Source organism: Aythya ferina (genome assembly GCF_964211825.1).
Source record: "Aythya ferina genome assembly, chromosome: 3".
In the NCBI taxonomy this organism is placed as follows: domain Eukaryota; kingdom Metazoa; phylum Chordata; class Aves; order Anseriformes; family Anatidae; genus Aythya; species Aythya ferina.
The window spans coordinates 27,856,043-27,927,899 of record NC_140298.1 but is presented as its reverse complement, the minus strand read 5'-3'; the positions used below and the strand labels follow the sequence as shown (position 1 = coordinate 27,927,899).

The window sequence follows — 71,857 nt, the reverse complement described above, 5'->3', positions numbered from 1 at the left end:
CTTCTGGTCTGGGGCCAAGTTGCTTCCTCCTCCCACAGCTCCTCCTGCCACTGCTCCAGCCTTGCTGCGTGGAAACCCTCTGTCCTCTCCCACAGGTACTACCATCCTTACCATTTTCCAAGATCCTCCTGCTCTGAGAACTGCTAATGTGACATCAAGGAGAATTAAGATCTGCTATCTGAGCTGCTGAGCATCTTGAAAGAGCTAAGGAACATCTTAGGACCACAGTTTTGGTCATGGGCTTGTGTGCATTGAAAGGGGGATGGAGAAGACAGTTTCTGATAGAGATAGATATTCTGAGGAAGATTTCTTGACTCATAGCCCAAAGAGAGTTCACTTTAAAGCCTTGCTCTCCCTTGTTGTGAGACTGTTGATATAAGGAATCCTAATTCCACCAGAAGGCTCACTCACCCCTCCTATATCCCACCCCAAAGCCACATACGAAGCAGCAGCACCCTTACCTGAGCTGGGGATCAGGAGTGCTGGCACAGCAAGCTGTTGGCCATGGTAGACACCAAGCTAGAAAGAATGATACAGCTCCATCTAGGGTCTTCTGCACAGTGTGGGGTGGGTACTGGGGGAACAAGTCTCCTCTGAATTTTCCTATATGGTGATTCTAAGACTTTAGGTACAAAAACAAAGAGTGAAAATTAGAAGCATCCAGGCAGTTAAAAACTTCATAACTAATACATGTATTATTGATACCAATTTATCAATTTTTGTTCTCAAATTTGTACTAATGGGATAAAAACAGAAGAAGACAGACCCAAGGAGCTACCTGATAATATGATAGAATTTGCTGTCACAATAAAATGGGGCTAAAGACAAGAAGAAATCAAGTGAAAATCGATGGCTTATGTTACACTATAATATCTAACTTTTCCTTCTGGCCCACATGTTGTATAAATCTGTGCCACCGCCACATAAACTTTATTGGCCTAAAACATTATCTAGGCTTTGATAGTGTAAATTCCCTTCCAACCACAGTAGTCAGATTATTTGTTTCTGGAACTATATAACATCACCTATTAAAATCTAGTCTGACTTTCCCACTGATTAAGAGAGAAACAGTGTTAGGAGACATATTAATAGCTTGAATGCAAATAATTCCCTTCTCACTTCCCATTAACATTAATCATTATAATCAACTGTCTTTACATACCTTCCTTGTGTACTGAAACTACCAGAAGTCATGAAGCACAGACATCCTTTATTTAGATAAGAAGGTCAAAGTTAGAATGGAGGACAACCAGGAAAGAGGGTTTCTGCTAACAGGAATCATCACCTTTTTTTCAAAATTGAGTTTCAGTTTGAATTAGATTAAGTCTTTTTTTCTTCCTAACCCTGCACTCAGCAGGAAGCTGCCCACAGAGCTGCCTCTGCCCAAATACCAGCAGCAAAGCCAGGTGTCAGTGTCACTGAGGGCTGGGGGCTCCCAGTCTGCCTGGCTTGGTGGCCAGTCTCCCAGGGACTGCTGCGGGCAGACGTCTGTGGGAGATGGGGTGACCTCAGGACTCCGCTTTGGAGATGCTGCAGAAGTTCACCGAGTGCAAGAAATTTCAGTCTCTAAATCCTGGAACCTGCCAAATAAGATTCGTCACATCAGCAAACTTTAATCTCTTTGTATGGAAGCTCTGCCTAAGGTACCAGTTTTCACACCACGAAACAGAAAGACAATGGATACCAGACCACAAGTCGTGCACTGAATCACACTGACAAAAATGGGAATGAAGCTGTGCTTTCAGTTTACAGAAACTCCCCAAGCATAAATGAGTATCAAGAACCTCTTTCTGGCCTCTCTTCAGGTGTGGTGCCTATAGAGTGGCTGAGCTTTGGCTGGCTGCACTCCTCCGTCATACTGCCCAAAGACATCTCTTTTGCCCCCTTACACACCCAAATCCTTGGCCAGGATTCCCCTGCTCAGGCTGGGGACTCCCAGCAGGATCCTCCTTTTGAACAGGGTGTGTACAGCACCCAGCACAAGAGGGCTCTCCAGCGCTCAGCTACCACAAGCAAGAAGAAAATACAAATAAACCTCCCATTAAAACCATTATCAAATTATATAATTCTCTGACAATGGATATTCAGCTATATTATTTTTGGAGCTGCAAAAGACTTTGTGTTTAATTAGCAGTCCAACTACCAATATATAAGAATACTATCCTAAGAATATTCTTGAATATTGTTAAAGGATAAAATTCTCAGCAAAAGAACCAAGTCCTGTAGATTGCTGACTTCCCTTTAAAACAGAAATGAAGCCAGGGAAGGTCAAAGGTTTTCATTACCTTGCCGGAGGTGCTCAGAAATGGTGCAGGAAGACGCTTACATTGCTAGCTGGACCTTCCAGCATGCTCTGCAAAGGGACAACAACCCCATTGGGCAGTTATCCTAAAGAAACCGTCTGAACATTAGGCTGGAGCACACTCGTTATGGATTGTTTCAACTTGCAGCTGACATGCTTATTGAGCAAAAATTGCTTGGAGCTATGTCTCAGAGTTTCATATAATCCTCTGCTAGGCAGACCTTTTACAGCCCTAATTTCTGCTGTCAGCTAGAGTAAAAAAAATATGACTTGTTGCATGCTTGCAGCCCAGATCAGGCTGGAGCACATTTGCATTTTTTCCTATCTTTTTGGAGGTGCAGTGACCACAGTGAATAAACTCCCAGTCTCTACATGGTCTTCTGCCTTTGAGCCAAACAATCAAATGTTCCCCGGAGGTTCGACAGTGCAAGGCTTTCTGCACAGAGCCAGAGGCTGACTGAAGTTTTTGGAGTTTTCATTCCAGTCTGTCACAGTGTGGTTATAGTGAGAAAACAGTTCATATGAAAAACTACACCTTCTCCTTCTGCAGATGTGCTTCTTGTGTGTCTGAGTCAGAGCTGCTAATGTTATGGACACATCCACACCACCCACCTCCTTTTTTATAAGAAAAAAAAAAAAAAAAAAAAAAAAAAAAAACCACAACCCTGAAGTCCAATCAAAGAGTGGATATAAATCTTTTTTTCCCCCCCAACTCAATTTAGAAAACAGATACCACACCTGACACCTAAATCAAGTGTCTTATCTGAAAGCTGCAGAATATCAGGGCATGCTGTGAAAAGGCAGCCAGCCTACTTCTTGCTGTTTAATTGGCTCATCTGAGATAGGTAATATTTTTAATTTGCATTGCCTAAAGCTAGAATCAGTGTTTTGTTTCCACATTGCAGGAGCATTTATAAAGGTGAATGCTATGTCAGATTGGATGATGAGAGGATGACTGTTCTTTCCTTCAGTGGAGGACTGAAGGATCACCACTGAGGATCATTCCTCAGAGGAGGAATGGAGGATCATCATGAAACTACCAACAGCCAGAAGTTTCAGAATAAACAAATGGAGGTGGTTCCTCATGCCATGTGTAGCTAAGCTGTAGAAATCCTTGCCAGCATGTTGTTGCAGATGCTTAGGCTGATATCAACATCAATTCAAAAGGCTACTGAACAGATTCAGGGAAGGAAGTGGATCTGTCCCAAGCTCAGGAAACCACTGCACTTCAAATGGCAGGCATGCTGGCCACCACTGTACACAGAGTATGGGCAATGGACTGAGCCTCCAGCCTAGCTGCACGAATGCTGTGGCTGCTGCCAGCAGAAACACCTCAGCAGGAGAAGGGGGAGAGAGACATGAGCCTGCTTGGAGCTGACCCCAGGCAGCCAGCAGCACTGCCAGGGTTTGCGGTTTGCACATTGGTTCTCATATCAAGGTGAAAAATGCTCTGACCTACAGGGATGTAATTGAAACATCAGGTGAAAACATAAAAAGCACCACACTGTAAGCCTGTCACGTGGTGAATTTGGCTCTTACATCTTTACCGGGCATCTGAACAGATTTCAGTCTCCTTGAATCTGTTAATTAATTAAAACAATCTGACAAAAACTATCCTAGTTCGTGAATTAAAAGTACAAGTCACCGTGTGCAATTCTGGTTTTTTAATGGAGAAATAGCCTTATCAAAATCAGTTTTCTATACAGGATATTCATAGGATGTCCCCAGTTCTAAGCATAGTATGTGATAGTATCTACTTCTTTGCTCTCTGGATTTCAAGATATCAAATATATTCCAAATGAGAAAAAAAGTAGTATTTTGCTAATCCCTGCACAAAGTACAAACACAGAATTTGGCACCTCCTTCCCAAAGTTAGGCTGAAAATCCCACCAAGAGAGAAAGATGCTCTGAAGGCAAAGTTCTATTTCTGAGCCTTGACACAAGGCAAACCCTTCCTGGAGTAATGCTCCATTGGTAGAAGTATTTTATGGTAATCATTGCTGCATGGTGCCAGCACGCTCTAGGCAGCTGACAGACAGTGGGCTGGGGGCAGCCCAGGCTTGTTAGATGCATTTCAGGTCTGGAGAGAGAGAGAGAGGGGGGGGGAAAAAAAAAAAAAAAGCCGCACAAAAGTGGCAAGGTGCCTGTTTCACAGGGTTTAATAGCAAGAATATTTTCACCAGTAGTCACCAAAATGTATTGCACTGGAGGCTGTGCTGGCATGAGAGAGGAGAGGTTTCACCTATCTGTATCCTAATGAGTGGGACTTAGCTATGCACAGGGCACTGAAGCTCAGGTCAGGTCACCAAAAATAATAAAGGATGAAAGCTGCCTGCTTTCATTCAGCCATGCTGAGGTTGGCTCCAGGACCTTCTACATCCCAGACCAAAGCCCCACCACTGCTCTGACACCCTGCCTCACCTAGACCCACCCTGCCATTTGATTTTCCCAACCCATGCCTGTTTTCATTTAAGCTTTCAACAAGTTTTGATTATGCTCCTATTCAGGAAAAAAAAATCTCAAAAGCTGTTCTGCTTGATCAAGACCTTCTCAGAGAAGAGATTTAAGGCTTTATGGAAGAAGAGGATCCAGACCTGGTAGCTGGCTCACTAGTTCTTCTATGAGTCCAGCTCAAGTCATTTTTCATTAGTGACTCTCACCCCATTTCCTTTACTTTGTGACATTAACATGATGCTAGACACTAACTCACCACTCCGGAGACATATGTTAGAGAGGCAAAATATCTAGTCATCTTTAGGCAGCTTGCCACCATCCATCACCAAACCCATTTCAGAGACAAATGCAGAGAGCTGGATCCGAAAGTAGATTGCAAACCACATTACACATGGGAAACAAATACTGTCCAGGAAACCTTTTTACAGGTTTAAATTATAAATTACTCCTTGGAAGAATTTTTATTTTGGAGAAGCATTTGGTGAAATGCTGTATTTGACCACAGACAGCTGGGCTACTTAATCATTTTGTATCATTTACATCCATAGCAACTTATTTAATCCACAGTGCATATATGACTACAAAGCTTCAGAGAAAAAGAATAACATATATATATGCCTCTACATATAAGTATATACTAACATAAATATATGTATATTTGTGAGTACACATATACACACTGCAGTATCTGATATGATATTGCATCTCATCTTACATTAAAGAAATTACAAGAACAGGATTTTTTTAAAACTCAGTTCACTGAGGACACTGAAATTTCAAAAGCAAGAAAAGTTCTTATGTTAATAAACATTTCTTTTCAGCTGTTAACAGCTGAAACAGTTGTTAACAGTTGCATGGAACTAATGCTACACAAGGAACAAGTCTGACTTATTTGTCTGCACTAAAACGATCGTACAAACAAATGCCTCAGCTGTTATAAAGCTAACTTAGTTTCCCAATGAGCTCTTAGTGAAATATGTAAATACACTTCTATATGTATTTCAGTAATTTAATATTCAACACCGCGTGATACTACACACACAAATATAAAGTAAAGCAGTACACGAAGAAGCAGAGGAAAAGGTAAAGGTATTTGCAGGAGTGAATGTTATAATTTAGAAAAGCACCTGATGAAATGCGTAAGGGTATATTGAACCAAAAGAAGAATAAGGAAAAAACTCTGGCTTTTTCATTCTAATCATTCAATGTGTTCTTCTAGAGGCTGATCACAGCCTCCTCGGAGCTGTTTGGTTTGAAGGAAAAAATCACGGCCTGCAAGAAGAGTCAGTTTTAAAGATGAACGCGAACACAACTCTGGCTAGTGAACTGCAAGTCTTCTGGGTAGCAGCACAAAGCATCCATCACAATGGTGTAAAGAGCCAGGTGTGCACATCAGGGGAGAGGATTTACATTCACAAGAAGGCTCTGTGGTTGTAATGTTAACTTTGTCCACAACCACTAACAGGAAATTCCAGTGGTCCCCTTTTGCAATTTAGGATAAGCTCATCTCTTGTATAGGACCACTACTTTCTAAGTGCGGTTCAACCTTACATTTGAGAAATATTCTTTAAAACAGAGGAAAATTTACACTTGATACTTGTCCTCTTTATCAAAAATTATGCTACTCAGGGGCAACTGCGCAGTAGAAAACAAAGTGGCATTATCCTATATATTTGTTCCAGTAGCCTTCATCAAAGACAAACTGATTAAAGTTATTGACAATAAGCAAGATCCATATCAGGAACCTAGTAGTGAGCAGCCCTCGTGCCAATACCATGCGTCATATGAGAATTATGTAGGTTACCAGCAAGAGCCATTCAATACAGCACGGTTGCCATCTATCACGTTTATCTGCGTGTATATTTGGGTGGGATTTTCACCAGTTCTCAGATCTGCTTTACTTCAGCTATCATTTAAAACATGGAAAAATCCTCTTGATTTCCTGAGCAGGATGATGCTGGGAGTCTCACCTTACAACCACAGGGGCATCTGGGCAAAGACCATGCTCTCACTGGCATCCTCTGTATGGCTACAGTCACTGGCAGCAGCACCTGTAGACCTAGCCCTGCCTTCAGCTCTTGTCTGCTACAGTGTGAAATGAGCACCGTGGTGCTCTTCAAGAAACTGTTTGAAAGAGGATAGGCAACCTGAAAGCAAATAGGTGATAAAAGCTTTCTGCTTTCCAAAGCAGCTAGGTCTGCTCAAGATCACAAAAGGCAAGACACTGGCATGTGTTTTACATAGTTAACAGCCCCCTGTGTGCAGCATATTCCAGTTGGGGTTTAAGAACAATTCATCCCTTTGTAAAGATTGCCCACTGCAGCCACACTACTGCAGAGGTCGGGAAGAACTGGCTTATCTACTACCTGTGTGTTAGTCACACAAACTAAAGCCTACGGATTGAGCAACCAGCTGTTTTGCACTTTGGGGTTCAGAAGTCTGCCCTCTATTAAGCACCCCCCATCCTGCTTATATCTTACCCATACTATTCCTCAGTGCTTCATTTCAAGTCCATTTCACATAGACAGAAAGTGGTACAAGGCTGTCTTTTTTGTCTAAGCTACAGGCACACTCTGTATAACTGAGTTTTAAAAAATACTCAGTTCAAAGATGCAACATAAACAGGCTGTGTGACATTGGTATAAGCTATTTTGACAGTTTCATATCATAGCACTAGGGAAATGAGCAAGCCTGCATGTTATTAAGCAAAGAAAATTCTGCTGAAAGTGATCAGGACAGAATTCAAGCCCGCTCCTAAGAGGCTGAGCTCTTTGGAGTATCCACAGTACCTGCTGCAGGTATTCAAATGCTCAGCGGGGCCAGTGGAAGGGGAAGGACTCCTGCAGAAGACAGTTCAGAGCACATACACTGCATGGATCCTCTGCAAGAGCTTTACGCTCTCCAACCACTGACTGTACACAGACCCTGGGAAGACTGGGCTCTGGGTTTAGTCATCTTTGGTTAGATTCCTCACATAGAGAGGTCTGAATATCTGCTAACGCATACATTTGTGCTGTGATTCTCAGCAATCCCCTATCAGTCCAAACCACTGTCAGCATTTTCACATTCAATAAATTCTTGGCATTTCTGTTGAATTTTGTTCATGGCCCATGCACATTAGCTGAACTCCACAACACATCTGTTGTGCGGCTAAGTAGATGATGCAGCCCAGGGGCTTGGCCACACTTCCAGGACTTGTTTAAGATGACACAGTCCAGTAGAGACACTGGGAATAGTAACCTAGGGGTCCCATTTCTCAAATTGTAAAGCAACTTCCCTCTCTATTCCAATCAGTATTTCGGGTGTTTCTTCCTAACATCTTACAAAATTTCCTTAAAAAGGACCTCTAGGACAAAGTGACAGGGTTGAATGTGTAAAGCAGGAACTCATTCTTTCCTTTAATGTTTTTGTTTGTTTGTTTTCCTCCCCTCCCCCCTATAGTTTTGGGGCTTGGACCTCAACCTTAGATGTTTCAAATCCAGAGATCCACAATTTCTGAGTACCTTGTGTGGCCATTTTACAGAGTCCAGATTTTCATTAAGTGCAGAGCACTTTCCTAGTAGGGATCTAACCTTGTTAACACACACCTGAAAAGGGAGGTATCCAAAGGTTGTGGCCATTCTTAGAGATGCTGTGAACTGCTCTCCCAGTGAGGCGTGCTCTCTGCCACTCCAAAAGCTGGTTTCTCCTGACCCTCATGTCAGGCATTCCAGACGAGCAACAAGAAAGCTGCCAGCTTCACAGGGACATGCTAAAGATATTTTTAAAATCCTCTGCTCTCTGTCAGCTATAACACCCTTTCTGAAGGTTAAAATAGTAACCAGTTTCCAGCATCCACAAACCAAACCCCAATAGCTACTTTTGGCACCATCTGACACATTCTTGGCAGTCTCAGCAGGGAGGCCAGGCACAGGCTGGATGCAAAGCCACTGACATCCCGTCTAGAAACAACTCAGCCATGCTGGTGAAAACGCTTTAAAACACTGTATGCAAGGAAAATATCTTCAAACAAGATTATCATCTTATATGGACAAAGCACTACTTTGAAATCCACTTTTGCAGAACATGGCACACTGTTCTCTCTCACCAAGGCACAAGCGCCGAGATCTGTAATCATAGCAGTAGCACTACTAAAACCAGCACGACAGAATGCAAACGTGCTCCCAAGTCAAACAGAAGACACCAGAAGAGGGAAATCATGTTCCCAGAATTCCAGCCTACAAAAGACATCCAAAAAATCAGATTAATTCAGACGCTCAGTAAATTCTAATCGGAGCAAAATGTGGAGCGTTTCGCCTTTTATCACATTTTTCCATCAACTGTTGCTGTTATGCACGTGAAGTACCAGTAGTCCCTTGTGAGAAGCAAATATGCACAACCTCCACCAAAAGCCCATGCTTCAGCAACAGCACTCATTAACCAGACCCTGGCCCACAGAAGGGCCTTGTTATCAAGAACCCCCAAACAGTGCTATTCAGTGCGCTCCTTTATTGCAAGCTACAAAGCAGCAGTGACTACAGAAGGTTAGTTATGATGATCTCTTACAAAGGGAAATACATTAAATTATGTGCCTTACCTCAAAGGAAAACCAGGGTCTTGTCCATGCAGAAGAGCACTTCTTCAGTTTTTCAGAGAGGGAGGACCAAGAAAATTGGTTAGCAAGAGCATCATTTCTGTTTCTTCTGTACAAGGAAAACATAATTCATTCCTTCTCAGTAATGAAAATGAGAGGGCACGTAGTAGGAAAGAAGGATCCAATGATGTGTTTGCCTTGGTAGCATCATCCTAGGCTTTGAAATCAGCCCCTGCAGTAGAATGCAGGAAACAGAAAATTAGAGAGGTACTTGCAAGGGACCTTAACCAACAGCTTGCCAGTTTATGCCAGCTTTCCTTAAAATGTCATTGTTTTATTTTACATCTAGTTAAAAATCTTCATTTTGAGCAATTCTTGAAGAAAGTCACCGAGAAGGCCTCAAATTCAAAATGCTAAAACAGAAGTATTTGCCATGTGGAATGACTTAAAGACAGAGGATACCTCACTGTAACTCAGCCTGCTTGATTCTTTTAACATGGTTGAGAATTTAACAAGTTAATGCTGAAAAAGATCTCAAAATCTTTCAGTGGAAGACACAACATTTAAGGAAAGCACGCTTAATGGTACCCTTGAAATCAAAAACTAGCATAAAGAAACTACTCCATCAAAATATTGCTTAAATTTTGCTTTCTCTAGGGTGCTACCCATACATTACACGCAGCACAGACAACAGTGTTTTAACCTTATGACAACAATAAACTAGGAGAGAAATCAGCTGGACTCCAGCTTGGAACAGGTAAAGGTACTAAAGAGAGAACAGATGAAATGAGGTTAGCTGAAGTTTCTTTCACAGAAGAGACATTTGAAGCTTTCAATCCCAAGCTCTGATACAAAAAAGCTGTGTCTCTCACTTAAATGTAACAGAGCTCGTTTCTAACCCTTGGGGCTGCACTAAAAAAGCTAGAGAGATCTGACCTGGGTTCACTATAAAGGTTAAAAAGATCAGGAGACAAAGGAAAAGAACCCAAAGTACACATAACCACTAGCCAATCAATCCAGTAATACCACTAGTGACATTTAAACTTATCTCAGCATTTTGAGAAGGGCTCAGTTCATGACCTGAGCCTCATTAACAGATGAGTTTGGACCATAAATCTGAGATACAGGAGTAAGCATCTCCTAAGCCAGAAGAATACTCCAACTAGCTTGGCAGAAAGGCTCATGAATTTAGAGAGAAAGTTAGTTGCTGCCACACAACTACTTCAGGTTTATGAGAAGTAGAGTCTGGGTTTGCTTCTGTGTCACAGGAAGAGAAAATAGTCAGGTTCAGAGCTGCAGAAGGGAAAAAGGAGGCAAAAGATTCCCCGTCTCTAACTAGGGTTGCTGAGGGGGCATGCAAATGTTCAGGAAAGCTCTTGTAAGAGCTGTTAAACTGGCTGGCTGTGCCCTAGCATATAAGGGCTTTCCAAACCCCTCTTGACTTGAATATTTTGTTGTCACTTATAGACAGCCCTCATGAAAGCACGTATTTAAGATAACTATGCATAATCCTGTAAATCTTCATACTTTCACAATGCGACAAATAAACTTTCCTTGTGCCAACTCACATTTTTTCCCTAGAACATCATGTTGCAGTTTCTCTTCCCATTCAGTTAGGCTGCTTAAATAAATAAATCCTTGTCCCTCCAGTGCTGTATCACTCACATTTATATGGTTAGTCTACACATAACTGTTTTGTCCCTTCTGCACTTAATCCCTCAGCCTCTTGCTTACATATCAGCTTGTGTTCAGGATTATTCAATGCTGGATGGAATTTATAGCCAGAGCAATGCCCTGTTTGTCATCCAAGTTTTGCTACACTGGAATTAACTCACCAGCACCTGCACAGTGACTTATGAAGAAAAGCTAATCTCAGTTTATGGTGTGCTGGGATGCTTTTTGCCATGTAACAGTGGAGTGAGTAATTTCCACTGAAACACAAATCACTTCTAAGGCAGTCTACATTTTTCCATTTATCGAGTTTTTCTCCTGATTCTTGATTCTGGCCCTTGGGTTTGCCTTCATTAGGCATCATACCCCTCAGCAAGCTTGGCAGAACAGGCTAGTGGGATGCAGTCTGACTTCAGGCTCAGAGCCATGACTCCTGAGCCTGGGTAGGGATGGTTAGCTTTGAACCACCACAGCTTAAATTCCCCATGCTCAGCATCTGGAGCTCTCCAATCACTCCGGCTCGTTAAACCTCACAGGGCTTTCAGCCACAGTGGTACCCAAGCACTAGAGACCACTGTGGAGGCTTCCAAAGAGGGAATGCCACACGGTTAAAGAAGGGAATTTTAGCTGGATGCTCCCTACAACTGGCGAAATTGTGGCTAGAGCCTCTCAGCACTTACATGCTACTAGAGCAGACTGAGTGGAGCATCGCAGTCCTCTGGTTAGCAGGGGCAGCTCTTGGTCTGCAGCTCCACAACAGCTCACAGATCCACCTGGAAGCAGCACTGTTGGTGTGAACGCCTGACTCCCAGCTTGTCCTTGCACCTCTGCAACACACCTGGGGGATTCAAAAGCACTTGCAGAGGGGAGGCGGAGGTTCCACTGCAATGCTGCAAAAACCTCAGTGTCTTCTACATCTTTTCTGTTGTTGTTACAGAGCTTATTACAACCCACCCACAGCCATAGTGGATCACAGTTAGTGTTGTTCATACTTTTGTACAAGCTATGGAAATACAATTCAGAGCTTTTGCTTCAGAGCAGGAAAGAACAGAGGAGTGTTCACAAATCTCAGGGACAATTCACCATTCCAAGAGGTGGTTAGCATTTCCCTCTAGGGAAATACTAAGTTGCAGACCCACTAGATAGCAACTGATTGTACACACAGCCATGCTCAACAGGTTAACGCTATGGTGTAATCCTGTCTTTGTGGTGTGTCAGGGCTAAACCCTTTCAGAAGCAGCTCGTCTCTCTGCTAAACCTGCCTGTACAATATATTTCTTTTTTCTTCTGACAGGTATTACTGGAAAGCTTAGGAAGTGTGATTTCACATGCAGCATTCAACTGTATAAAGGCAGCTGGTCAGGGATTTGTTAGTTTGTGATAGTTTTTAATGCAATCACATGTAAAATCTCAATTTATTTATTTTTTGTGTGTGTGTGTGTGTGTGAATTCCCTAAGAGGCAGGGTGGTCCCATGATCAATTCGATGCATTTCTGCTCTAGCACTGTGGAAGCTGTTACCAGCTGTACCAGTCTTCCCCTTGAAATTGTGTTAAAACTCGCACATGTTCTTTGCGTCTTGGAATTTTGCAGCTGCTGTAATTATTTCTACCTCATTTTATCTTGTCTGGGAAATTCAGATTTCAAGTTCTTTGGGGCAGGCTTCTTTTTTTTTTGAAGCTGCTTATATTTGGTTTAGTACAGGGAGCCTTGCATATCCATAGGGACCTGTATGATTTCAATGACAAATAACTACTGAACAAGAACAATTTGGAGAAATGTGCTTTCTCTAGTTCTTGAGGCCTTTCTTCTAACATTGATTGCTTTCTCTGAGCAGATCCAGCATGAATGGAGCAGCACAGTCTAAGAAAAAGGCCTTGCATTAGAGCCCATTCATCACTCTCCCCCTGATTCTGTGGGAAAAATAAATAAATAAATAAATAAAATAAAAGCAGGAATTTGGGTGAAAAAGTTCAAGAAACAAGGTAAGCAGTGGAAACTCCTGGAAATGTAAAATGAACCAGCAGACAAAGCAGTCAAATTTTACAATAGAAAACTTGCATATGCTAGAAAGTCTATGACAGAAGCACTCCCTCACTTGTTCAGGAGGCAAAGCCCTCAAGCTCAGTCATGAGCTGACTCACTTCCTCCCTCCGGCAGTATCATGTATTCAGACTTCAGCAATACTTTTAGGACAAACCAAATTTTATCCTTTCCCAGAAAGCTCCTACTAGCTTATTTTGGGCTCTCTACATGAGCCACAATTTTGTCTTTCACAGGAGCTCCCTGGTTCCCACTGAAACAGAGTCCTCACATTTCTGACACCCTGCATCCTCCCCACACAGGGAAGGCAATTCACTGATTAAGACCCCTTGCTGCTATGAGACAAGTATTTTAATGTCTTCAGTTGGAATGGGACAATGTGAAGGATGTGATATTCATTTGCTGCATTTAAGATAACTTCTCCTGAGCCAGACTGTGTATGATTAAACCTATGAAGCTGGGATCACTTTATTATAGGGATGATGGATAGATCAACATTCAATTATACAGCTGCAAACCTGGGACTCTGGAAAAGGCTATAAACATGGCAATGAAACTGTACTAGATAAGATAGGCAACTCTAAGCTTTTGTTGTAATGTTTATGGACTCACAGTACTCCTACAAGTGTAGTCTCTGGGCATTCACACAGGATAAAATAGAATAACAATTTGCTTTGATCCTTCTCTTTCTGGTTCACTGTGGCCCTGAGTTCTCTGTTCTCTACACAAAATTGCTTTACCAGTTCATTAATTATGTGCAAGTGATAAAAACTTCCAAGGCAAAGGGGAGCAGGAATTAATTCCATATTTAAGTCCAGAACTGGATAACCATGCAAGAGAGAGTGCAGGTGCCACGCAGACACACGCAAGACCTCCCATTCTCTTTGATTAGGGCACGTGCAAACTAGGCCCGAGTCCATGCTTGCTCTTGGCTGCCACAGAAGTTGGAGCCCTAACTGTGAATTTCACTGGAAATTCTCTTCTTTGGCTCCCCCTCTCATCAGGCACGCAGTTCTCCCACAAGCAGCTGCTGTAGGAGCTCACAGTTCAGGAGGAAATCGCCCCTCTGGAGGCAAGGCTGCTGATGTCTGTGTGGAACCAGGCCCTTGCGCTTCCTCCACGTGCAGTGAGAGATGGCAAAGGAAGCAGGGCACTGATGTGAGACCTGGCTCTGACAGCTGCCCCCGGAGCTCACCCGCAGTGCTGTAGAGGCTGCCCGTCAGGAGGAGCTCCTTGAGGAGCGGGTCCACACCACTCCAGCCTTGGCTCAGGTCCTCTGCAGCTTTGGAGCTCTCACTCAGGGACTACTCGCAGCAAAAGATCTTGCCCCCTCCACACAACTCCGCTCGTGGTGCCACACGGGGGAGCTTGTGCTGTGACCAAAGCCCTCAGCTTCCAGCCGACTTCCACTCCTGACTTCAGGCACTGGGCACAGAGCTCTGCAAGGGCTGGCTGAAAGCCACGTACCCAGTGCGCACAGACTTTGACAAAGATGTGCCTTTTCAAAATGATCTTCTAGTTGCTCAATCTTCAGGGCATATGCAGTGCTACACAACACTTTTAATGGCGGTTATTGTAACTATGAGGTTACAAACCTATTTTTTTTTTTCTTTTTTGAGAGCTCATTCTCCTTTGATTGGAAAAGTTTAGGGAAAAAAAGAAAAAAGCTTTGCTACACATATTGCAAAACTAACAATAAAAGCACAAGCAGTGACAGTCATTGATTTTGGCTTGACGAAGCAGCCAAGTCCAGCACTCATAAATCTTCACTCACAAACTGTAGCAGCTTCCAGACGCTTTTGGCCTGGTAGATTGAACGAAATGAAAACTACTGTATTTTAGAGGTATAAGCAAAGCAAGCCAAGTAATAGGGATCAATTCCAGCCATCCACTGAGATGACTTATATGGACAACAACCAGCCTTCAGTTAGCCTCATTCCTTGCTGAGCCGTGCCTGGCTGTGAGGCCACTTTGACAGCTGAAGTAAAAGCAAGTAAACAGGCAACCCTGAGGGCTGGGAATCTGTCTCATCACATTCAGCAGACAGGTGGACCTGAAGTCTGCTTGGAAACCATTAAAATCACAGTCAGGCCTTAGAGATGAAACAGGATTAAAAGTCACCACCCAGGTTGTTCAGAAAATAAACAGTGTGGTATCTCAGAATGGTTTGGGATGGCAGGGACCTCACAGACCACCTGGTTCCACCCCCCACCATGTGCAGGGACAGCTTCTACCAGACCAGGTTGCCCAAAGCCGCATCCAGCCTTGAACACCTCCAGGGATGGGGCATCCACAGCTTCTCTGGGCAGCCTGTGCCAGCATCAGTGCCTTGCCACCTGAGTGGTAGCCTGAGGATACGGCATGAATATGATATAGCCGACCTGGCATGGCCCCAGCCGCCTGAAAAGGGACAAGGGCCGCAGGCGGGCTGGACGCAGACGGGCTGCACATTTTGCCCGCTCTGGGGGGGTCCCCAAAGCCCCCCTGTGCGGCGCGGGGGCTGCGAGGCCGGCGGGGAGGCTGCCCGCAGCCGGGCCCGGCGCGGAGGCCGCCCCTCGGGGCGGGGCCCCCGGCAGCCCGGCAGGGGTCGGGGCCGGGCCGGCACCCGCGGCCCCATAAGAGGCTTGGGGCGGCGGTGGTAGCGCCAGCAGGAGCAGCAGCAGCAGCGGAGGCAGGATGCAGGCGGCCCCCGGAGCGCAGGCGGCGCGGCCCTTCAAGCTGAGGAAGAGTTTCGGTAGGGGCGGCGGGGCCGCGGAGCGCAGCAGGGGCGGCGGGCTGCGCGCACGGGTAACGCTTGTCCTCTCTCCCGCGCAGCCACCAGGCTGGAAGAAGTAGCCGGCATCAGGGCCAAGTTCCCGACGAAAATCCCGGTAAGGCTCCGCTTTTGTCGCCGTGCTCGGGGAAGGCTCCCGGTGCCTCTTCCTTTGAAGTTTGGGACCGCGGGGCGGGATGCTTTTATGGCTTCTAAGCGGCTCTGATTAAAACAGGTGATTGTTGAGAGGTACCAGAAGGAAAAATACCTTCCTCTCCTGGACAAAACCAAGTTTCTTGTTCCCGAGGAGCTGACCATGACGCAGTTCATAACCATCATCAGGTGGGCTGCGGGCACTGGGGCGGGAGGGGGTCTCCAGCCGTGGCTGCCTCCCCCTGCGGGGAGAGGCGCTTGCTCGGGTGCTTTGGGGAAAGGAGGTGCCTCCTGCTTTCCCTTCTGCCTTCTGGACCCGTGAAGCCTCCTCTCCTCCATGCTAAGGGCAGCGTGTAAGGACTGTGCTAAACTCCAGCTCTGCTTTCCTCCTGCTTGCTGAAGCTGGTGCTGTGGCTCTGTTCTCCTAGCTCTTGCTGTGCCTTGCTCAAGCTGATAGCAACTCCTAGGTGTGAGCTGTGGGAAGCATGCTTGTAAGTTGTTCCTTACAAAAGCACTGTAGCAGAGAAGTTTCCCAAAGTACTTAGTGCATTCTCTGCCAAAGCATTGGGAAATAGCAAGGCTTTCAGACTCCTAAAAGTGCACTGAGGAGATCTTCCTGGCTATTAGCTCCTGTAGGAGGTGCTTTTGTCTCTTGCACAGCTGATCTGTATGTTATGTCTTCAAGAACTCTTCTTTTGAAGGCAGGCTTACTTTAAGTGTAACTGACTATTCTGTAATCTCTTGCTGTAGCTGTACAGCAGGAGCTTTTGGTTTCTGCTTAGCACTTCTCCCCAGTATCTGAGAACTCAAAGCTCACTCAGTAGCCCTTGTGGTCTAGAAATTTAAGCCTTTCCTTGGAGCACAAGTCTTCTGGCTTCCAAGCACATGGTTAACTTCCTGCTGATGAAGACATTAAACCACAAATTGACTTTACACAGTGTTTCTTTTACATAGCTTCCCTAATAAGCTACTGTTCTTCTTTGTGTATTTCATAGACTAAAGTTGATGTTGTCTTAAATTTGCTGATGCTTAATCCTCTATTTCCTTTCCTCTCCCCTCTTCAATTAGAAGCAGGATGGCTCTAACTGCTACACAAGCTTTCTACCTGCTGGTGAACAACAAGAGCTTAGCCAGTATGTCCTTGACAATGGCAGAAGTGTACAGGGACTACAAAGATGAAGATGGCTTTGTGTACATGACGTATGCTTCCCAGGAGATGTTTGGATGCTTCTTACTCACTCAAGGGAAAACTTTGAAATGTCTTCAGAAAACCTAAGGCTGGGGTCTGTGCGCTGCAGCGAAGCAGTTTTGCTGTGAGTCATGCCTGTGACGTGAAGCTCAGAGACGCTCCTTCCAATATGAGTTCATGAGCTCTGTACTGGGGAGTCATGACACAAAAGCTGGCAGGACCAGCTCAAGGCAGAAATGGTGGTACACTTTTCATGGATAATAACTTAGATATCTATTTTTATACCTGAAGACACTATGGGTTGGTGTTTTTTTTTGGAACTGCACCTCCACTTTTTTTTTGCGATACCAATCTTTGATGTAACTGCTTTTTAAGGTGTCATTAAAGTCTAAATTTAAGAGTAAAATAAAGAAGCTTTTAAGTACTGGGTTGAACATTAGTTTTAATCTGGGGAAAGTCTATCTAGGTGACAGTCCTAGAACAATTCTGGGGATCTGAGCTTAATGGCTCTTAAATAAAGCACTGCTTGCATAGCCACTCCTTCTCTTCTGGAAGAGACAACAAAGTTCTGGGTCTGCTCCACTGTGAGTGACTTTACCTGTAAACAACTTGTTAAGCTAGGTACCTGAGCTGCAAGATGACAGTAGTGTTAGAACAGGATTCAGTGCAGTGTAGTTTCAGCACCTGAATAAAAACTCCTGTCAGCTGTTACAGAAAATGCTGTGAATGCTTATGATAGACAACAATTGTTTCAAATAGTCAATACTGACTGCTAGGCAGCATAACCTAAATGCAGGTAATATGACTAGAACTCTGACTTGAGTGTTCAAGATCTCCCTAGGAAAGATGCTCGCATCTTCCCTCTACAGGCACCTGCGTGTCCCTTCTGCAAAAGAGCTTCATTAAGCCTTCTCTGAAGGGTGGGGAACTGTGTTGTACCTTACAGTGGAGAGGTATGCCAGTGTCTAAAACTCCCTAAACCTAAGTTATAGGACCTCTTGACAGGAGGCTCAGTCTGAAGCTAGCCTTCCTGGCTTCCTCATATCTGAGGAATGTATCAGGAAAGCTATGAATATTCTGAGCATGCATAATGAACTTAAAACACCAAGTCATTTAGGAATCTGTTGCAGCGTGCAGTTAACAATTTTAGGCAGCCTCAGCTTAGGATGGTCAAATTGTTACATCATGATGCAATTGTTTTGTTCAGTACTGAATTGACTTGCAGGATGATTAATACAGGAATTGCTAGACTAAAGGAAGAAGTGTTGACAGTATTTAAATTATACATAAGGAAGGAATGTGTATGTATTAGCTTTTTGCAGTGGCTCTCTTGAATTTAAAGCTCTGAGCAGATTTGGGCTCAAGCCTCTAAACCTAAAAGCTACTGTATTGCCTGTTAAGGGGTACCTGTATCACTGAAGGTGTTATTTACCAGCTCATAAAACAAGGCAGATTGGGAGGATGCAGGCACAAAGAAATCATTGACCTGCCCAACTCAGTAGAAAGGGGCAGGCTGTGTCAGAGCATGGGTTATGAAAACAGGCAGGCTTTGGGATCCCAGAATCTGTTGCTTGGATCAGGTTCACTTCTCATGGAAACAGCTTCCATTCCACAAATTGAATGCAAGTAGCCATTTGTTACAAGCCCTCAGGGAGGCAAAGACACCTGTTTGGCAGGCATAGGGCAGGGCAATGTTGGACAGCTGTGGGAACCCCAGGGTAGGGGTAGCAAGGGGAAGTCTTGCTGTGTTCTAGCACTCTTGACAGCCCAAGAGCTCAGTTAATATTTTGCTTCGTTGGCTCCTCTGTTTGTCTTCCTGTCTTGTGTGATATTTGGTGCGTGAAGAGAAAAGTACTACAGATTCTTGGCTGGAACAGTTCTGTCTGACAGCCAACTTTCTTTAGTCTGTAATGTAGTGGCTGAGGTGTAAGTGTTGATCCTTCCAGCTCACATTGACATTAGACTGTGTGCTGTCTAACAGGCTCAATTGCAGATCCAGCCAAAAAGTTACTGCAGAAGAAGGTCAGTTGCAGGTGAAGAACATCTTTATAAACCTATTCAAACTGCCCTGTTGAACCCAGAGAGAAGTCTCATGAGCTGGTTAAAGCTCCATCATTGGGTAATAGTAGTAGATATGCCCTTCTACCAGGTGTCAAAGCAAGTAAGATTAACCATCAAAGGCAGTCTTCAAAGAGTCTTAGAGTAATAAGCTAGGAGTTAGATGTCCAAATACATCAGGTATCCTGCTGGTGTGACAAGAAGCTCTGGATTGAACCTATTGTCTCTTCAACTGCAGGGAACAACTAAAAAAGAAGCAAACAGAAAAAGCTTTGCTCTGATGTCTGACATAAGCAACTGAGATAACCATAGCTGCCTCCAATGAGCTGCTGTTTGAAGAGCTAATATTTGTTTTAGCTATTACCCATTGATTACAGACAAGTACGTAGTTCTGTAGTTCTTGCAATGAAGGACACCACTGGAAGTCAGTGATAAGTAAACTCTATAGTGTTTTCCGATGTAATACCAATCTATAAAGAGAAGATAGAGATGCTACTAATGTTTGTTAAAATATATTCATTTCTGAATTAAGATGTGGATATGGTTCTTTAATATCCAAAACCTCCACCAGAGAAAAGAAAATGTAAGGATACTTTTCTTTCTGCCATAGACTACCAGCTAAATCCTGGAAGGTGTGTGGTGTTCTGGCTACAAAGCTCTTGGGTATGTATGTGCTCTGCTGAAGTTACTTGTTTGGTTGGGTCCACAGCCCTCGAACCCTAGCAAAATCAAGCATTACATCTCATCTTCAAATCAATATAACTGAAAGGACACTGAATTTAGGTGTGGAATGAAGACTAAAATTGCCCTTGCTGCCTTGCTTTTGAGTTGTTGTTGTTTTTTTTTTGTTTTGTTTGTTTGTTTGTTTTTAAGTGAGGATTGTGTAAAATAGAGTACTGGGTGAGTTGTGACTTCAACATAGCTGAGTGGAATTACACAGAAATAACACTGGGGGAGGAAAACAGTCTGTTTCCTTACCTTCACTTAAAAAGCTCTAGTTTTAATAACCACAGATACTGCTAGTGTCATTAAAAGGGAAAAACAAAAGCACCTAAAATAGCTGCTGCCACCTTTGCTGCACAAAATGATATTTTAATAAAGCATGCCATTTGTGTAACGTATGCCTACACAGCAACTGCTGTGGAAACAGGATTAAGTTTTCTTGTTGTCAAAAGGCCTGAGCAAGCTGCATGTACTCTGAATACTCATCAGGACAACGGGAGGAGACCACAGTAGCAATTCAGGAAAAACAACCGTCTCCGAGCTCTGGGTTTTGTTCAGAAATAGAAAAGGGGGGAGGGGGAAAGTCTCATCAATGTACTTGAATTCTAAGTGGTAGAAGTCGTCTTTTTTTTTTTTTTCCTGTGTCTGTTAAGACTAGAGATCCAGTTGTCTGTACTCTCCTTGCCACCACTGACATCCTACAGCCATAGCAAACGCAGCTTTAAAATGCATACAATGCTTTATGGAGTGTGAATTGTCACTTGCTGCAAGGCAAACATGATAATGTCAGTTAGGGTTTTCATGCAACAAGCAACAACGGGACCTTTCCAAACCGTTAGAATTTTAAAATTATTTAAGATTTTTGGGGTAGAATAAAATTAATTAATAGGGATACTAATCTTCTCTCTTAAGTAATGCAGACAACAAGTCTTGTGAATTTAGCAGGTAAAAGCAATAAAAAGCCTATCTAACTGTTTCCAGACAGTGTTAGCTTTGCAGTAAAAATAATAAAAAACTACAAAACCCATGACTGTTATACATGCTAAACGACAGACTTGATCTTTCTCCTCCCCTTCATATTCTTTTTTTGACTTATGTATAAAAGAGTAAATTGGGAAAGTCAAATGAAATAATAGGACAGAACATAACCTTCAGCATCAAATTGTACTACTGTATTCCCATTAAGAAAGCCTCTATAGAAACTACAGGGATTAAACCAAAGGGCCTAACTGGGAGAGGAAACTATTTTTAGAACACTGTGTTTTTAATGTATAGGCTGTGAAGTAGAGGGGGAGGGAAGGAAGGTTTCCTTGGAAAACTTCCAAGGGGTCTCTGAAAGGTGATTGAAAAATAGAAGTTCATATGTTACAGTAAAACATGTACTTTTTTTTTTTTAATGGCCCCCATATACCCTCCAATATTTGTTACAGAAAGACATCTAGACGACTCTTGTACATAAATGTATTTCATTCTTTTCCATAGACTTTTGTGTCACCCTATCATATTTGAAACTAGAAAAAATCAAATTCTACCTGTACAAATATGCTTAGTGTTTTTTTTTTTTTTTTTTAAAGATACTTCTTAATGGTTGCTGTACACAGCTATTTCCACTGATGTTTTTAGGTTGCTCTTTAAGAGCACAAGTTTCTTAGCTATCTGTGACTTGTTCTAAATGACAATCTGGCCCTAGTTTAGAGGAACAGCTTAAATGAAGGTGACTACCTTAGGGTTCTCCTGTTACAGTCATAATTGTGTCACTCCCTGCCTCTTGTTTTCTAGCAGATGTGTGTCTTGCCCTTCAACTGTAATGTTCCTATGGCACACAACTGTTTAGTAGCAGCATAGTCCAGATGGGTTTTGAAGAGCGTGTAGCAAGTATCAAAGCTAGAGTCTGCAAAGCAGAACTGCCCCTTCCCTGCAGGCAGACCCTCAGGAGGGAGGGAGTGTGCCCTGCTGTGTGCGCAGAGTTTCCAGGGCAGGCAAGAGGGGGGCCAGGAGGGGCTGCTTGGGCAGCTTGACACTTACATCATGTCCGGCAGGGACTGTAAAGGACCTTTATGAGGCTGCTTGTGATTTGTTGCAGGGTGGGCTTGGCTGGTGGTGTTTATTTTCACAAATAATCCATGATCCTGGCTTCACTTTCTGTGTAACAGCATGGTGTCTGGATCCTAATCAGGCCTTCAGCCCAAACCCTGCTATGTGTCAGAAAGGTGGGAAAGCTGTCAATTTCACAGTACTTGAGATGATGTAAAAGGGAAACAAAACAAAAACATAGGTTTATCTGCCATTGATTGAGGTCCTTGGTAGACCTGAAGCTTATTTCCAGTTCTCAATAACTGAGCCAAGACTTTACAGCCTGCCAGACAGATTTGCAGGGAGATCTTTAGGTCAGCCAAACAGTGGGTGAGGAGAGGGGACAGACTGGAGAGAGGGGCTAAGGATGTGTATCAGCACTTCCATCCAGAGCAGCTGCAGTCTTGTATTCTTCCCAAGTCTGCTTGTGACTGAATGGAAAGGCTGAGCCTCAGCGTGACATCACTCAGGCAACCACTACAGCCATTAGCTCACAAAGAGAAGTTATGAGAAAAAACACACATGCACATATGCTTTCAGATGGAGAGTGGATACAGCCTTTTCCTGAGTAGTGAACTCTGTCAATGGAAAAAAACACACAGGAGGGTGCTGAAAGGAAGACATGGTGAAAAAGAAATTCTCTTCTTAGTGCTGGCACTACTTCACAAGGAGACTTGGCCTTTACTCTGGGAACTTAAAAAACTCAAGATCAGGTGATGGATACAAGTATGGTCTCTGTCTGACCTTCCTCCCCTAAAAAGCTGCATCTGTGGTCAAAAATTAAAAGTCAAATAGCGATATGAGCTGCATATTTGAATGCTGACTGGATGAGGAAGAGTAACTCATTTTCCAGCCTCCTAATGCATTAGTCATCAACAAAATAAAACAGCCATCAATAGGAAAAACAGCTGCTGTGCTACAGGTGAGGGAAGGATCACTGACTTAGTGCAGACATCTGTGGTGTCTAGACCGTCTGGGTAACCCAATCACAAAAGAGGTTAGGAAGATAATTTCACTATTCCAAACTATATTGGCTCTGTTATAAACCTGTCAAAACTGTCAAGAGAGGCCTCAGGAGAAATACTGCATTTTCCTGGGAGGCAGCTGTATTTGGTTTAACCCTCAGCTCTTCCCAGCCATCCTCATGCTCACTGACTTCCATTCTCATTCTTTTTTTTGGAAAGGAACCAGGCCTTCTGTGTTTGCAGAACCTGGATACAGATTCCAAGATTGCTGAAAACTATAAATAATATGCCCTCCGTTGCCATGTAACAAACTTGTATGAGAATTCACAGTTGTTCTGTTATTGTAATTCAACCTGTGCTGGAGCCTCGGGTGGCGCCTGTGTTGATATGCTTTGGTCTCTCTCAAGCTCCCAAGCCTCTGTCAGATCTGCAGCAGGAGTTTAAATGGCCTGACTGAGGCTGTTACTGCCATTTAGGTAGCTCTCCCACCTTCCAGCAAATTTGCTTGAGATAGAAAAACATCCAGTCCCTTCTTGGATCAGCTGAAGAACAGCTGTGTGTTTTAGTGTTGCTCATTTATGTGAACTGTTCTAGCTTCAGGCCCAAGGTAGGTTACTGCAGTGGTTTTACTGCATGTCCCAGCTTATCCAGATGATCCACAAAAGGATGCCACCTCACATGAGTGCTTCTAGTGGCAGACTGCTGGGAGGTAGCAATCTCCAGGAAGGGTTGGTGCAGAGGGAGCATGTTACATGAAACTGGGGGGGGGGGGGGTTAGGGGAAGGGGAGAGGGAGAGGGAGGAGAAGGCTGGTGTGGGGAACTGCTACTGGTATAGATGGCTCTTGAAGATGAGGTGGGTTTGCACTCTGGGCTACGCCAGGACCCTAAAGGTATCCTCTGATTCTGTCATCCAAAGCAGCTAGCCCAGTAGGCAACTGTTGAGCATGATCACTGTGTCACTTGCTTCACGTAGGAGCATGCTTTATAAAGCAATGGAAAAAGCATTTATCTAAAGCGGGGGATACTTCACTAGGATTGCCCCTTCTGCCTGAAGAGCCTGAGCCACACGTACCACACCGGGCACCCTGGTTAGTGCCTGGACCCAGCACAGAAAATGCTCATGCTGCAGGGAGAAGGTAGGGCCCTTGCAGGTAAGGCCCAGGGTGACAGTGGAGGTGTGCAGCCCAGGGGATTGAACCCAGCTTCCACACTAGACCTCCAGTCTACCTTCTCTTTCTGAAAATTATCCAACTGTAAGATGTGTGAAAGGCTTTGGTTTTACTAGTGGAAAGTTTAGGCTGTTTTGAAGGGCCTGATCCAAAACCCTATGAAGTAGATGAAGTGATTCCAGTAGAAGCTAGAGCATGCACTGAAGTACTGCCTGGGGCCACAAGGGCTGCAGAGCTAGAGCTAGCATGTTACAATACATGCGAGGAAGCACTTAAACATAAGAGGTGGAGAGGAGAAGGAAAGGTCAAACTCTGTAGCAGACATGAAAGGTTTTATGTTAAATTTGCTGGAAAGTTTTTCTTCAAAACATGCTTTTGCCAAGTATCTTGTTTCCCCATTCAGACTGCTGTATTTTTCCCCCATCTGATTAATTTTATTTCTGCTCATTTGTCAGGAGGGAAAATCTAAATCTTAACCTATATTTATATGAGGGGAAAAGATGAATGAAAGAAAATCCTTGTTGGCTGTACAGTTACAAATGTGACTGCAGCAAAAAAAATGTGCTATGTATGGGAACAGGTACTTGGTAACACTGAAAAGCAAAACCAGGTTATTTTATTCTACATGTCTCCATTTAAAAATGAGGTGGGGTTTTCTGGTCATTCTCAACATAGTAAGGTATTATGGGGAGGGTGGAGTGGAAGAGTTTTTGGGTTTTAGTTACATATAACTGAGAGCCACACACTTGGTCACACCGTGTTTTACAGATGCTTTCTAGTAAATTATTTGTTACCTGCAGTACTGCATAAAAAGCCACAGTGGAGTACCTATGTCATGCTACAAAAAAACAAAGCATGGAAGTGCAGCAGAGAGCAGTTTGCCAGCACATGGAGCAAGTAAATCTGTAATAATTCATACTATTCTGCATGCATAAGATCCAGAGCTGGCCAAGTCATTCGGAAAGTGGACACCATACATGTATTTTCATCAAGCAGAACAAGAAATGAGAAACTGAAGAAGGTGAGCAGTTACAAAAGATGTACTTGATCAAAACCTCTCTCTAAAAGTGCTGTAAACTAGCCTTTTTCAGAGATTTCTCTACTTGGAGGAAAGATATATAAAGCATGTCTTGAAATACTAGTGGCTTTAGGATTGTGGCTTAGCGCTCATAAAGAGCTGAGAATGTATGCTTGGGTTTTTGTTTTGAGGAATAAGTTCTTCTTAACGTTAGCCTTGACTTCCTGCATTTCCTGGCTAAATTGTCTATTGCGTGATTAGATGATTACCTCATCTGATGATTTAAGAAAAACTCTTGAAGGAGATTGTAGCAGTAAACTGCACTTCTATGCCAGGCTCCTCCCACAACTGTATCCAAAGCACTGTCTATGAAACATACAAATCCTACATTTAGATGCACTATATAATGCTGAAACTCAGCTTCAGTTGAGGAAGGCAAAATGGATAGCCAAAAGTACATGGTTTCAAAAACTAAGGGAGAAAGAGAGAAGGACGTTATATATGGCCTTTTAGCAAGGCTCTTGTTATTGAAAGTGCCATAAGTATTCAAAGTATTCTTCAAAGTGTCGTATCATGAGGTGGGACTGAGAAGAAGGAAACTGAATGGCTGATATACAGTTGCATGAAATGTACGTGCAGCAGAAACCATGCAACTTGTCTGCTTGTTGACAATTATTTTCTTGATGCACCAAAGTCTACAATTTGGTAGCTAAATCAAAGATTTCTTTAACAAGTAACTTTTACTCCTTGTACTTACACAGAGAGAGATGAAATATGCTCAGCCCCATCTTTTCTATGGTAGTAGAGCCAAAGTTTAAACTGCAGAATTAAGAAAGGGTTGAATCATTTCTCTTAGAGTACCTTGTGAAGTGCAAACTAGGGAAAGACAAGAAACCAGGCAATTAGCCAATTTTTTAGATTTAAAATAAATAAAGGTTTTCAGAATTAATTTGATCATCAGTGGATTTATCTGTGAATCTCAGTAGAATTTCACTTAAGTATGAAAAACCAAAATCAATCTTACTTTCAGTATGTTTGTAAATAGAGCAGGAAGAACGCAGCATAACTTGTCTATGCATGGTCTTCGAAGCTTAGTAGGTTATTGTTTGTAAACTCTTTAGAGGACGTTACGGGCAAGCTGAAGTTTAGAGAGATGGATATGCTACAAACTGAGTCTTTAGGCTGTGCACGTATCTTTCATTTTTATGCAAGTCATACCTTTCTGGAAATCTGTGAAATGTTTATGTCATTAATATTAGAAGGAGCACAGACAGCTGGGACAGCACCTGTCTTTGAGACATTTGAGAATCAAATCCTTTGCACATGCCAGGATGTTCCTCTACATTTGTATTTCCTGAGTCTTACTGACTAGGCCCACAAGTACTGTTTGTTGTACTTTCACAGTTATCAAAGTTAGTGTTATACTGAAGTCTGCAACACAACCTTAATCAATAACTGTTTGAGATTTTTTGAGCAATGCTGGATTATGCAAACAATAAAAATTGGTGCCTCAAAGTTATTCTTGGTCTAGTTCTGGGACATTAGAGGAAATAAATAAGATTAATAAAAAAACATCTACAGCAGGCCAGCAGTCAAGGCTCAGACAGATCTCAATCCTCAAAGTGTCTTTCTGGTTAAGGAATTTGGCCCATTTTCTGATTTACTAATTTTAAACAGAGACTAGTTGAATGGTGATTCAAAAATGTAGTACATGTAGAAATAAAGTTAAAACAAATCCTGGTACTTCAAGGGGATTTGAAGTGAACATGCTAAATCAAAACAATCTAGCATCTTATATTGTAGTTACTGCTACAGCCGAATACTTCTTATATCTACCAGTAAAATAATTAGGGATATTAAAAAATGTGCTCAGAATCACATTTGATACTTTTATTTATACACATTCTTATTTCTACCCAAAGTAAATTGTTGAGGATCTGCTTATTTAATTTTGGTTAAGTGTGAGCCGAGCACTTTACAAACTTATTTTTCTAGGATTCTGGAAAGAGATGTTTTCTTCGTAACTAACTATTTGCACCAAAAATTTATAATTGCATTGCAAGAGAACACAGAGGAAATCTATATAAACTAGAAACCTTTTTTCCTGACTAAAATTTTATTCATCTGCTTGATGTCATGAAACTTTACAAAGGTTTAATCAATGTCAGCTTTTGCCTTTTAATTCGTAATCTTTTTTTGCTTCACATCTGGACTTAATCTCTGGTTAAACAAATCAGAATTTATGGAGTTTACCACACAAATTGAGGAGTTTCTTCTCTCATGTCATTGTCTGCATACTAAGTATTTGCTAATAGAGTTGATGCTCATCTAACATCCTTATTCCCTGTGACTTCTAAAAAAAAAAAGAAAGAAAAAAGAAAAAGACAAATCCAAAGAATAGCTAGTCCTGTGTGTATTGTGGGTTTTGGAATAAGAAACAAAAAAAGATTTTACAGGAAGGGTGAAGAAGGCTCCCATTCTAGCCTGGTCAAATGAATACAACATACTTCATTTGGACAGGAATAATCAGCAGCACGAATACAGGATGGAAAACAACTGGCTGGTAGCATTTCTTCTAAAAAGAGTCCATGGGATAGACTGAATCACAAGTTAAGCATGAATCAACGCTACCAAGCTATTGTGAAAAAAGCAATCACCACATTGGGATTTCTAAACAGGAGCAGACCCTTCAAGATGTGTGAAATAAGCCTTCTGCTGTACTCAACAATGGTAGGGTTTTAGCTGAAAGTGTGCCTCATCTAGGCACTCAGTTGAAGAAGAATATGAACTAGCTGAGAATTCAGAGATTAATGACAATAAGCAGAGATTTAGACAATGCCTATGATAAAGGAAGGAAGAAGTGGGGTGGTTTAGCAGAAAAGGCTGGAAAAAGGACATGCTATTCCTCACAAAGAGAAGGCTCTTGATAAAGGAGAGGGAAGCATTTTTTTTTCTTGTTTATATTGGCTACTATGACAGATATTGGGGCTTAAATTGCAGCAAGAAAAAAACTAGGAAAGCTTTCTAATGAAAAAGGTGGTGCAGAACTGGAATATTTGTCTGGGAAGTTGTGGAATGTCCACACTGGAGGATTAGTCTAAATTAATCCTTCTACAAGACACTGGGAAGATTTCTGGATGTCCTGGTTTCCTCTGATTCTACATTGTCCATTAAAATATCTTTATTTCTTAAGCATCAGAGTGGTTTTTTTGGTTGTTGTTGTTTGTTTGTTTTTTATGAGAGTTCTCAGATTACACTGCTGTACTGTAACCGCACAGACTTGTGTAATCACAATAAAGGGATGCAGAATTATAGAGGGCATATGGGTCCTTACAGTGAGGAGAAAGGTTAAGTTCACCAGAATACCCTAGCACAAGAGAAAAATTTGTTTCAAGAGAGCTTCTCGAATACTGACAGGCATTGATCAACTCCGACCAAGCTATGCCATCAATGCTGGGGCTTAGCTGGTCTAACTCCACTGCTTCTCTTCCTGTATCTTCATTTCACTGGCACAACCATGTGCAGCTGTACTATAGCTTTCACCTACAACAGAACCCCAACCCAGTTTGTTACTCAAATACTTCTGCATGTATGTATGAGTGGAACAAATGTTGAGGGGAGTATCTAAGAAAAAGTTAATGACACCATGGCCTAAACTCCTACTGCGATGTCCAGTCCCTCTATACCAAACTGAGGAAAGAACTTTTAAACACAATGCCAATGTGTCAGAGATTACTTACACATTAGCAAGGGGCTTCCATTTCCCTTCCCACCTCCCCTGTGATTCAACTGAAACATGGAACCCTGTTTATCTGGATTCTAAAAAGGATTTAGAAAGAAACAGAACTACATTCAGAACAAAGACTGAGATGTACCGGACAACAATTTACATGGCAATAGAGAGGCAATGACTTCAAGAGCACTGCAGATCATCTAAACTGTTTTCGTAGCTTCCATCAAAAACTCAGCCTCCCAAGTTCCTCCCCTCCCCCAGACACTCATGACCCTTTGGTACCTGGTTTGGTACCAGCCCCGTACCATGATCACATCAAATATAGTAAGTTTTTTCTGCTTTTCTACTACTAATTGGATTTTCATCTTATGTTATTTGTTATAGAGACACTGTGAATTAAGTTTTACTGCCATGTGTGTTTGCCTGTGCGTGCATTTATATGATACATAAAATCTCTTTACAATCACTAGGCTCAAAACATGCAGGTTAACCCAAAGCAGTTTTTCTTATCACCTACTTGCCACACACAAAAGACATGCAGGCTACCTTCCTTTCATGCAGTTACTTACAGAAGTTTGCTTTCACAAAATTTATACTGATGCAGGTATATGAGTGTGGTTTCTAAACACCACGAGGTGATTTAAATCCATACTGCTGCTGAAAGTGTTAATGCTAGAAACTAACCTGACAAAATCCAGCTCCATGATCCAGAAAGTCCCATGGGTTCAGCAGAGCCCCTACACCTTAGATCACTTAGCCACTTCTGCAAGCGAATCCTATGATTAAGGCAAGTATTTTTTCCATTATTACAGAAGAAAAGAATAATTGTATGCTATGACTTTCCAAGAATCAAATGGCAATTACCATTTCTGAACCATACAGTCATTACTGATATCACTTCAGGCACTTGAAAATGCAGGGGATTAACAGAAAGCTAATACTGTGACAGTATTTTGAAAGACTAAATGAATTAGCAAAGGTAAACACAAACCTCCTAGCTTGACATCAATATTTGTAGGGCATATCAAGGACTTGATTAACTGAGAGTTTAAAGAGAGATCAATATTGATGCTAATACGTGCTTACTGAAAATATAACTTGTCTAGCAGAGTTTTCAATAAGATTGTAATTTATGATTAAACAGGTATTGGTACTAACATGTTAAGACTTTCACTTTATCTGTCAGATGTTTTCTTTGGTATCATACAACATTTTGACTAAAGGAGCCAGAAAAATAGAGTAGCCTATAAGCAGATCTCCAAATCTTGGAAATGGGGAAGTCATCACCAAGTAATTGTACTTCTAATTCAGTCCTATAATAGCCATGTTTCTGTGCCTGTGCTGTTCTCAGTGCAGCATTTCTATCAATAATTTAGAAGAAAACCAAATCAACCTTCTCTACCATAAATTTATCACTGATAAAGCTTGCATATGCCTCAAAGTGCAGGGATAAAAAATGAAAGGCAGGTCACTTGGACTGGGTAATGTGGAGATAAGCACATTCAGTGGTAACAGAAGAGCTACATATAAAATCAGACGAGCTATAATTAGAGACTATACAGGGCCTTGTCTTGGAAAAGAAGATGATAATAATTTTATTATAGAAATTACCACGTGACACCAATGATCAGAAAAGACTAATAGAATCATCGGACACATGGACAGGCAAGAGAATTTCAATCTTCTGCACCTGGCATTGGAATGACTACTGCTACATTCAAGCTAATGTGTACAACTCAGGATTGATGTTGCAACTTGGAGAAAGTTCTGAGAATTGCCAAGAGAATGATTCAAGTGTTGGGAAGAAAAATAACCCGTAAAGAGAGAGATTCCAGGAGCTCAGCTTAGTTACCTTACCTAGGGCATGGATAACAGATGACTAAAACAGCCTTAAAATTTTTAATAATGGCAGGAAGCATTGATAATGGGCCCTTCCGCCCACTAGATAAATGAATGACAAAGGCCCAGTAGGTAGGTATTGGAAGTATATGAAGCAAAATTAGACTTACAGTGTTGTTTTTTTTTTTTTGTTTGGTGAAGTTCACAAACACAGGAACAATCTATTTTAAGTAATAACATTTTTTCCCTCTCTTTAGCACTTCAAAAATCAAGACAGGATGTTTTTTGAAAAATGATCTTTGGTTCAAACCCTCAGTGTTAATGAAATCTTGCAGCCGTAAGATGGCAAGATAACATGACTGGAGAAGACCTTTCATGTTTGCCTCTATGTGAAAACTAGAAGAAGAACATGGAAGTAGGACAAGATAGAAAAAAATGAAGGAATGAAAATGAGGACAGGGTTTTATTGCATTTATTTCAATTCTTGAATTGTTTGTTTTGATAAAGGACATTCTGTCCACTGCAATTTTAATGGTTTGTTTCATTCTCTTTCTTGAGCCAATGTGTGACATTATTATGCAATGTCAAAGAGCTGAAAGGGTTCACAGAGCTAGGTGCATGTGATGACTTCATCATTTGTGTCATGTTGGTGTAATCTGAGGTAAGGCTTGGTATTCTCTTCCAGCCATGGCCCCAGAAGAAAAATATTTTCCTCCTACTGTCCAGATACACTCACATTTGAAAGCTATGAGAGAGAAAACAAAGACCATTTTCTCCTCATGTTTGAAGATGATCCTTGGGGTCATCCAGAACTGGGGCATGTGTGATTTGACATTTCTGTTTTCTCAGCTCCAGAGTCTGGGACTGATACGGCATAGAAAAATACCTATCAATATCACAGCCTTATGTGGTCCCTTTGATAAACCTAACAGACCTCTATTTACACAGTTGAACAGACATATTGAAGGAAGAAGTTACGCGTTTTCCCTACTTAGTAGCCAGTGTCTGCTCAAATGTGAAAGCTGTTGATTTCATACAAAGAGCAAACAAAACATTAATTTTGTGTAAAGTGATTTCTCTTTTGGACAAAAAAATAGCAAATATAACCTGTCTAAGGAAAAATGTAGTCTTTGCCCATTCATGACAATCCTGGCTTTATAGTCTTCTCGCTGCCATGCTCCTTGGAACTTTTTAGACATACGAGTCCACAGAGTCACTGCCCTACGCTCAGTTGTCTTTTCTCTGCCCGTCAGTTTCAGCATGGCTTACAGATCTTACAGTCACATTGTCTGAACTCCTCACGAGTTGCAGCACCATCAGCTAAAGCAAAGAAGCATTAAGATCATCATTTCACAGGAGGAAAACTAATGAAGAGATTAGAAGACAAGTACTATGCTTCGATATTTGTTATGCAAGAGTGTTTCTTGCATCCCTAGACCATTCAAACTAATCTGGGTTTACTACTAAACTACTCACAGGTACTGCTGTAGAGAAGAAGCACAAGACAGAGTACAGTAAGGAGGATTTTCACCTTTAAAAAGTAGAACCAGAAAACAATTTGTCTCTGAAACAGCTTTCCCCATGAAGTTCTGGTCCACCACTCTCATAGCTGTAAGTTCTTGTTAACTACAATTGCAGTTCCTGATATGTTCACCTGAACATCTGTTCCATTCCCACCTACAAATTTCTCGTTATAATATTCTTGCTACTTTTAAACACGTATCTTTCTCTCATGGCATCAGATTGCCCCAAATGGACAAAATGCACAAGAGCTTGGACTTGTTATAGTGGAACAAACCCTCGTCTCACCTGCTCTGACTTGCAGCTTAAGCCCCCAGAAATAAATCATCAGAATAGATTGAAATAAATCAGCAGCTCCTCCCCGACATCTTTCCTCTTTTCTGAATCTTCTAGATAACTCCCAGCTGTCTCTGCCTACATGCAGAAACTTTGTCCTACTTATAAAACAAAGTGTTTTAACAGAGCTATGGTAGAAAAGACGAGTCAATTTTAACCTAAATGTAGTAAATTGGGTTGTAGTCCTGTATTTTTAACTTGAGTCTGTAAGCTTGAAGATTCTTGGATATTAAAGTTTGCTTTGGTTTGCCCTCTATCAAATCTCACTATACTGTATTAGCAACAGCTGCTATTCCTGGCTTTATTCCACTCACAAAATGTTTTTGGTCTTGAACCATATGTTTCACACACAGTTATTTAAAGAGTTTCACTAGATAAGCCTGTTGAGATGAATCATCCCTCCTGCAAAGGTGCCATGGGATATACAACAGGGTAGTAAGAACACTGACTTGGTTACATAGCATAAATAAAATCACACATGTCAGGGGTGCATGGCTGTGATAGAAAAAGTGACTCAAATTAAAAAATATATATCTAACTGATGCAGAATGAACTTTCCCAGACTAGGTTAGAAACTCTAATAGAGAGAATTAGGATGATTTTGTGTGTGTTAATTACAGGGTTACTATCAAACACATCCCAATTTAACTGCTGACCTTTCTTTGACCTATTTTTGTTTCTCTTCCTGCCTGAATACCAATTTTGCTGGTGCAGAGGGGAATAATCATTAAAACTTTATCTCAGTCCCTCACCCAAAATAGCCATCTGGTTTTCCTTCAGACGTCTTATGGAGTTTAAATGTTATCTAACCAGAATTTTAAGATGTCCCAGGTACAGTTTGCAGTAAGGAAGCATTTATGCATACTTGGCCTCTGGTAGTATGAGCCTAAATAGGTTTCAATTTTCTTCATATCTACTGTTCATTCTTGCTCTCTTTACATCTTATTTAATGTAAAACACGTAAACTTCATAATGGAGCAGAACTGCAGTCTCTCTTTCCAGGTAAGCACCCAAGCAAGCTGACAATAGCATCGTGCTCCTTCTCACACCCAGCTCTCTGTCCCAGGCTATTTGGAATTTACATTTTTCCTTTTTACATAATTCCTTTAGAGTTATTGCACCTTCAGCCACAACAGAAGGACTTCCCTATATCAGCTTCAGGATGGTATATGGTCTGGTAGCAAAAGAACTTCCAACAACAGTGGCAGATGTGTATCATGACCAATATCTTTTGTGGGTGCTCTGATTACTGATGTACCATTTGTAGCAGGTATCCATTTCCATCTTTAACTATGAAATTTTCAAAGAGATTGCATGCAATCTTCCTGCTGAGCTTGGGATTTATGATAGTTCCTCCCATTCCCTGATTAGGTTATCTCTCTTCACCTCCACGTGCTATTTGCACTGAATCCCAAAAAGCTTGGTTACAGCATTACTTTAGTTCAGTATAAATCTGTAATGCTCTTTCTACAGGGGCAGACCTACCCGTCCTTGGGAAATCATTCCTGCTGCCTATTGTGAGCACTAACCTTTTTCGTTTGTTCGTTTTTTGTTGTTTTTTTTTTTTTTCTTCTTTTTCTTCTTTCCTTGATACTAATTTTCAGACAGATGATGTTCTCTGTCCTGATTCAAAGGATTGCTGTGTCTACAACTATGGGTAGTACATAGAAAGCAGCAGGAAAAAAGATTACTGGAAAAGAGAAAGGGGTAGCAGTTGTGGCAGTCTAAAGTTCCTAATGACTACAAGAAGGGAAACAGGCAATCATTACCCTCATTTTTTAAAAGGAAAAAAAGGAAGACCCAGTGAACTACAGGCCACTAGGTCTCACCTCTGTACCTGGTGATGATCAGAGGGCTGGAGCATCACTCCTTTGAAGACAGGCTGATGGAGCTGGGATTGTTCAGCCTGAAGAAGAGAAGGCTCCAGGGAGACCTCATTGGAGTCTTCCAGTACCTGAAGGGAGCCTACAGAAAAACTTGGGAGGGACTCTTTGTCAGGGAGTGTAGTGATAGGACAAGGGATAATGACTTTAAACTGGGGGAGGGAGGGGGGGCTAGATTAGATGTTAGGAGGAGTTTTTTTACTCTGAGGGTGGTGAGGCGCTGGAACACGTTGCCCAGAGAAGCTGTGGATGCTCCATCCCTGGAAACGCTCAAGGCCAGGCTGGATGGGGTTTTGGGCAACCTGGTCTGGTGGGAGGTGGCCCTGCCTGTGGCAGGGCAGTTGGAACTGGGTGATCTTCCAAAGTCTCTTCCAACTCAAACCACTCAATGGTTCTGTGATTACTGAACAGGAAGAAAAAAGATCAATCTTTTCTGGCAGCAGCGCAGGCATCTCCTTGATTAAAGTGACCACATAACAAAGACTAACTTAGAATTCTGAATTAATGAGGCCAGATATTACCAACTTCTTTATTCAAGAGTTGAATAAAGCAACTCTTCCCTAAACATTTTTGAAATGCCTAGCCTTAATATTATTTGTTCAAATCAAAATTTCCTGTGAATTTCAAGCATGGAACAATTAAAAATGAGCTTCTGTTTGAGAAGTGTAATCACTAGGGAAAAAAAATAAAATGTTTCTGATTGAAATTTGCCAGATTTAACTGTTTTGCAGTAAAATGGATCCACTTGCAAACCACATGAATACAAGTAAGAAAGACCAGCAAATAATCAAATATTCTTACTATGCTTTCCAGAGGTTGTTTTACCTGACAATAGCAGTGAGAGACTTTTTGAGACAGGATCTCTGGTCCAGTCCAGCCAGGTTCAAGACAAGGCTGATAGGAAAAGCTAAGGTAGCTTTGAACAACATTAAAAATCTCCAGTTCCTGCAGCTGCTCAGGATACAGGCCAATCCTTGGATTAAAGGGGGAACAGCTGGCCACTCTGATGCTTCCCACAGTCCTGAAGTCCAAACATTTTGTCTGTACGAAAAAAAAAATAAAAATATTTTTCATAAGAAATCTATGAAAAGTAATGGATTCTCCTGCAGCACAACTGTAATAGACCTCTCAATGCACAATGTCACATTATTTTTGGAAAAGCAGAAAGTGAAGCCAACTGAGTGATCTCACTGGCTAGTCATTTCTTTGAAATAGTTTATCATGTACATGAAAATACACTGCATTACATCCCTTCAGAAGTCATCTTTGTTTTCTTTACAATTATGTTACAGTGTTTTTCTTGATGCTTAAAATTCATTACATATGACTTAGGTGGCATTATAGAAACCACTGGAAATCAACTCGTCTGGTGCATGCATATCTGTGTAGTTGTCCAAGAATGGAATACAGGCAAAATAAGTTATACATAAGCATATCTAGAGGTTGATCTACAGGTATTTATGAATTATAGTCTAAGGTTATTTCAACCGCTCCATCTCCAACACAGTGACAGATATATACACATTTACATCTGAAATCCATATCAAGTATGGGAGATGGAAATTTTCCACATTTCATTTGCTGGCATTTAGAAAAGACACCCACAAAGCCAAATAAAGTATTAATGCTGACTGCTAGAGTGTGCCAGCATTTCACAACAGATATAAATGTGGGAGAATGAACATTTTTTGTGTTCATTCTCCTGCAGTCATAGCTGAGGAATGTTGAGATATTTTCAACCAAAGCTATATTAGGATAGTAATAGGTATGCATCTCATGTGTAGAACCAGTTTTGTAAGTTATACTGCAGATGATGTAGGCTAAGACATATAACTCACAGGAGTGATGCATTCTTGTGCATCATCCATTCATTTAGCGTTGTGCAGAATACAAGTGCATCTTCACTTTCTTGCAGAAATGCATCAGTTTCCCAAGAATATTGTTTTATCACCCAAAGTTATATACAGGCAAAACTGTCAAGGCCAGGAGAGAAGGATAATGAGATGACTGTTTATTCCTGGACTTAGAAATGCGTTTGTGGTGAGTTATTCTAATTGGTTGGACACCCTCTTTGCTTCCTTTTACACATACTATTATTTGATTCCCCATTCTAGCTTTTCTGGTGTACAACCTAAAATACGTTAAGAGAGCCAACGGCTTTCCTAGGTCTACTAAAAGGTGAGTAAGGGTAAGTTTATAGTTATCCTTATGAATAAATGTTTTTTGGACATTTATGTTTATATGATTCCTTTCTGACTCTGTAACCCATTGCAGAGAGACCCATAATTGTGCTATAGCCAGGTTTCATTGCTGATATAATTGCCAAGGTGTCTAGGAGCACTGTGAAAAGGAAAGCTCAGCTTGTTCATCTTCTCTGAGGAGGATGTATTTGTGAATCACAGGTAAATCATTTCTTCATAGACAGTGGGTCTCTAAAAGCATAAATAAAATAAATGTGAGTAATATAAATACTAAGAATTCCTCTCCACATAGGAAGAAGAAAGTTCTACTGTTTCAGTTAAGAAGTCTAAAGCATCCTTTAGTCTCTTCTTTCCTGGTATATACAGTTTATCAGATTTTGCTTGATAATAACGTACCTACACGTATCTCTTGGATTGCTGATAGGTTGCTTATAGTTACAATAGATATTTTGAATGGCTCATGCTGGAAGGGACCTCAAAGATTACTTAGTTCCAACCCGCCTGCCACAGGCAGGGATGCCACCCACTAAATCAGATTGCTCAGAGCCTCAGCTAACCTGGTCTTGAACACCTCCAGGGATGGGGCATCCACAGCCTCTCTGGACAACCTGTTCCAGTGCCTCACCACCCAAAAATCACCTGCCTCAGCTAAAAAGGAGAATCAACATCCTTCTTGTGCTGGGCACCCCAGACCTGGATGCAGAACTCCATGCGGGATCTCACAACAGCAGAACAGAGGGGGACAATCACCTCCCTCGACCTGCTGGCCACTCCTCTTCTAATGCAGCCCAGGATGCAGTTGGCCTCCTGGGCTGCAAGCATGCACTGCCAGCTCATGTCGATCTTTTCATCCACCAGAACCTCCAAGTCCTTCTCTGCCAGGCTGCTCTCGATGAGTTTTTCACCCAGTCTGCACTCATGTTTAGGGATTGCCCAGATTGCCCATTTATTCTATAGAAAGGAGCAGGTATGGAGCAAGAAGATAAGACTGAAAACTTTTCTTCAAAACAGTCAGAATTGATTAAGATGGATATAAAAAGGAAACAAATTTCTTCATTAAGCACAGAAAGATTCAGAACAACTTAAAAGCTGTGTCTTGAAAGTCTCTAAACCCATTAATATTCTAAAAATATTATCAGAGTAAGACTAGAAAAAGGCCCAGATTGTACACAGAATTAACTTTAGCTGTGAGCAAAATCCATGCTTCTACTCAGTAGCCCACACAGAGGCAGAACTCAATGTGAAGTTGAGACTGAACCATTACAACCCTGAAATTTTCCTGTTGGTATGACAAATTAAATTAAAACCCACATAAAAAGTTATAATAGTGGTACAGATTATATTCAATTTCAACTCAGTTGCATTCAGGAATTAGAATCCCATCAACTCAAGTGGGCATGATCTATTGCAGAAGCTTTTTTAATGTAAAATCAAGAGATCCTAGTGAGTTTATTGATAAGTTTTTAGAATGGACTTAGAATTTATGTACAGAGCTTACTTGTGCTTCACAACTTTAAATACTAAATGCAAATATCTGCCAAACTTAAAACCAAGTTTAGCCAGAAAATTTTTAGTAAACCCTTAACTAATCTATCAAAGGATACTTACTTTTAGTGATACCATTCAATTTCCTCTGCTACCTTTTTTTTTTTTTTCAATTTTTTCTTTTTGCTATCTATGGTTTATATTTTCTGCTTTGCAGTAACACACTTCACAGTTATAGACTGTCGTCCCATCTTTCTTCAGTTTTCTCCTCTCTAGACTAAACAATGCCAATTCCTTCCATCCTCCCTTCTGCTCCCTCCAGACTGTTGCTCATTCTTCTTACTCCATTCTGGATTGTCTCCAGTAAGTCTACATTTTTCTTGAATTATGGTGCCCAAAACAGTACTCCAAGGCTTACCAGTGTCAAGGGCAGTGGAAGAATCACTTTACACATGCTGTGTAGAACATTTGTGCTCCAGGATCACTTAGTTTTGTTTAAACGAGGTAATACTCAGTAAGTAGTCACACATGTTTTCCAGGGATGTATGGTGGCATTTTGTGTTTTGATAAAACACATTACCTAATAGGATTTCTAGACACAGGTAGTGAAATAGGTTTGAGATTTTTGCCTACAAAGAACATGAGAGCTCTGATGCCTTCTACGATATGCACACTGCTACAAAGTGTTCAGTTACCTTTATCCACCTTTAAGTTGAAACACTGGTTTTGTTAAAGTACTGTAAGTTATCATTAACTTGGATGTCACCATTAACTCTAAGAATATAGGAAGCAATTTTTTTTGAAAACTATTGATAGGTCTGGCAGAATGATCTTAAGGTACTGTAAATATTTATTTTAATAATTGACAAGCTTACTTCATTGTGTTGCCTTACATTGTATTATATTTTACCAAGAGGATTTTTGGAAAACTTCAATAGTTTTTGCTACCAATTTTTTTTGTTTCACTTTATAGAAAAACTGAAAGCACACAATTTTTTCCTGGTGTGAGAGAAGGTAGTGTCCTAATCTTCGATGACTTACTGCTTATTCTTCCACAGATTTCTTGCATGTCCTGAGCAAATGACTTAACTATCTTGTATTTCCTTGTCTTTCAGCAGCTATTTCAGAAAAATGTTCTTGTTTTGATTCCAAACCAAACTTCTTTCTTCCTGTTTGTTGTTGGATGAATTTCTGTTTGACAATAGAGAAAGACCAAGAGTCAGTTAGCTTCATGTTAAAGCGGATTACACCATTGATTTTGAGACATTGGCTTCAGGGATGCAATAAAATTATCTTCCTCTGTTCTGATCAGTTTTCTCAAGTCAAGTTTCAATTGGTTTTAAGGAAAAGAATTAAATTTAGAAGCACACCTAGTGTCAGTGCTTAGCTGAATCAATAAAAACGCAGATAACCCCCCACCATATTTATAACAGTTCGACCTTCACATACTCTCAGAAATGCAATTTTTGTTAAACAACTGTTTAACACACACAAAAGCTTTAGGTAACATAGATAAGTTGTGGTGGCCAAAGTTTTACAACAACTATAGATAAAATATTTTACAATTTGGCTGCCATCCAGTATTTCCTCAGCAGGAAAAACACAAAGCTGCTGTACAGATTTCCCCTCTTTGCCCTAGCCCCCATTTTCATTTATTTATAAATTAAAACATCAAAATTTCTTTTGCTTCTATCTACCTTTTAAACCAGCAGTGACAAGTGGTGAAAAACAATTCACAAAATTGTCTTGAAGAGTCATGCATGTCTGTAATCTTAATAGCAATTTCCCTGAAGTGAATAGTTGTTTGGTATTCCTTTGATACAGTCGACAGAAGATTTCTGTAATTCCCCAGGTTACAGATTTTTATTCTAATCTTACTGATCCAGAATTGAAGCTAGTCTGCTGACTATGTTATTTATCGTCTATGCAAAAAAACACTACTATTGAACTTATATTAACTTCCATCACTTCTCTTTCAAGATGTAAATTTCTTTAGCATTATTAGTATAGAGTGAAACAATCATTTTAAGAATACTTATTCCAGCTTTCCTCTACTGTAGCGAAGAAAGATTTCACTTGCAGTCCCACTTTTCTTTTGTCATCTAAAGTTACATACATTTGAAGTTATGTGTATTATAGCGTGTTTTCAATAATGCAGCATCAGCTAATTAAGACCAAAATAGTAAATAAACGAGAGAAATTACACCAACTTAGCTAGTTACTCCTGGGTTTGCAGCCTGCCTCTCTAAGCCAAGCATTATTGCACTCTCCCCATACCAGAGCATAATTTTTATTAATTTTTAACAGCAGTTTACCTACATAATAAATCAAGTACCTCTAGCAGTTGAATTACACAAGTTATATGAAACAGCAAATTCCCTAGTTTGAATCTTCCTAGAAGACAGCTGTGGTAGAACATGTTAGTGAAGACACACAGTAGAATCTCCAGTCTAGTCATGCAGCTCTGACCACATGATCCGTAAGTTAAAATTCTTTATTAGAGTCAAAACATTCATCTCCTCCGTAATTCCAGCAGCAGTACCTGTCTGCAACACATAATTCAGTCTCCTGGCTACAAGCCTTCCCCCTGGGAAAAGTGGTCACAAAAGCCCTGTTACATTCAATTCTTTTCTCATTGTGATATGGCCCTATGCTGACTTTAGATTGGTGAAAAATGCAGGGAATGTAGCTCATTTACCCTGTAATACAGAAAATAAAGAAAAAATACTCAGCTATTACAATGGGTGCTTTTTGAAATAGGATTATTGTATTTTGAATCAGAAACAGTTCTTCCCCCCCCTCCCCCTCGTGCCAAAATATCTCTCACAGAAATAGAAATTATGGTTGTTCCATTTATGGCTTCATATTGTTTAACCCTTACTGACATTGACAAGGGATGCTCCTTGGTTGTAACAGCAGATTTCCTAAAGAAAGAGGATTAGGGTTTAGGAAATAAATAGAAATTAATCCACAAGGTAGTGCTACACTGCTGTGAAAAATAATGTAGTTTAAAGTGAACTGAGATTATGTAGCATATTGAAGTATGCAAAAATGGAACTAAAACCCATGAAAATCAATTTAATATTAGATAATATGAGAAGGTTGGAGTGCTATGAAGGTCTGATACAATCTTTGTGAAGAATCCTATTCATTTCAAATTCACTTCAGATCCACAGACATAGTTTTCTAAAACTACAAGAAAATCTGCATTTTCTACCACAGACTAGTCTCTTCGCAATGGTGGTGTTCGTTGCTTTCTTTCACATCTTATTTCCTACCTATCCAACTGGACCACTGCAGAGGTCACCTGAATAGCAGCCCAAAAGAAAAAGGGTTGTGTTGTCATTATAGGGATCATTTGCTTTTACCCGCTGAAGTTATTCCTGGCTTATTCTTCCTTCTTGCATCTTAACAATGCTTAAGAAGTCAGAAGACAGACATCTATTGAGTAATGAGGTAGCCCGATCAGAAAGACTGAAGATGATGGTCAGCTTAATGGAGGAGTCAGATCCACGTTGCTATCTGCTATCTTGGAGGTTTAGAATATAAAATATTTTTTAAAAAGCTCTTTTTCTTGAACGTAGTCATTTTGCAATGGACTAGGTAGAGGAAAACAAGGCAGGCTGTACCTATCCTTTCAACAGTGCTGGGCTGCTGATAGTCCCTAAAAGGTAAAATACTCGATTCTAATTCTTCTTCCTCCCCACACTCCCCACCAACCATACCCTTGTTTATCTGCTACTTTCATGAAATTCATATGGCTTATTTCCAATGTACTAGATGTATGCATACCTAACTGCAATCCAAGAATTCATTAATACAAACCACTTACCAGGACATTTCTGAAAAAGACTGAAAATGTCCTTTACATTCCAGTTTAATACAAACTTCTCTCTGTATTAAAAACTGAAGTTATAATCATTCCACCATGACCAAGTTCCACACTCAGATCTGTGAGTCTGTCAGAAAGTGGTAAAAGAGCAGACTCAGCTTCACATGAGCACAGACCTTCCAATGGCAATTTACGGGTGATACCACTTCACAACTCCGGCATTGGCAAAATGTGCATGCCAGACACAGGAAACCAAGAGAAAATTAGGCCAACCACAGAAACCTCCAAAATTATATCATTTTTATAGTTTAGCAAGAAGATGGATGTTCTCACTGTGACTGACCTCCAAGAACTAGGTTTTTAAGCCAAAACAAATATTAGCTTATTTTTTGAAGCCCCTGAACTTTCATATAATATTAGACAGGGCAATCCAGCTTAGTTTTGATTAGCTTTTTAGACCAGTAACTAGTCCCTACTTTACTTCGCAACTCTAGATCAGGAGAACAGTATTTGTTTTTTATTTTTAAACCAACCAAACAAAAATGTTTCCTGCAGATAGCAATCAATCTCAGAAGTTAGTGTTGTCTATATTAACTCTAGAAATAATTTAGAAATCAATGCTGATGTTTAATTGTAACTAGACAGTTGTTAGAAGTGTCCACTTCAATCCAAGTAAACATTGAAAATTATTGCATTTGCTAATAAAACTACTAATATACTAAAATTAGCATCAACTGATATGAAATAGTCTTGATTGGAGAAAAAAGGTGAGATGGGAACTAACCAAAGTTTTTTTTGTTTCTTTATCAGACAATGGCATTCATTTATTACAATGACTTATTTTTTCTAAGAAAGGTTTGCTAAAAAGTATGTTCATGGTATAAACTTGGATGGTAATTGACCTCAATCTCTGCATTCATTTAAGACACAGTGAACACACGTGAATGATTATCAGCTGAGAGCTGATTTGCCAACTATTCTACTTAAATCACATGTCACATGAATGGTTTCTGTGACAGGCCTGGTTCTTAAATTTTAAATGAGAAGAATAAACACGACAGCTATGGTCTGGATTTTCACTAACCTTACCTTTTGTCTTAAGATTCAACGTTATTTTTAGCTGCTATTTCTACCCCATATATAACAACTTTTTCATCATTTCCTCATATGATAACAATACCGGTTAACTAAATTAAGAAGTTTTTAGGGCATTCTTGATTCCTAGAATCTTCCAAAATCAAAGCATTACAACTCTACCTGTAGCAAGTGTATTTACTCAGGTTCAGTGAAGTTCCATCTCTATCTGACATATGGTAGAAGTATCTCTATAATAAAAATAAATACAACAATTGATTACTACATAAGTGAATGTGCAATCTCCAACTGAATTAATTGCAAAGAATTGATGTTAGAAGGTATTCAGCCTCCCTGAGACGTTGGTTCTTGGTTCTCTCAGAGCATCACTATCCCAAATTACTTATGTTTGAGCACTTGCAGGTGGAAGCAATCAGGAGAATTAACCATGTCAATCCAAATACCATAGCACAAGTGTATCACTTGAATTTACACCAATGTAATACTGGTTATGTAGGAAATACTGTCATTGGCCAAAACAAGCATTTCAGCAATTCCTTGACAACTGTATAAATGCCACGCTAACAAAAGGTTCTGTATTTCAGTTTTTATTAAAAATAAAAATCTGATTAATTACTTTACTAAAAGATTAATACTTTGTTTAATGAAAAAGTGGCAGCCCTAAACAAGAGGGTGCTCAACTCACGACCTGATGAGAAGGAAGAAGTAAGAGGAAAGGGGAGTCATTCTTGTCCCAAGATTTCTGGTAAATAATAGGACCTCTTGAACTATGGGCCTTTCCATTAAAGGATCACAATGAGCTGCCTTGCATTCCACTGTATTGTAGATGATGTATGTATTAGTTCTCTGTATACTATAAAAGAACTCATAGCAGCATATAACCATACAACCAAATGTATTACTTTACATTTTCCTTTGCATCAGTCTTGAACTCTCAGTTGCATGATAGAGCATTTTGTACATTTAATATTTATCCTAATCCTTACAAGCTTCTATTTGAGCTAGATTAATCAGGATAATCCTGTGTACAATGACAATTCCACTTCCGTATTTGCATCCTTTCAACTCAATTACTTCTAGCAAAATCAAATAATAACTTTCCTACCAGGATAACTTTTCATTGCAGTTCAAATCCAGCTCACTTTTGGGTAACACATTTGGGCTCCATATTATAAACAGTTTCAAACAAGTAACTGCCTAAGCAATCAGGCTAAGAAATATGCCTGAAATTCTTTTTCTCTTTCTCTAGATAAAGACCTTTCAAATCTCTGCAGACATCCTTGAGCAGCAGGATTGGAAGATTTCTAGTTTGCGGACTGTAACAAGAAAAAAAGTGTGGGAAATCAACTAGTTTGCCCAAGTCATTTATGTGACTGCAACAAAGCGGGAAGTCAAATGCTCTACGATAATGCTGTAACAGTTATCTGTACGGACTAAAGGAAAGAAAAATATATCACCTGGATTTTTAGGTTTCTAGCATACATTCTATTTAGCCTTTTTTTTTTTTTTTAAACCAGAGATTTTTGATTTATCACATAACATACATATTCAAGTACAACCCAACTCCTTACTTTCCTTTCAGTTGAAAATATTTCAGAATTGTTTAGAGAGTGCTAATAAGAACAGGATAAGAATTAAGCTAAATCTTCCTTTTTTTTTTTTTTCTTAAAAAAAAAGGAGAAAGTAAGAACTTTTTTGGTGATAACAGCTAAGAAGTTTTATGGCCTACGTAAAATTGATTTATTAATCTCATGTTTACACAGCTCTGAATTAGGATAAATATGTTTACAGTGGAAGCAGAATACACAAGTTTATTTTGTTACTACCAAGCACAGTAGTTGTCTGCTTTAAAGAAACAAAAATCAACCAACTAAAACCACAAACTTTAAGATCCAAGCCTTGTTTCTTCTTCTTGATACTACTGAAGTACTGACACCTTCTGGCAGTAACTGAGGTGGCCAAACAAGAGTCTCTGGTCCACTTCCATCTACCTGTAAAGGACTGCCAAAACTAAAATTCATTTGGCTTCAGAGTGGTAAATTCTAGTGTATTTCTGGAATCTCTCTCACTCAGAGTAATATGGAGTTCTGCTGAGGAGTAACAGAAATTATTAATGAGGAAAACTAATCTCATTTCAGAAGAGTCAATTATATTAAATTCAATTATTTATTGCAATAGAAGAAATGCATCTAGTTGTTTTTTTTTTCCTTTTAAATGAGATAACAAATGTTGCAGAACTGACCTCCTTTAATACAGCAGACAAATATAACTCAAGCCAATGGATGAAAGACAAGCTAGACTTAAAAACCTAAAGAGCAAATTCATCATTTGAGCGCTTTTGCTATTGCCAAGTGTTGCAATGATTTTTCCTTCACTGCAAGTACTTAAAGTAACATTTTCTAAAAGGGAACCTCTGGTTCTCCTTGAGATATTGCACTAGAAATAAACTAAAAGAAATCCTACAGTCTATGTCAAACAAGAACGTAGAGTAGCGCAACTCAGTTTTTTTTGTCTTATAGATACACACTGTATCTCAGACCATTTAGCATGCCCTTGCTCCAGGACATAGGTGCATTTGTAACACCAAACAGTAATGCATAAGCTATTAAAGAATCCTCCCCAGAAGAGGACCTCACACAGGTACGTACCACATTCCACTTCCAAAGTTTTATATGTTAAAACATGAATCATGGGAGCCTGGAGAGAATAAATCCTGCTGGAATAGAAAATAATCCTTCACAAAAGGTATGTCTCCATGACAAGCATTTTCATCTGCTGACCTATATTTCCTCAAGCCTCCTACATGAAGGAAGGAAGTTTGTTTCCCACTTTTCTACAGAGGACAGGATGTCACCAGTACTCTGAGATCGCCTTGCTGAGGCGATCGGCTCCGGGGCAGACGCGTTCTGCAGCGGAGCGGGGGATCGGACAGGCAGGGCTAATTTTTCCGGCACCGAGTCCACTCGAGGGAGCCGCCAGAACCCGGCAGCCCTGGCGAGGGAGGTGAACGAGGCGAGGAAGCGTAGGCCGAGCCAGCAGCGCCCCCTCCCCGGCCGTTCAAAAGCTGCCCCTAGGGAGCGCGAGCGACCAGGACGGGCAAACAGGGCATGGCGCGGCAGAAGGGAGCGGTGCGGCAGTTGGCGCAGGCAGGGCGAGCAGGGAGGGCAGCGCGCTCCCCCCCGCCCATACGAACACCTCCTCTAATGGCAGTCTACTGCTAGCTCAGCTGAAATGGTCTCCACCAGGCACAGGGTGCTCTCTAGGAAGTCTGTTCACACCCAGACCGACTGCCCGCTCAAAACTGTGGCAGTTCAGGTCTCCGGGTGCAGGGAGTGCCTGAGCCTGTTGCTACCACCTGCAGGGGGCAAAGAGACTGTGTGCATGAGGTGCGAGCAGGTGGACGACCAGGTCTGCCTCGTGGCAGAACTCAAGGAGGAGGTCGAGAGGTTGAGGAGCGTTGAGTGTGAGACAGACTGGTGGAGCAACTCCCTGTGTGGCCTGAAGGACAGGTACCCGGGCTGAGATACCCCAAATGGGGGTGGACGCCCTGCCCAGGAGGAGCTGGAAGCCATCATGCAGCAGGCAGGCTATGAATTGTTTGCCATCATGGAAACGTGGTGGGACCAACCTCACGACTGGAGTGCTGCAGTGACTGGCTGTAAGTTCTTCAGAAGGGACAGGCAGCACGGAAGGGGTGGTGGCATGGCTCTCTATATCAGAGAGAATCTCTAGCCTTTACTGGATGCTGGGGGGAACTAAGTTACAAGAGATGAGGAAAAGGCGGAGGTGCGTAATGCCTTCTTTGCCTCAGTCTTTAGCAGCAAAACCAGTTGCTCTCTGGATACCCAGTACCCTGAGCTGGTGGAAGGGGATGGGGAGCAAAATGTGGCCCTCACTATCCATGAGGAAATGGTTAGCAACCTGATACGGCATTTGGATGTATGCAAGTCGATGGGGCCAGATGGGATCCACCCGAGGATACAGAGAGAAGTGGCGGAGGAGCTGGCCAAGCTGCTGTCATTTATCAACAGTCCTTGCTATCAGGGAGGTCCCAGTTGACTGCCAGCTAGCAAATGTGTCACCCATCTGCAAGGGCTGGAGGGCAGACCCAGGGAACTACAGGCCTGTCAGTTTGACCTCAGTGCCAGGGAAGCTCATGGAGCAGATTATCTTGAGAGTCATCATGCGGCACTTCCAGGGCAAGCAGGCAATCAGGCCCAGTCAGCATGGCTTTATGAAAGGAAGGTCCTGCTTGACGAACCTGATCTCCTTCTATGACAAAGTGACACGCCTGGTGAATGAGGGAAAGGCTGTGGATGTGGTCTACCTTGACTTCAGCAAGGCTTTTGACACCGTTTCCCACAGCATTCTCCTCAAGAAATTGGCTGCCCTAGGCTTGGACTGGCGCACGCTTCGTTGGGTTAAAAACTGGCTGGATAGCCGGGCCCAAAGAGTCGTGGTGAATGGAGTCAAGTCCAGTTGGAGATCAGTCACTAGTGGCGTCCCCCAGGGCTCGGTGCTGGGGCCGGTCCTCTTTAATATCTTCATCGATGATCTGGAAGAGGGCATTGAGTGCACCATCAGTAAGTTTGCAGATGACACCAAGTTAGGTGCATGTGTCGATCTGCTTGAGGGTAGGAAGGCTCTGCAGGAGGATCTGGATAGGCTGCACTGATGGGCTGAGGTCAACTGCATGAAGTTCAACAAGGCCAAGTGCCGGGTCCTGCACCTGGGGCACAACAACCCTAAGCAGAGCTACATACTGGGAGAGGAATGGTTGGAGAGCTGCCAGGCAGAGAAGGACCTGGGAGTATTGGTTGATAGGCGGCTGAATATGAGCCAGCAGTGTGCTCAGGTGGCCAAGAAGGCCAACGGCATCCTGGCTTGTATAAGAAGCAGTGTGGCCAGCAGGGCTAGGGAGGTGATCGTCCCCCTGTACTCAGCTCTGGTGAGGCCGCACCTCGAGTACTGTGTTCAGTTTTGGGCCCCTCGCTACAAGAAGGACATGGAGGTGCTTGAGCGGGTGCAGAGAAGGGCGACAAAGCTGGTGAGGGGCCTGGAGAACAAGTCCTACGAGGAGCGGCTGAGGGAGCTGGGCTTGTTCAGCCTGGAGAAGAGGAGGCTCAGGGGCGACCTTATTGCTCTCTACAGGTACCTTAAAGGAGGCTGTAGTGAGGTGGGGGTTGGTCTGTTCTCCCACGTGCCTGTTGACTTGACGAGGGGGAATGGGCTTAAGTTGTGCCAGGGGAGTTTTAGGTTGGATGTTAGGAAGAACTTCTTTACCAAAATGGTTGTGAGGCATTGGAATGGGCTGCCCAGGGAAGTGGTGGAGTCACCATCCCTGGAGGTCTTTAAAAAACATTTAGATGTTGAACTTGGTATGGTTTAGTGGAGGACTTAGTGTTAGGTCAGAGGTTGGACTTGATGATCTTGAGGTCTCTTCCAACCTAGATAATTCTGTGATTCTGTGAATCCAGTTCTAAATATGCACATACATGTAAGCGTGTGTACATTCTTCAAGTACAGGTAACTCTTGCTGCAAATACTCTAAACCTCTTCTGATTTCAAATGCTACCTCCATCCCATTCCATAGAACAACTTTGCTTTGTTATTAAGTCTCCCTGCTGCTTTTTTCCTTTTTTATGCGATCTACTTCCTTGTCACCTTTAAGTTCTCATTGTCCAACACAACATCTGTGCAGAATTAATACTATTTCTAGGACAGTACAGGTGCAGAATATGCACAGTCATATTCCCTGCCTGCTCTATTCTATATATTTGGAAGACTGTGCTGTATATGCTATCCCATGATAAGGAATCTTGTAAGGAATCATGATTTGACAAGAACAACCAGGAAAAATAGATGAAGTCCTCGTCAGACCCAGTGCTTCATCATCTAGAGCCCTTTCTGATAGCTTTGATAAGAATTACCAATAGCAAAAACAAATCTTAAGACTTGATATCAGTACTTTAGAGACAACTGATGCCTTTAGCTCTGATGGTTATTATTTAGCTGCAGCATATAGCTCTAAGTACCCTTAAAAACAGTAATTCAATAGTACTCCATCCTATAACTATATACCACTTTGGAGCCAACAAATTCAGGAATTGTTCTAAACCTTGCTGTCTGCCATCAAGCCCACATCTGCTCTTGAAACTACATTACCTGGTGTCTGCATTACCTACCCAGCCGGCACAACTGTTCCAACACCTTCTTATTTCACTGTCAAATTCAAAGGTACACAACAGAAGAGAGCCACAGGACAGCAGCAAATAGGCTCATTTATAGACTATTACAGCCAAATCTTAGGTTATTGCAGCCAGATTCAGGTCTCTTACCAGTGTGAAGTGACCTCTACTGTTCAGAAAGGGATTTCCCTTCTTTTCTTCCCTATATCAATAATTTTAATTTGGTACTATATTATTCCCATTCCAAGGCATTGTTGGAACTATTCTCATCCACACATAAAAAGACAAATCCAGAGAAATAAAACTAGATAAAACATACCAATTACGCCTCGCAAGCTGGTAGTTATTCTTTAAAGCAGATAGTAAGAGCAAAGAAAAGTCTCAACAACACTTATATTAAAAAATCACAATTCTGAAAAAGTTAAACATGAATTGCTATGTAAAAACAGAAATGCTGTGGACATCTAATACTTTATGCAGTAACAGTATGTCGATAATAAATAGACAATGCTGCAATATTGCAAATTCCATTAAAATAGTATAACTCAATTTTTACAAAGGTTGTAAAGACCTAGTCTTTAAACATTCCTTCATCCTGTAAAAACAATTCTGTTACATCAATTCATGAAAGAGAGAACATGAGAATAACTGCTGTAGCTAGAACAAAGATTTAAACAGACTCAGTTTAATTTGGAAGAGTCACTTACCTATACTTTCAAGAACATTACTTGACTTGATTTTGGGTGCTGTCATATTCATTCACAATAATACTTAATATTTGCACTTCATATCACCCTTCTGATGAAGAAACAGGTAGTAAGCACTTTCAGAAGCAATGCTTGATTAGACTACCATCAGTTCATTTAGCCTTTATAGTCCAAATTCACTCTTTTCATAGGACATAGGAATGTTATCCACTTCATTAGAATTCTTTGAAACCCTGCAGATAAAACTAGATAAATTACATAAAACTAAATAAGTAAAAAGTATGTTAAAAGCAAACAAAAAACCCTGCCAACACACACATTTGATGGGTGCTATCTGCTCTCAGTTCCTCCTCCACACCTGAATCATTTTCCAGCCACCCTCATATCCTCCAACTTTCCAATGCCTATTTTATAAAACCAAAATCTCCCTTTCTTTCCAATTATTTTTCATCAGTACATTTTATTTCCTCCTCTCCCCCCATCACTTCTAATAATTTCTCCCATTTTCAAGTTGATTTTTTTTTTTTTTTAACCTGTGGAATATTACCTTACTTAGAGTCAGTTTGAACTTATGAATAGTCTTGCACAAATTACTTTACATGTATGTTATCGTGCATCTTTCATAAAGCAGAAAGAGAACTCCACATTTAACTATAAATCTTACACATTATATACATTATTACACATGTAATATACGATTACATATAACATAAGAGGCTTCTACTATATTAGAAAGATGTCTTCTGAAAAAAGAACCCCCCTATGATGGGAAATGAAGTCAGAACCCAAGACGTCCAAAGCACAAAACACAAGAGTTAAACATAGATAATCCTAACATGTCTACTTTAAGAACATAAAATACAGTCAAGAAGCATTCTTGCATGAATAATTTCCTTAATACCTACCACTGAAATAACATTCCAGAAAGTTTTTACATGTCCCGTGGCTTTTAAGGTATTGGTTATGTTTTTTACTCTCCTGTCCAGACAACAATGGGCACCTGTTTATGACAAAGAAGTGTCAACATACATATACATATAACACTTGTTTTATTTCCTCTTATTTTCTCTTCAAAGAAGCTAGAGCAGAACAATTGAGGCACTTTCAATAAATGAACTGCAAAAACAGGTAGGGCTGTACTAGCAGATAAGTTTAAAACAGTATTGTTCTCACATGTAGATTTCATGGCAGATATCCTATATTCCCTTAGAAGTACCTGTCCTTGACACTGGTCGTTTGTTTCTTCTGATGATCAACTAACACAGGAACATGTGGCTCTGAGTGAAGGCCATAGTCAACAGGCAAGAATAAACCATGTGAAGTAACCTTACTATTCCCACACTGATAAATAAGCAATGGAGAACAACCAATTATTTTTACATTTTCCCTTCAAAAGAAGTATTTATCATTATGAACATATTTGTAGCAACACAAAAATTAATTCTTGCCAACAGTTCTAATGGCTGGGAACAGAAACCTTTATTGTTAGCCTCTATTCATCAAATCATCTGAGATGTAAACACAATGTTAAAAAACTGTCTTTCAGGAGCAGGGATTTTTTAGTGGTACATGTGAGAAGCTGCTTTACAGCATCATTGTTTCAATTCCTTGTAGACCATGCCTTCTACACATATGTAGAAATAAAATGACCCATTTGCACAAAGGTACACAAAACCTAGTTATGAAAGCAGCTTCTTTAGTCCCTTTAATTTTATGGATGCAAGTTTTCTTAAACAGTAAAAAAAAAAAAAAAAAAGTAGGCAGTATAAAAAAACTCAACAACTGTCTTACATAGGCCAATCTCAAACTTTTTGCAAAAAAAAAAAAAAGGCTCAAAGATAGAGAATAAAGTATTTATGTCAGGAATGGATATCATACATTTCATATTCTTTTGTACCTTCATCTGCTTCAGAGAAAGATATTCCTATTTCCTAAAAGGATAACAGAAACAAACAAGAAAACTTTTAGATATATCTTTGAACAGACTCATATCCTGATTTTTAAAAGGTAAAAATCTGAAAAGCCATCACACCCTTTCACGAGTAGTTAGTCATCCAAAACAAGAACCCTCCTGGTTTCTTTCTCTTCAGCTACTCAGATGTCAAAGACTGAAGCTGAGTGTTTTGAGGACAATATTCATTTGTAAGCCTCAGCCCTTGAGGACTAATATTTTCCTGTGTTCTTGGACAAGAAAACATGGAAAGAGTAGGTGAAACAGAGGAACATTAACTTTTTTCAGAAATCATTCCATTGATGGTAATATTTAGGTACAAAAATATAAACATTTTTATAAATGTGATGTCCCCTTTCTGCAGTTCAAGCTATTCCCACCCAAAACATGTCTGTCTGTATCATATGGTAAGTACAGAACGCTAATCATTAAGAGAACAAATCTTACCTTACAGCGAAAGAAACATTATCTGAGTACCAGAAGCATAGTGATGACAGTGAATACTGAACTGTAGTTTTACTCCTGTCTTGGAGACAAAGTAGGTTCAAGAGAGAAGGAGGGGGCAAGAAAATGATCATCCTAAAATGATCTTAAAAATTAAGACAAACATTTTCTGCTGTTTTCTGCAAAGGCAAAGCCATAACTGTTGTAGGAAGTTGTATCATATCTATGTGATTTACATCAAATGCTCAGAAGTGGCTGAAAATAATTTGGACAAAAGTTTAGCATTAAGCTTTGAACACGAGAACAGAGATACTGAAGGCTTTATTCCAGTCTGTATAAAACTGTACGTTTCAACTTGCTTTTATAAAAAGAGATGACAAATCAAGTCAGACTAAAATATACAGTTGATTTTCAAACTATCTTATTGATATTGACAAGATCCAGAAGATAAATTTTGACAATGATTAAAAATGAATTCTACTGTGCATAGCATACAATTCATTCGAATATAGCTCTCTGAACATGACTATATTCAGGATGATTAAAGATTTCTTCTTCTGCTTCTGGAGTGAGCTGGATATTATCTTTGATTGGAGACAATGGATCTGACTTTTTACAAGAAGGAAGTTTTTCATAATCTCTGTGCAAAAAAAAAAAAAAGACAAAACAAAACCCAGTAATGTTAGGACATTATATGTATCTAACTATACACCTGTGAGAACATTTGGGTTGATTCAAAACAAGACCCCTCACCCAACTATCCACTGATCCACAAGTAAGACCAGAACAAAAGTCTATGATAGAAAGTTTTAGGTCCAATTTCACTGCTGCTGAACAACTTCACTGAAAGTTATTTAAATGGTTTCAGATATCCTATAAATGAAATTATAATTACTAGCTTTGCATTTGAAGTACAGTATGCATAACCCAGAGTAGAATATGGTGCATGTTTCATTAACAACTAGTCTTCTGAAGAACTGTAGTATCTTATGTATCCTGTGAATCTTGAGGTAAGGACAAAACATTTTAGTGTCCCACATGATATTTGCCATCAAAAAATATATTTGTCCTGAGACATAAGGCTAATTTCAAAACAACAACAACAACAAAAAAAAAAAAACAAAAGCAAAAAAAGCCAAAAAAAATCAGATCTAAGTAAGTCCTGGCAGCAGGGAAAATATTTTGAGAAACAACAAAAAAAATATCTCCTAAAAGCTAATTTTATGTAATTAAAATAGCTGTTTATTAAGTAAAAAGTAAAAAATACACATATCTTAATTTTATCCAGAAGAACTCCATCAATTCACTATCATGTTGAAGGCAGAACAGAACTGACAATCAACCATCCCAAAATGTGAGAGGCATATGAAGTTAAATAATAACAACCTTGCTTTCAATCAAGTCTGACAGTTTTTAATGCAGCTTTTGCATCTAGGCTAAGTCTTTCAGTGTTTGATGTCAAACCTAATAGCAATATCTTTCATATAAAGTTATGCTACACTATCTGCACTACCTCAATAAATGGATTTTAGTCAGGAGTTCTTGCTGGTTAGAAAAAATTAACTAGAAGTAAAGAGCATATTTACCAGAAATCATACTTCATGGTTATATTGAATAATAAGTGAATTGGCTCAGGAAATTAAGAACTATATGTAGAAGATATCTATCTTAAGCTGTTGACTTTACTGAATCATTTGGAGCAAACATGTATAAAGTCTGCTTTGAAATTTTTTCCTTTGGAAAAAATTCTAAGAAGTTCACAGGCTGCTAACTAAAGGGTTAAAGCAACTTACCTTTTAAACTGGAAGTTTTTCCATAGTTCACTAATGGTGGCTTGCAGTCCCAGCTTATTTTCAGCATCACAGTGATTTCTCTTCTGCACAGGGGACAGTTTTTTTCTTAATCCACTTACTTTAGCTGGTATCAATGGCTTGAGCTTTGTCACAATACGTGACCCTACTGAACTGGATTTGTGTAAACCAGGAACCTGTGAGATTTTTAATATTAAGTTATAAATGGTTAAAATGAAAACCTATCATTTCTGTATCAGAAAAATAGATACTTACAATCAGAAAAATAGAGTTTTACATTGCGTTGAGATGATGCAATCTGATTAGCCCCAACAACATATATTTACATAGCTTCTCTAACTGAAAATGATTTGTGCCAGAGATAATACAGCTCTAAGAACTGGCAAAACAGCATCTGTAGGTCCGTGAATTTTAAGGAGTTGCGAAAGCACATTTATTTGAAATGCTGTTTTTAAGGTCTACTGAATATTTTTTCCACGAGAACACAAAAAAACTTTTCAAGTCCGCCTTCAGAATTTTAAGAGAAGCCATCCTCTGGTATTACTCTGAAAAGTATCAGTACCCCAAGGATTATTATACCTCCAGTTGGACATTTTTCTGTACCTGGAATTCAAAGCAGTTGTGCTTGGCTAGAACACACATCTCAAAGGAAACCAGTCAGAAGTTTGAAGACCTCAACTAAAGCAAAATGCATTGCTTCAGTAGATAATTTATTCTAGAGATCGTATATCCTTTTTATTAGAAATGCATACCTAGTTTTCAATTCTCTTACAGTTTTCAAGCACCAAATCTGTTTCTTGCTATTTATAAGCACATAACTGATTTTGACAAGACCTAATTCCTGCATGTTAGTTTAATTTTTTACATCTAGTGCTTTCATCCCTAACCACATTTACTTGTAGCCCTGTCAAATGCTACTCTCACTCTCTCCCATACTAATAAGTTACTTTTTCTCCCCTTCTGCAGTTTCATTCACAAAGAGTAATGAGTTTATTTTAACAATAAAAGAAATACACTTCAGTGTGATCAGCTGGACTTTTTCCTACTTTTGTGTACGACATTTAATAAGGTAAAGATAACAAAGATGGTATTTCACTTCTTCCTATTTGTGCTATAAATACATGTATATATAACAATAATTCAATGAATGTAATACGCTCCTAGAAAAAGTTAAAGCTTCCTTTGCCAAACAAGTTCATAAATGGCCATTTAATATTATTTATCATTTTTTGTCTTAAATATTCTTGTAGTTTTCCTCAGTTTTGGGGGAAGTAGCTAATGTTCTAGTAGCACTAGAACAACATTTTACTGTCTGATCCATTCTACTACCTAATTGTAAAACACCTACGCCTCAAAAGTACTAGCTTCAAAGCAATCACTCACTTCCAGCCTGTTATTTTGTGTTTGTCATGATGATCAAATTAATTATTAAAATATAATAAAACAGCTGCAGAGGAAACTGAATGTCCATAGTTTTAAAAATTTCTTATCATACATAAAGTTGGCTACATAGTATTAGCATTTAGGACACATACATTTTAACTGACACCAATAATTTTCCCATTTGGACATTAAGAATGAAACATTTTGCTCTAAATTAATCAATATCTCTTTTGCTGGACCATCTGAAGAAGACAGACACAGCTCTGCCTACCTCAGGTGCTTCTGTCAGAAAATGTAAATGCTTGTATGAGGGGAAGCTATTGACCAACTTTTATTTTATTTTTAATACAGATGTTAGAAATCTTCAAAGTTCCTGTATGTCAGTTCTTTCCAAAATCACATTGCATTTTGTCCCATCCTATCACCACACACTTTCTATACAGTTGTCTGTTAATTGAAGAGATGTTATTTTTACCTGAATAAACTATGCAGATCTTGGAATTCCAAACAGAATTTGAAATATATTTAAAATACATACTAAGAAGTTAGGAGAGTACTGGAAAGAATAGAAATAGATCCTAAAAACCATGCTTAATCTTTTGCTGTTTATCACCCCAGCTATTTCACAAAACGTGTACACTCTCCCATAATACTTCCTTTCTATGGTTCTGAAGCACAGGCGTGTAAGTTAAATTAATCAAACCCAAAGGAGGCAGAGCTGCATGTTCAGTACCCATTAAAAAACTTTAAACCAGATTAGATTGTTTTCTTTTTGTCAATATTAGCCTCTTTGTTGAGGTCACAATAAATTATGGGGCAATAATGAGCAGTAAAAAACATGGCTGGAATGTTTCACAGAAATGACTACAAAGGTCTTAGAGAACTCATTATTTTATAGGCATTGATTAGAGAAAAGTTTGTTAGCTTTAACGTTAGAAAAGAGAGGCTAGGCGTTTCACATTCTAGATTGGAACCAGAGTAAAAGCTGACAGCTTCCCCGTATCACCTCCCTCAATTATTAGATTTCACTACAGATCAGCCATGTTATTTAAATAATTCTGATTTTGGTGATCTATGTTTTAAGTGATCATTCACTTCTTTGCTAAATCCAGAACTATTTCCTTCATTACTTTCTTGTGTACTTAGTACCAGTGAAGATTGTCCTTGTTTTACACTACTTAAAAAAAAAAAAGGGAAAAGTGAGGCAGAAGTGGTGCTCCTCATCTCCATCCTATGCCTTCAATTCTGACTACTTGTTCCAGTGGTCTCAGTGGTGCTACAACTCACAAGAGCTTGTGAGTACAGGCGAGCTGAAGTTCCACAATTAACCTTTTGGTTGTTGTTATCAAATAACATTTCAGTCAGGTAAAATCAGCTGGATTGGAAAAATTAAGTATTATTGCTAGCATATAAAGGTAGCAGAGAGAATTCATGGCCAAGAGGCCTGGTTTAAAATAACGTTACTGTCATGATGGATTTTCAGCTGATTTATATTGCCTGAAGAGCTCCAAGCATCCTAAAAATATGCTTAGATTACATTTACATTACCTAAGTACCTTCATACCATGTATCGCCCAATATTTAATATGTTCCTTCTCTTAATATACCTTTAATGCAAGAAATGACTATTTAAGCAAAACAGATTAAACACATTAAAAGCAAAGTCATACAACTTCCAGTCTCAGGATGATTTTATTTCATTGCTTAATCTTGCTGAAGAGAAGCAGGCAAAATGTTATTCTAATGAAACAGCATCAGTTTTATAAATAGGTGTTTCAGAATGGAGAATATAAAGATGTAAGTCACAACTTAACACCAATTAATAAAGTAACCACAAGGTGCCACTATTGCATAAAACAGTACTCTTGCGAAAAGCTTGTGATTTTTAATCTATGAGAAAGAAGCTAGTAGGGGTATACTTAAAAGGATGTGTCTTCTTTTGATTTAAGAATCTTTCGGCCAATTCTAAGACAACGTCTAAGGAACTAGAACACTCTCACATATTGAGGTTTTAGAAGTTTTGTAATCTAGATAGATGGGTAAAGCCCTTACAAATGCCGTGAAGACAGGGAACACAACTTCATTGTTAGGCATTTAAGCAACCCCAGAGAAATAATGTTAAGGGTGCCCAACAGGAAACGTAACTAAAGCATTGACTGTGAAGGAAAGTATAGACTCAATGTGAAAGGAGAGTCAAGTGTTAAACAATGGCTATAACTAAAACAACTAAACAAGAATGCTTCATTAAAACCTTTCCAGTTTTTTAAATTTAAGCATGTTTTTTCTAGCCAAAGAACAGGAGACTGCTGAAGCAGTAGATTCATCCATATAGTCAAATAGGATTATCTTATGTCTATCTGAACGTGACTGCAATTTGCATCATAAAACTTAAATATTTAGTATGTCAGAGGAAAACTATTAAGATTTTTTCTTTATCTTGGCTACTTAATTTATGCTGAAGTGTTTAAAACCCCCAAAGTTGCAACCACATTAGTCACAGGGGGCCTGGTTATAGTTCATCTCAGCTCTGACACAGATGAGTAAAAAAGCAATTTTCTTTTGCTAACAGGCACATTAAGTATTCATTCTAGAATTTTTAGTGAAAGACCTAGCAAGAGACTACTTCTACTGAACATTGAAAATCAATGGTAAGATTAAGAGAATTCTTACCTTGATCTTTGCTACCATATTCTTTCTGTCAGTTTGAACAGCAGAAGTTACTGGAGGCCTCTGAGTACCTTGATAATTAGCCAGTTTTGAAGTAGAGCCAAATTCCTTCAAAAAAGAGAGTCATTTGACTTTAAAACACCTTTTTACATTGTGCATGTTTTTATATCCACACATCTATAAATTATAATGCATGTTTTCAGCAATTCTAAGAACTTATACAAAACCCTGAGCATATTTTTAGTAAGAAACACTATGCTGACACACAAGCTGAGAGGACTTCTTCAACAATTACAAAAACAGAATACGAGCATGCCAACCACTGCAATGTTACACAATGGATAGACTAAATACAAACGTAAAGAACAGACTTGATTTAAGCTAGTAAGTCATTCTATACTATGCGAGTATAATAAAACGCTGAAGAGTTGTGTGACCAGGAGTTACAGAATTTGCAGAGTATCAGTTAAAGAGAACTTCACAGCCTAATTTCTTTCTTAATGAAAAGTAAAAGCAAATGCTAAGAAGTCTTGTTTTCTTACTTCTGTTTCTGAATTGTTGTTACATGATTGTGGCGTCTTTGGAGACTCCAAGTTACATTCTGATGGCTCACAAGACCCTTGAGACTGCAAGGAACAGTTCAGTTCTGTTAAGGGGGAGGATTCTTCATCAGATTCACACACCACCCCAATCTCTGCTTGTACTCCATTAATGTCATCTGCCTGAGATGCCACGCAGTTGCTTTTCTGTTGGTTAAAATGCTGTGAAGATACAATATGAGATACACCAGGATTTCCTGAATTATTTCCAAGGCTATTGAACCACCGAAAGCAACTTCTCTGTGTTTCCCCAGGAAGCAATGAGGTAGTCCTTGTTTTTTCAATTCCTAAAAGCAGAGAAGCATCTTCAGCTACAGGTTTTGCCTCCAGTTTCTTGCAATCCCCCTCAACATCTTGAATTTGATCACTGTCATCCTTTGCTCTACAATCAAGCTCATCTGCTTCGTTGCAGAAAAACCTAAGGAGGAAAAAAAAAGCTAAATATACAGGTGAAGGCAACAAAGAAGGAAGTCACTGCAAAAGAAGTATTTCGTCTCTAAAAATCCAACAGTTACTTCTACACATCCATTGGATTTTTGAATTGCACTTGCAGACAAGATTATTTTGACCATGGGCAAGTCACTATGGTCTTAATCTTCTAGTCCTTCCTGACAGCACTTAAAAGACAACAGTAAAGTCATTCTGTCAATTTATGTTTCACTAGAAAAACCATCTGTAAATGCATCGTTTGTTGACTAAAGATACTAACTAGTAAGTCCTTCATCGGAAAGACAAAGACCTAGGAAACCTACAAAATTTAAGGATATATTGTTATAAGTTGTTATAAAGCTAAGTAGTGATGAAGCTACAGTGCTTCTTATTGAGGAATCCTGAATTTTTTATTTATTTATTTTTTAAAACAAACTGAGCATTTATTTGGAGAAAAAGCTACCACCACCGACAATTCTTGATCTTTGATGTAATGTAACAAATCTCTGAGCTCAGGAGGGTGCAAGTTAGAAAATGTCAGTATAAGATTATTTTACCAAATTAGACATCTTTGAAACACTGAAATCTTTAAATTATTTATGGTACAAATCACAGTAAGACAGAATTGTGATAATCATTTATAAAAACAATTCAAGTAGTTGTAGTCAAACACAACCAACCAAAAACCACAGAAACATAAAGTTCCTCTTCTCAAAGTGCTGGTGCAGAAATAAGGAGCATTATCTGAATGGGACTGGGTAAAAAGAGTTGTCAGACAGTATGACCAGGTATGGCTTTGAAACAAACAAACAAAAAACAATGTAAAGATGTCAAAACACAAGTAGCTGCCTGATTATGTGGCACAAAGAGGCGGCACTTCTTATTAAAAAATATAGTTATCACATGACCCATAATAGTACTGCCAATTCCTAGCTCCTAGCTAACTGATATCCAGAAATTAGACTGTATTGAATCGCTTCACAGCCTTCGTTACGACAGTAAAAAAGTTGACATTATGTATCTATTTATGATATCTTTACTTATATATCTCATATACTTCATGTCTAGCACAAGGAGTTCTCCATCTCAGCTCAAGGCTACAGGTGCAGAAAAAAAATGAAGTACTGTTTTTCTCTTTTTCAGTACTCAAGTTATTTCAACAACCAGGATATCAAATAGTATCTTGATACTTATTGAAATACATGATGCAAGCATACCTGCTTCTTGTTCCTGGAACAACCACAGCATCCCTCTGCTTGTTTTTCCTTTGCAGAAAGGAAGCAAATGTATTTCTACCTCTGGGCAGTGAGTTAGAGTTTTCTTTAGTGGCGGAATTCCCTGAAGAATCACTGCTTTGTGTTGCAGAGACGTTATTTTGTGGCTGAGCATTTTCATCATTTCCCTTGAATTTTTTTGCTTTTGAAAATGAATACTGGTTCAACAGATCTCCATCTGAGAGTTCTTCCAAATCTAAAGACAATTTAAGAATCACTGTAGAAGCTTGCTCTAGAATAGTTATGAAAAGACTGAACAAACTGAACATCACATTATTTAACCTCACAACCCTATTCTTAACAATACAGTTCAGAAGTCTTTAAACACAGTTGTTTTCTAGTATATAGGCTTAAAGTAACTTTTAAAAAGGTAGATGGAGCAAAGGCATAACAGTTGAGATTAAAAAGAGTGCACATTATAATTCAACTTTAAGTTTCCTTTAAGAATACTGAGCTAAAAGTATGTAGCTATTGAACCGTTGATAAACAATGGAATAGAAAAGTACCAGGAGTAACAAAGGCAAAGAAGAAACCCTAGTAACATCAGAAAGAAGGATGCAGACGAGAAAACACTTGAGAAAGAAAAGAAAAAAGAAAGAAGAGAAAGAAAATACTTAACCTATCAAGTGAAGTACAATGGAAGCAGAGAGCTCTTTCTATAAATAGCCAACAAATTATTTCAGCCCATATAACTTAAGTGTCCATATAACTTGTCTTTCGTATACAAAAGACAAGATAGCACAGATCTACAACTTCAGAAAACTGGAGCAAAAGGTACCAAGGCAAAGGAACTAGGCAGCACAGTGTTAGAAGAGTACAGAAAACTAAGTTTTCTATGCAGCTAAATCTCATCTCTATGAAAGATAACCATTTTCATTTCTTTGCATACTATTAAAAGATATAAATTAAACCCAAAATAGCTAAGAAATTGAGCAAATTGTATTAAAAATAATTGCAGTTAAGGACAAAATTGTATAACAAGTCAGAGCAAAAATAAACTGCTACAGAAAGTTTGCTGCCAAACTGGATTGTTACTTAGGCTTTCATATTATTTTTTTCAGTCTTGCAGATTGTTAAAAACAGAACACAAACAACAGAAGTTAAAAGTTTTATACCTCCTATTCTATAGGAGATAAAGAATATACCTATAGAATCCTTTCTTCTCTACTACATTCTATTATTTATTAAATAAAAACATACCACTTCTTCGCCTTTTTGCTAAGAGCTCTTTGTTTGGAAGTTTTAACCCTTTGATACTGATTTTCTTCTCAGTGCCTTTGGTTATTGATTTCTCAGGTAAATGAGTTGTATGAAGAACAGTATCTGTACTAGGGTCAAGCTTGTAGTCTCTGCTCCAAATGGTATTTATATGATTAGCATGTCTGTCATTCCAGTCACGACTTCTCTGCTGTATAGGCTACAAAAAAAATTGTAAGTCAGACATAGGCTTATAAATTTGCCTTCTAAGTAAGACTTCCTGATTTGGCATAAGGGCATTTTGACATTTGCACAACCATTGCTGACATGGCTACTCTACACAAACATTTTCTCTTTGTTCCCACATTTCTTACATTTTTTTCCCCCCTCTGTGCTGCCATGAATTCTTTATTCCTATATGGCACAAGTGACTTACTGTTCTTCTCAAAGTTAGAGGTTTACCTCTATTGTAAAAGAATAATTTGGGAAAATACTATCCTCGTGATAATATATACTTGAAAGAAATGTGCACCCCTAATCACTTTGAGATTTTTCTTTTTCAATTAGTTACTTCTGTAAACAGGATTAAGGATTTACTAAAACTGTCTGAAAGTAAACCAAACATAGTCAAATGCCTTAAAGAGTATGAATTTACTTGTACAGAGAATGAGATCTAAGAATCTTGTAAGCCACTGGTCACCTGATTTATGGTCATCTTCTCTGGATGCCCCAATACAAACATTTAGCTAATTTAATTGAGATTAAGTCTTCTACTGTAAATGAATACAGTCAAGACAGAAGATTAAACAAAAATCCCAAGTCTCACATACTTCAAAGTTCTCCATTAACAGCTTTCCATGCCCTGGATTTTTTTTATTACTATTATTTTTCAGGTAAGAATAGAAGGATGTAGGCAGTTATTCAAAGAAGATTTCAAGGTATTTTATTGTTCCTATTGTTGTTCATACTTTGTTTACTAATATGTACATTAAGGAGGTTTAGAAATCACTTAATTGTGCAAAGGTGCAGTCTAAGCTGCACAATTATTTACTTAAACTTTCTCATCTTAGATGAGAATAAAGTATTACATGACAAGAATCCATTCAGGATTATTCTGCACGTAACCAAATCATTTCCGTTGACCACTTACTTTCCTAGATATTTAAGGTGCTCAAGTGCCATTTAGGTCAGAATATTTATCTGCCTACTTTTTTCACAAACTGCAGAGACTTTAAAGCAAAATAAAGAACTACACAAAACTAGGATAAGAACACGATGGCAACATTTGCCATTGTCAAAATAAGCAGAGTGACCCAAGAACTAACAATTAAAGGAATAGAGTCAGAAAATAATTAAAAAGCATGTGTTATCAGAACAGCAATCACTCAAAAAACAATGGCTGTTAAGGCCACGCCCTTTTATTTACATTTTTCAGCATCTTTTAGATGATATACTAAGAGACTTTACTGGTTATAACTATTAAAAATATACATTTCAGTTTTCAGGTGGCATATGAACAGTTCACTTTGTGAGAGTTTGCAAAACTGCCAGAATGCATCAGCATCTGGCATTACCTTGTGGTCTCTTCAGAGGTCTCTTTTACAACTAGATGAGTTGTAAAGTCAACAGTAACTGCTGTTGTTAACTGTTTTCAGTAAGTACTATTAAGAGGTTTTTGAAGATGCTGAAAAGGTTTGTAGGCTAGGTGTCACTTCAAAGAGACTTCTGCATCTGCAAATATGAATATGCTACTCATAATCTGAAATTAAGAGTGAAACTTTTATGTTGGGTTGTTCTTTGAATCATACTTAGTACGTTTGTTGAAAAATACAGTTTCTGTCATAACAGAATATCCGTAACTGCCAAGTCAGTTGCAGGTAACATTCAACTGTATTTTTCCATGAATGTTCACTTTCAAACTCATGTCATTATCTTAGTATATAGCTTTAGAACAAAGGTTTTACCTGTGCAGTATCAGGGTTATAGTTATCGATGCGTTCCATTGTATCAATATCAATATTGCCGATGGCAATTTGAAAAGCAGTAGTATCACCAAAGTGTCTGTCCCCATTGCATTAAAGGAAAATATCTGAGTATCACAATAAGTTTCAAGAAGTGTAGCATTAAAGTCAGAACAGCTGCTTTCAATTTTGTGTTAAAGAATTGATAGAATGTTATCCACATGCGTTATTACTACTAGCCTACTTAATCTGATGCAACAGCAATCATAATAGATCTGTAGTGCTTGGCAAACCTGTAAAGTTGAAAGGAAAGCCTTCAATCATTAACAGAAAAGTTGCCATCTTTCTTCTTAGCCTCTGGAAACACCAGAGATTAATCAGCTTGAAAAACATACAACTAGTAGTTACTTAAATGGTCTTCTTTCTTCATTTTCCATGAGGACATTTCTGACACAAGTAGTGAAATGCTACTTGCTTTGTAGGAAGACTCTGGTCAAACAGTGAACGCATAGATTAGGCACTTACAGCAAGAATTAGAGTGGCAGAGGTAGCATACAACATAGGCACAAACTAAAAACAGTCATGAAGAATTTAAACCACTGAAACATAACCTGTGTTTAAGAAATTGCGGTCTACATCTTAAAAAAGACAGCTTCCACTTAAAATGATAGGTCATTTCTTAATATTCAATTACTATGTTTAAAAAAAATATAAATAAAAAAAAGACCAGAGCAAAAGAGAAGGAAAAACAACCTTTATAAGACTGCATGCAGGCTTTAGCCAATAACAGAGGTGCAATGGAAGAAAATGTAAGACACCACAACTGTTCCCACCTATTTTGCCCCCACTATTTCATTACAGAAAGGATACCGTCCTGCATAAATTAGTGTTTCTGGATCAATATCATCAGCATACGCATTCAGAGGAACTAATTTTCTATTGACAGGATCAAAAACTAACTGATAAAGGAATGTATTATTGGCACGTGTAAAGCCCTGTATGTATTCTTCTGATACGGTTATATTCATCTTCAAGTAATGCCCCATTTTCTTAATAACCTGTCCAAAAAAAAAAAACCAAAAACAAAAAACAAAATCTGCTTAACTGCTGCATTTAAACAAATACAATTCCAAAGGTATCTTTAAAAACATTATTCCAAGACCTTCAGAGTCTTAAAGAGAATTTCAGTTTTAGCACATAATAGAAGCATTATATGAAGACAAATACAGTCCTCAAGAAACTCAACATCCACAAAAAGGTAATTACACTTTAATTACTAGATATCTTTGCTTGCCCTTACATGTATGATGTGTCCTGTTGCAAAAATACAACTTAAACTAGATAGGGGATGAGAAGAGGGGTAAGGGGGAAAGTCTTGTACATTGTAAACAACTTAAAGTGGCAAAACAGTCACAGGAATAACACAACCCAAGTAATAAAGCCCTCTGGTCCAAGAAATAAATATGAAATCTGAATAAGAATGCAAAGTGTCTCCTTAAGGTATATTTGTTAAAATTAATGGATATCCAATTTTGTAATTTATATTACCAGAAACTGAAAGCAGTATGTGGATGCTTTTAGTGTATGAAAAAGATGAATTAATCACATTTTTCCCGTTACTGGCCATAAAAATACAGATTTATTCAGTAGTCCCTCCTATACATTGTTACTGAACGACACTACAGTAAGTTCCTAATAATTCACTGACTACTGCATTTTTCTATTCCATAAAAGGCAGATTATATTGTTTCGAAGATCAATTCTGTCATACTGCCAAAGACAAGAATCTTTTATTCTCCCCAGATTAAAAAAAAAACAGTTGTATTGGGTCACGTATTCTAAATACAGGCCATTTACTAATCTTAGTAAGAGACACCAGTTCTGATGGGCACTGTTGGACTACGGACTACCTTGCATCTTTTGACTTTCCAAAAACACTGCTGGGAAATAGCAGTGAGGAGTCATGTAACAATTTACTAGGTGAAAAGCTTTTCAAGTGAAATACTGCCATTGTGCTCACAAAAAAGCAAAAGTACATTAGCTTAAACAAAATTATTGGAATGGGAAGATTTCAGTTTTTCTACTTCCACAGTTACTTGGATGTATGTTCTACATTACAAAACATTTTAGAACTAAAAACATGCAAGAGAAAAAACACTGAAGCATACATGTAACTTAAGGTGATAATGCAGAAAGTTAGACTGCATACTAAGTAATTTTTGGATTAGATTTACCTGCGTCAAGGACAGGCAAGTAAAGTACTTTTCTTAACAGCTCAAACTATTCTCCATTACTGTCTACACAGAAGTTACTCCCACTCTTAGCATCCGTAATTCTTAATATTAGAATTGCTTTCATTACATACATTGAAGGAAAAAAAATATCTTATTTTGCACTATACTATTTTTGATATACTAGAAAGACATTATGGAAAAAATGTCTGTGTCAAGATATAGATAAGTAAACACAAGAAGTCAATAAAATAAAATTCACTGTCCTATCCCTCCTCCAGAGGGATAAGAGGGTACTTTAGGTACTGGAAGGCCGTGTTCTTCTCAAAACAGAGAAAGCCAAGAACCGCACATATTCAATTCCGTGTTAACACCAGAAACACGGATACAGACTCCCCAACACAGAATGCTAAACACAATACCCAACACAGAGTGCTAAAGCAAGATTACCTTTATAATATCTGGATTGTTAGCAAGTTTTAGCAACTTGCATGCTTTAACTAACCCAATTCCATGGATTGATGGCAGGTAGTCACAACCAGAAAGAATACACATGTAGCGGAATTTCTCTTCTGTGAAAACGTTTCCAAGCTGCTTGCAGTTTCCTAATCGAGCTTGATCTATCTCTAGTCCATTTCCAAACTTGTCAATTTTCAAAAACACCTGGAAATTAAGAGGAAGTGGAAAACAATGATTTTCACCTGTATAAGATCATTGTTCCGTTTGTACATATGCTAGTTTGTCGCACTTGATGGAAATAACAGAGGTGAGTGCTATTCTTATCTCTTCAGTTGCCCTGAAATATTGTAACGGAGGAAAGTCAAACATATTTAGCAACTTTGAACTCTGCTTTTAACATATCAGTGAGAGATAAGCACTCTTAAAGTTTTCTTCCTTACCTTTTTACATCCAAAAGCTAAAAGATCAGAATCTTCTGTAATTATGGCTTGAACCAAGCCAGCCTTATTAAGATAAGCCAACTGAGCATCAGCTTCATAAGGAGCCACAATACAATCAACTCCATGGGTTCGTGCAGCCTGTACATAAACAGGAAACATACAAGCATTTAACAGCAATTTTCAGCAATCACCTTATACATCTGGAAACAAAAGAACTCCTACTTCAAAGAACTGAAACACTGATTTTTATTTTCTAATCACTCCTTACGTCCTTCACCAATTAAAGCCCAATTTTCCACATTTAAAACTCAAGTTTCAAGGAGTTCAGATCTATACAGACTGATCTACAAAAACACCCTTTCCTGCATTTGTCTGTAACACTGCCCATACTGACCACAGCTGCAAGCTTCAAACTCATACACATTATAGTTTGGACAAAGAGAACAGCAGTAAACAAGTGTAATATTTTTATAAAGATTCCATGACTGCAGTAGAAGTGTAGCAAAGAGTGACTGAAAAGGCTTTTAAGCAGCCAAAAACTTATCCATAGCCTAGTTTCAGGAACTATCCTGAGGTGGGTATTTAAGGAGTCTCATATCTTTCATGGCATAAAGAAAATTCTAGATGCTATGAAAGTCAGTTTATGGCTTTAAGCGTTGTATTTTAATTGACAAGTCACTACTATTTACAAAACTGGGCATGATAAACCTGAAGCAAAGTTAAATTTAACTACACCTAGCATAACCCAGTGTATGCAGTACAGTTACAGAACAAGAGACAGGAGGTGTGGGGAATATCTTTCTTGCCTATGGAGATGAAGTAGTGGTGTAGCCATACATAGCAGAGTAAGACATCCTACTAATTGGATAGATTTTTTTCAACTGTTGATTGCAGCAGCATCAGCAACTTACTTTAATGACTTCATGAGCCATAGCATGAGTAACATTTACACTGCGTGCAAAACATTCCCTAGCTTCTGAAAGTTTCCCTTCCCGCAACAACTGCTTCCCCTTCAGAAGACCAGCTTGACGCTTCCTGAAAGATAAATAAAAATATCCACCAACATCTGATTATTTTCATATAGAAGAACAGTTATTATAGAGGACTAAGAGATACCGTTGGGAAATGGGGAAAAATTGTTTCACAGCTGAGCACTTCCCTAGTCTATTCTACTGTGTAACATTTGAAGAGTAAACTGCAAGTCACTGTATCACAAAAAATGCTTAGATTGGCACGTTGAAATACATTGTGAGAAAACGGTGACAACTCAGATCAGCAATGAAAAGGAAGAGTTGCACCCATACTTGGGATGCAATAAAAAATCTTTGGAGTATGTCAGATACTCACTGGTTTGGAGGAGGGAAGGCATTATTTATTTTGTTTCAAACACTGGAAATTGTTTGCTCCACACTGAAGGAAACATATGCCCAGAAGAACTGATAAGTAAAATTCTCACAGCTTCAGTGAGATGTCCAGATATATACGGACAATCCTGAATCCAAATTGGAAACCAGTTTATCTGATGATTTGTAGACAATGAGGAAGATGGTATCGATTTTAGGTAAAATTGTATCAGGAATAAATATTTTTGACCAGAGAGATCATAAGAGTGGATTCAACTGAAAGCTTTTAACGCATTACAGGAAGTAATGCTCAGAGATTTGCTTCCTTCCTCTATAAAAGTGCTTTCATTTATGAAGTGCATTTCTATTTTTGGAATAAAACCTCTAAGAAGAGGCTTGTATGATTTTAAATGTAAATTAAGTGAAGTAACGCTATATTGCAGAAAAGTTTACCAAAGATTACTACCTACCAAGTCTGAAGTTTCTCCAGCTATGAAAATGAACGGTAGTGTTAAACATGCTACTTTACTCGCAAATCAATACTTACTCTCGTCGCGCCTTTTCCACTTCCTTTTTAGAAGGTATGGTGCATCCATCAAATACCAAAATTGGTTTAATTCCAAATGAGAGAAGCATATCAACAAGTTTCATACAGAAAGCTACATAACTGTATCAACAACAAGAGAAGAAAAATAAACTTTATTTTTCAAAGATTTTAATTGGAAACATATTTCCCTAGCATCGCATGAAGAATAAGAACACGCAAATGCTTTAAGAAATTCATGCTTCATCTCCCAGCTCAAAACCGGACTAACTGCTGCTGTTGTGGAAAATACCATAAGAACTCAAGCAGCATTCAATTCAATTTTGCTACAGTAGGATGCACACTACCAAAGTTTGCAAGTTTCAACACGGATCATCTTTTCAGTTTGAGCAATGGGCAGGCAAACAGTCAGCAGATGAGCACAGTACGTTGTCTTTCCCTGAAGTCTTTTGAAAGGCACAGTAAATGAACTTCTGTGGAGTGGAAAAGCGACAAGGTATGAAACCTCTCTTCATGGAACTATCTGCTTCTTGCTCAGATGGTGGATACGTACTATGGACAGAAAAAATCTGTACAAAATTGTTTCATCAGTAACTAAAGTCAATAGCAGCTGTAAGCAATAAGTGCATTACACACTACGATGATCAGTGAAAAGGTTTTTCATGATCAGTGAAAAAGTTTTACACGTTTCTTTCAAGGACAGAGTTTAAAACAGCAACAGCAGCCTTTCTACCACTAAGGGGGAAGGGAGGGGAAGAAATGGGACACAGGAGCATTTATTCTGAGAATACAAGCATGGAAAAAACTGGATTTAGAGCTACAAAACAAACCCAAAAATAATAATGATTTTTTAAAAGACAAAGGTGAATAGGCTTGTAGCTATATAATAACTCAATTCAGATGAAATTTAAAGCACGGAAGGGATTTTCACACTACTGTTAAAGTGCCAATCCAAGATCAGTGATCACAGGCACATGGAAAAAATATATATTTTTAATTAAATACATTTATTTATGTTCAATCATTCCATGGTTTTCTACAATTATAACTTTTTTTTTCCTGCCTGCCAATTTATTTTAACTGAACTATATTACCCTCAGAACTCCAAGGGATTTCCACTATCTTCAAAGGCAGGTAGCAGAGTTGTATGAAAATCTACAATTCTTCTAATCAACAGATGTAAGAATTAAAGATTTGAATCAATTTGTGAACTATCAACTCTCTCATCTCCAACCAGACATTTAGTAAAAATCTCATAGATAAAACCTAGTCCAGACTAACTAGTGTTGTTTTATTTCTGAATAGATAAAGATTCGTATTTTTTTTTCCCATCCAAAACTCAGTTTTCCAAAGAGATGGCAAAAACACATGCAAATCTGACCCAGGCTCCAAAGCTGGACTTGAATCATGGCCACGATTTTTATTTATTTCCTTTCTTAAAGGTATGGTAATATAAGTGAAAATTGTAAGTGAAAATGTGAAATTCACATTACGGTAGAAGAGCTACTGAAACTAAAAATATTATATGTTAAGCAAAAAAAAAATAAAAATCAGTGCAGGATACTTTATTTGGAGCACAACACGCCTATCTGAACGCCTTGGTATTGTTACAAGGTTTCATCACACAGCAGCACTTATAGTCACTTTGTTCAAATAAGGTTCCTGGCAATAGCACTGTATTTGAGACATGATTTACATCTACAGAACCTCAGAGCGATTAGGTTTTTGGGACGTGCTTAGGGGGCGCATACGACCCAAAAACTTCGCTTATTTGCGTTTATATCTTAAAATATTTTAGCTTATATTCCCCCACCCAGTATTTACTGGGATATTTATTCCGCCCAGCTGGAGCCGAAAAGCTACGTACTTACAGCCAGCATTTCCACTTCCAAAAATCGCTACTGGGAGCGGGAACCCAGAACCCACAGCAGCTTCACCTCAAGGTAACGCGCCTCTCGCCTGTATAACGGCCACGCGCGAGGCGTTAACAGCCACTTACTGATCCGTCGGCTCCCCCTTGGCCAGCTTCTCTGCGCAGGCATAGGCGCCTTTGTGCAGCCAGCAGTAGGTGTCCACGGCCACCGCCTGCCCTCGGTACTTCTTCACGTGCGCGGGCTCGGCGGCCTCCTTCAGGAACTGCAGCAAGCCCTGGATGCCCATGGCGCTGCCCACGCCGGGCCGGGGAAACCCGAAGCGTTCGCGGGGCCCCCAGCCCCACCGAGCCCGATGCCCCCCAAAGACCCGGGCGGCGGCCCCGGCTCCCTGAGAGGGGACGAAACGGCCCCAACCGCCGCCGGCCCCGCGCGCCGCGGCCTCGCTGCGGGGAGAAAGAGGAGGCCCCGACGCTGCCCGCGCGGCGGCCGTACGGGGCTTTCAAGCAGCGCGCGCTCAGCCCTTCGCCCCGCCCTCCCCGCGGGGGACTACAGCCCCCGGCATGCCCCGCGAGGCGTCGGAGTGGCCGCCATTTGGAGGCGGGGGGTCGGGAACGGACCTTGTTATGGGGCTGCGGGGTGGGAGTGCGGTGGCTACAGCGCTCCGTAACGCAGCTTGTCTGCGCCTGGAGAAAAGTATGGGCAACGTCCCACAAACGTCGGGCCGTTCAGCATTTGTTTTCTGTTCTTTTTATCCCGGCTGTCTGGTCACGGGTTTACCCTGGGATGTAGAAATTTTTTTCTGGTAGTGAGAAGTTAAAATAAAAATTAAAACATGCAGAAAAAACAACTTAAGTGTAATGTATCTGTGTCCGTTGCCTCCTTAAAAAGCCCAGATGTAAAGAACCTAAACACTAAAAAAAGCTAAAAACTTACGGAGATCTGAACAGAGCTGAATGAGGCACTGAGGTGTGGTAACAGTCAGGCCTGTGCTATTGCTGTAAGCGGTATTCTAAGGGAGCCACGAGGTGCCGGTCATGCTGAAGAACCGCTTCTGCCAGTGCTCCTCACAGCGATTACTGCAGGTCAGCTCAATTACAGCAGAGGAGCCGTGACCTGCAGTTGAAGGCAGCGTACGCATAACAGCAAACGTGACAATTACAAACACCAAGTATACTGGAGCTGAAAGGTGGCACAGAGTTTGCAGAGTACAACCAGGACTTAGCCCTGCAGCTAACCCAGTGAAGGGGGGGAGAGAGTGGAAGTAGGTCACTGACTACAAGGGGAGAG

At 39.7% G+C, this 71,857-nt stretch overlaps 3 protein-coding genes across 10 annotated transcripts in view; 1 reads left to right on the top strand and 2 right to left on the bottom strand.

Annotated features, from left to right (window-relative positions):
• The window catches only part of LOC311434741 (uncharacterized protein), an 80,268-nt gene extending 70,129 nt beyond the window's left edge, over positions 1-10,139 (bottom strand). For 2 of the 7 annotated variants that reach the window (XR_014691693.1, XR_014691694.1), the window contains exons 1-5: positions 10,033-10,139; positions 9,333-9,561; positions 5,013-5,112; positions 1,163-1,580; positions 462-622 (exon numbers count right to left, since the gene is read on the bottom strand). The gene's annotated coding sequence lies outside the window, so the exon portion shown is untranslated. The remainder of the gene's footprint in view (positions 1-461; positions 623-1,162; positions 1,581-5,012; positions 5,113-9,332; positions 9,562-10,032) is intronic. The other 5 variants (XR_014691695.1, XR_014691697.1, XR_014691696.1 and 2 more) reach the window with 3 other exon arrangements.
• A 5,499-nt stretch (positions 10,140-15,638) lies between these two features.
• MAP1LC3C (microtubule associated protein 1 light chain 3 gamma) lies at positions 15,639-17,575 on the top strand. The gene is made up of 4 exons (XM_084515079.1): positions 15,639-15,776; positions 15,857-15,912; positions 16,030-16,136; positions 17,016-17,575. The coding sequence occupies exons 1-4, from the start codon at positions 15,719-15,721 to the stop codon at positions 17,221-17,223; spliced, it is 429 nt and encodes a 142-aa protein (XP_084371205.1). The 5' UTR covers positions 15,639-15,718; the 3' UTR covers positions 17,224-17,575.
• A 17,374-nt stretch (positions 17,576-34,949) lies between these two features.
• Positions 34,950-70,969, bottom strand: EXO1 (exonuclease 1). 2 transcript variants are annotated; one of them, XM_084515077.1, is made up of 18 exons: positions 70,696-70,969; positions 68,700-68,819; positions 67,721-67,844; positions 66,810-66,947; positions 66,361-66,573; positions 64,550-64,737; positions 63,683-63,779; positions 61,722-61,938; positions 60,465-60,717; positions 58,762-59,236; positions 58,223-58,327; positions 54,152-54,345; positions 51,996-52,998; positions 50,869-51,894; positions 49,964-50,208; positions 43,231-43,298; positions 39,183-39,332; positions 34,950-35,496 (listed from the first exon to the last, which is right to left on the bottom strand). In XM_084515077.1, the coding sequence occupies exons 1-13, from the start codon at positions 70,854-70,856 to the stop codon at positions 52,857-52,859; spliced, it is 2,427 nt and encodes an 808-aa protein (XP_084371203.1). In that variant the 5' UTR covers positions 70,857-70,969; the 3' UTR covers positions 34,950-35,496; positions 39,183-39,332; positions 43,231-43,298; positions 49,964-50,208; positions 50,869-51,894; positions 51,996-52,856. The 2 variants fall into 2 exon arrangements, with proteins under 2 accessions (XP_084371203.1, XP_084371204.1); XM_084515078.1 differs by lacking the exon at positions 43,231-43,298 and having other exon boundaries at positions 50,869-52,998.
• Positions 70,970-71,857: the final 888 nt, after the last annotated feature.

Excerpts from the sequence above, each read along its gene's own strand:
- MAP1LC3C (XM_084515079.1), top strand. The coding sequence starts at position 15,719 with ATGCAGGCGGCCCCCGGAGCGCAGGCGGCGCGGCCCTTCAAGCTGAGG. Across the intron at positions 15,913-16,029 it reads AGTTCCCGACGAAAATCCCG|GTGATTGTTGAGAGGTACCA; the intron begins GTAAGGCTCCGC and ends TGATTAAAACAG. Across the intron at positions 16,137-17,015 it reads CAGTTCATAACCATCATCAG|AAGCAGGATGGCTCTAACTG; the intron begins GTGGGCTGCGGG and ends CTCTTCAATTAG.
- EXO1 (XM_084515078.1), bottom strand. The coding sequence starts at position 70,856 with ATGGGCATCCAGGGCTTGCTGCAGTTCCTGAAGGAGGCCGCCGAGCCC. Across the intron at positions 68,820-70,695 it reads AAGGGGGAGCCGACGGATCA|TTATGTAGCTTTCTGTATGA; the intron begins GTAAGTGGCTGT and ends TTGTTGATACAG. Across the intron at positions 64,738-66,360 it reads ACAATCCAGATATTATAAAG|GTTATTAAGAAAATGGGGCA; the intron begins GTAATCTTGCTT and ends TTTTTTGGACAG.